The sequence below is a fragment of the Thamnophis sirtalis genome, unplaced genomic scaffold (genome assembly GCF_051295495.1).
Source record: "Thamnophis sirtalis isolate CommonGarterSnake01/CBP01778 unplaced genomic scaffold, rThaSir2_p1.2 scaffold_11, whole genome shotgun sequence".
NCBI lineage: Eukaryota > Metazoa > Chordata > Lepidosauria > Squamata > Natricidae > Thamnophis > Thamnophis sirtalis.
Window position 1 is genome coordinate 5,163,613 of NW_028261391.1, and position 59,039 is coordinate 5,222,651.

Consider the following 59,039-nt stretch of genomic DNA (forward strand, 5'->3'; position numbering starts at 1 on the left):
GGGATTAAGTCTGTTATTGTCAACAGTAGTTGGATCGATAGATTAAGCAGGAAAAAAAACCCAACCCTGCCATTAATTATATCTATAATTCTATATTTGGATATATTTGGTTAGGTCTACTCTTCTTTCTTGTGTGTGAATGCTTTTTCTTTACTTGATGTTATTTTCCTTTGGAAATTGATACATTTATCTATTAAGGGTATGGCTAGCTGATGAGAGCTAGTTCAGCACAGGTTCGAATCCCAATAAGGGTATGGCTAGCTGATGAGAGCTAAACAGCTTGAAATAGATCTATACTAGTCTCCCTTTATTTATTTATCAGCACAAATAAAACACAAATATAACAAAGGCAACAATAAAAATATTGGGTTTCTGTCGTGATGGACTCTTGTGACGAGCCGATTGACAGATGATGGAAGTAGTTAGCTTCCTCCCATAATTGGGGCTTACCAGGGGTTGTGACACCATATATATATATATATAATCCCAGTAAGGATATGGCTAGCTGATGAGAGCTAAATAGCTTGAAATAGATCTATACTAGTCTTCCTTTATTTATTTATCAGCACAAATAAAAACACACACACACACACACACACACACACACACACACACACACACACACATATATATATATATATATATATACACACACACATACATACATACATATATACATACATATACATACACACACACACACACACACACACACACACACATATATATATATATAACAACAACCCCTCAGTTTGTGAGAAACAAAACCTATTTCAAAGCTATGTCACTGAGGTGAAACCACCACCACCACCACCACCACCACCACCACCACCACCACCACAACAACAACAACAACAACAAATATTAGGCAGAAACGTCCTGCCCAGCAAAGGAATGCTTGTGGGAAGCTGAACAATTTTGCAAGTCTGTAGATTACAATATATATTATTTCCCAGATCGGTTACACCGACCAAGAAAAACAAGGTTCGGGGTTGGTTCAATGATACCAACAAGATGAAACGTGCCTTAGAGAATGTCTCGCAGCTAGGATCAGATGCTTGCTGTAATATATTGGAAGGATTATCAAAGCCGTTGCTTTGATTGTGCTTGAATTTCTTTTCAAGAACAGATCTTGATAACAAGGCACCACAAAGCAAGATAAGAAGCAAGACAAGAAGGTAATTGTGAGCTATGGTGGTCCAGCAGTTAGAACGCAGCATTGTGTGCTAATTCTGACAACTGCCCGAGTTTGATTCTCACCAGGTCAAGGTTGAATCAGTCTTCCATCTTTTCAAGGCCGGTAAAATGAGGACCCAGATTGTTGGGGGCAAGATAGTGTTTCTATAAACTGCTTAGAAAGGACTGCAAAGCCCTGTGAAGCAGTATGTCAGTCTAAATGTCTATGGAGATTCTCTGTCATCCAGGTCATGGTTGTCCCAAAGGGGAGCTTTTTCAAGAGGCAACTGGACTTCCTTTGTTTTTCCTTGAAGACATTTTGCTTCTCATCCAAAAAGCTTCTTTAGCTCTGACTAGATGGTGGGCGGGTGGAAGGATTTATACTCCTTGCAGACAGCTGGTCATTTGCATCCTTTTAAAGGGCCGTTTATCTGTGTCCTGGGTGGGTGGGTTGTGTGTGTCACCTGAATGGTGCAAATGGCTGTGGAGCCTTCTTGGAACTGTTGAAAGGATTGTGTTGTAGATTGGAGATAGATGAGGGGTATTCAGTTTTGACACAGAAGGTGTCTTTAATCCCTCTTTCAAACCAGGGGTCCTCTCTGTCCCAAATGTGGACTTCAAAAGAGTGGCCTGTGCCTTTTAAATGCTGGTTACCGATTGGTCTCCGGATACGCTTCACGGTGCTAGTCGTCACTTATAAAGCCCTTCATGGTATTGGACCTGGGTACTTGAGAGACTGCCTGCTGCCAATTACCTTCCAAAGGCCCATTAGATCCCACAGATTAGGCCTCCTCCGGGTTCCATCTACTGGCCAATGTCATCTGGCTACTACCCGGGGGAGGGCCTTCTCTGTGGCTGCTCTGGGCCTCCCCGCTAAGATTCGGACCCTCACCTCTTTCCAGGCTTTCCGAAAAGCCGTTAAAATCTGGCTGTGTCGGCAGGCCTGGGGTTGATGAGTTCCCTTCCCCTCTCGAATCGTGTGACTGTTGATTGTCTTTTAAATTCCCCTGTACCTTTTCTGTTGTAGTTTCTTCGTGTTTACCTTTCCCCCCCTCTTGGATTTGTGAGCTGCCCTGAGTCCCTCAGGGAATAGGGTGTCATATAAATAAAATAAACCTTCAAACCTTCAAACCTTCAGATGGATGGCTGAATCTAGTCCTGATGTGTTTGTTCTCCTATGTTCTGTCACGTGTTTATGAAGTGGTTGTTTTGTTTCCCCAATGTACAGATCTGCACATGGCTTTCTGCATTAATGGATTCAGCATCTATAAGGCCTTGGTAAGGCCACACTTGGCATACTGCATCCAGTTTTGGTCGCCACAATGTAAAAAAGATGTGGAGATTCTAGAAAGATGCAGAGAAAAGCAGCAAAGATAATTAGGGAACTGGAGGCTAAATCATATAAAGAACAGTTGCTGGAACTGGGTATGTCTACTCTGATGAAAAGAAGTGTGGCCTTACCAAGGCATTATAAAGTGGTATTAACACTTCACGTGATTTTGATTCTATCCCTCTGTTTCAATTCCATGCACACAATATATTTGCTACTCACACTGACAGTTGCTTGCGGTGATACAAGAAGCTTAATTTTAGGGTCTGCTACAGGGATATTTCAGTATGTTATCCATGAAGGAGAAATTTCCTGACAGTGAGGACAATTAATCAATCAAATGACTTGCCTCCAGAAATTGTGGAGGTTTTTAAGAAGAGATTGGACAACCATTTGTCTGAAATAGTATAGGGTTTCCTGCTTGAGCAGGGTGTTGGACTAGAACAGGGGTCACCAACTGGTGGTCCATGGACCACTGGTGGTCTGTGAGAAATTTTTGGTGATCTGCAGAAAAATTATTTACATTTTTATATTGCACTAATTCAGGTGTCCCCAAACTGCGGCCCCTGGGCCGGATACATGCAATGAATGTTTGTGTTGCTGCAGAGAGTATCCTCCTTCGGAGTCCTTTTGTGTGGGTCAGAGAGGGAAGGAAATTCCAACTTGGGGTCTGCTTTAGCTCCTAGTGTGGGGCTTTAGGCGAAAGCTGGAGGGAAGTGCTGCTGGTGGCAAAGAGCTGAAGGGCCTCGTTCCAGTGGGAGTGCATCATGGCCTGGAACAGGGTGACCATCTCAGCCCGCTGAGCCTCCAGGTGCCAGTACCTGGCCTTGCACTCCCGAAGGTCTTCCCTCTGCTTGGAAAGCCTATGCTCATAGTCCTCAGTGAGATGCTTCTGCTGAGCCTCCTTCTCAGTCAGATCCAATTTGAATTGAGCTGTTTTGCCAACTCTTTCTCCCGGTGGCTGCTTAGCCAGAGCAACTGCTTCCTGTTGGGGCCCTAAGGAGCCCAGGTGGGCAGGCGAGGAGTGACTGGGTGGTGAGGGGCAAGTAGAGGCTGGTGAGGTGCCTCTTGATGTGAGTGATATCAAGTTGGCCACGCCCACCCAGTCACATGCCTACCTAGCCACATCCACCCAGCTAGTCATTAGGCAGATCATATTACTGGTCCACGGGATTTAAAATTATGAATTTAGTGGTCTCTGAGGTCCGAAAAGTTGGTGACCCCTGGTCTAGAAGACCCCCCCTTCCAACTCTTTATTTTATCAGGGATACAGTTTGCTTCTCATTGGAGTATTTTTATGCGGGATTCACATTAGCAATGTATGAGGAGACATAATGTTAGAAATGAGCACTCGCTTATTATTTCCAGAAATCCATGGTAAATTATGCAAAAGGAAGTTGATAAAATAAGATTTGGGTAAATGAAATTATAAAGCAACATCCCAGTGCAAAGGGCTTTGAACAGTTAATCAAAAAAATATATGAACATATCAAGTCTCGGGCCATATAGAATAATGAGAAAGATTTAGAAACATTATCATGTTCCTAATTAGTGTACAGTGTTGGGCAAAGGGGGGAGATGAAAACAGCATTGTCTTCTCACAATGCAAGCTTTGGCCTTCTCTTTGTGTATTGCATTCATCAATAGAAAAGGCAGAGCTTGTAGGTATGTGGATGCCTTTATCCAGGGGTGGGATTGAAAAATGTTAGCAACTGTTTCTCTGTCCGGTTGCTAGGTGGGCATGCCCATGGTGGGTGTGGCCTACTTGGTCTCCTACATCATCGTGGAGCAGTGGTGGGTTGCAGGCGGTATGCCCCGGTACGGGCATATTGGAGCCTGCCTGGAGCGATTCACCAATGCGCGCTCAACAAAAGTGCGCTGACAAAACCGCTGGGAAAAAACCACAAGTTCAAAATCGTGCCGACGAATGAGTGCAGAAGCGCGCCGACAACAGCGCGCCGAGAGGAACCTAACCCTAAACCTAACCCTAACGCTAACCCTTACCTTAACCATAATCACGCTTCTGTCGGCGCTCTTTTGTCGACGTGCCTTTGCGGGCGCGCTGTCGACGTCACGGTTTTATTGCCGCAGTTTTGTCAGGCGCACTGTTGTCGGGCGTGCATTTGTCAGGTCACGGCCTTGAGCACTGGATACCATTCTGGTACAGTACTCTGGAGGGCCCACCCGCCCGCCCGAGCTCCTTACCTGTCTTTTAAGGCTTCTGCGCTTCCGCGAACGTGTATTTTGCGTACAGCGCCTATGTGATGCTCCGCGGAGCAGCTGGAGTGTCACGGAGGCTCACAGAGGTAAGACGCATGCACGCGCTGCACGCATCCATTTGTCCATTACTGGGCCCATTCCAACTGTACAGGTTGGAACGGGATCCGGAACTCACCACTGTGGTGGGGGTGGGGGTGTTTTTGCCCTTTCCAGGCTCAGGAGGCTTTCTTTGAGCCTCTGGGAAGGTGAAAACAGCCTCCACTGGAAAAGGGCCTATTTCTGGACGTCCAGGAGGCCCATTTTTTAGCCTCCCAGAGCCTCCATGCGGGCCTTGCACTTACGTGGCATGATGAACGGGCCATGTGGAGACTTCTGGGAGCGGCAGAGCAGGGCGGGAGGGGCCAGCTAGTTCTTGCAACAATTGGTTTGGCAAACCAAATACAAAATTAACATCGGGTTTGCCTGAACCGGTACAAACCAGCTGAATCTACCCCTGATTTTATCGCCTCAATGCAAGAGTGTCTCTTCATTAAGATGATGTTAAGTTTTCAGATTAGCATTGAGACATTGTGGACACACACCCACACATCCCACTCTTTTAACAATATTTACTAGTAGTGAATTAGCCCTCGTTGTACATTCTATGGGTGCATCTGAGAAAAAGTACCCTGTAAATTCGTTTTGCTGTTGGACGAATGTTGCGTGATGTGTTGATAATATCATTTTATACATTTATTTTTATCTATTAAATACATTTATTTAATAATTGCCTTTAATAAGTAAAGATGGATGCTTGAAATGAAAACATCCATGATAAAAAAAATAAGGCAGGGACTAAAAACCACAAACATAAAATAAAAAGAACAGTGTTCTGAGAATCTTCCCACCTCTGTGTCATTTCTCTGGAAAACTCGCATTTTCAGAAGTTTCCATAACATTAAATCTGTGAGAGTCACCCAGACTGCTATTGAAAAACAATTCTATAAATTGTTAGGTAAGCTCCCCATTGGGAGAACAAGTGCGTTCAGAGCAGCGTTGTGAGAGTTGTGTTGGAGAACACACAAGCCAGCATACAGAGACACTGCATCCTTGAGTCCATCAAACAGTCCAAGTCATACACAGTTAGTACAGTCAGTCATCAACGTCTTTCAGTTAAGGGATAATCCAAATAACATAGTCCATAATCATATAAACAGTCTGGTACACAAAGTTTGCTAGCAGTGGCAAAACTTATAGTAGCTCAGGCTGATCACTTTACGGCACCTCTAACAGCCATCTTCCAAACACTCAGATCAGATCAGCATCTAACAGTGATTCTGGCTCCATCTTATGGCAGATTGAGTAAACAACCAATCATATTTACAGCATGATTTAAAGAAACAGGTATAGCATTGTTAAATGATTTATATATTGCCAACCCAACCCTTTAGATTATATTCCTAGGACCAGGATGAAGCCCGTCCTCTAGTGATATGCTTAAAGAAACACCCCCTAAAAACTGCCCTACCGGCAACAGGTAGACTACTTACGGGGCAGAAAAGGTCTTATTGGTGTCACTCTTGGAAGCGCAGTGGTTAGGGTGCAGTACTGCAAGCCACTTTAGCTGACTGTGATCTGCAGGTCAGTGGTTCAAATCTCACTGGCTCAAGGTCGACTCAGCCTTCCATTCCAAGGTTGGTGAAATGAGGACCCGGACTGTGGGGGCAAGTTGCTGACTCAATTTGCTAAAAAAAATTGTAAACTGCTTAGAGAGGGCTGAAAGCCCTATGAAGTGGTATATAAGTCTAATAAATAGATAGATAGATAGATAGATAGATAGATAGATAGATAGATAGATAGATAGATAGATAGATAAATGGCCAAAGATTTGGAGGAGGAAGAAGACAACGTTTCATTTATTAGATATAAGATGTATTAGAAAGTTTGAACACCTGTCAGGAAATGGCAAGCCAAGTATTCATAGTCATAACTGCATTATCTCTCGCTTTAGTGAATGTACTTATTTGCTGTATTGCATATTCATCCCTCGTGAATTGCCCCCTCCAGGTACTGAGGCTAAAATCATTGACTGTGACAAAGAGGAGTGCGAGTTTTCTGATGACACTTATGTTTGATGAACTGTGGGAAGGGGTTCTTTGCAGTATAATAGGAGTTTTTGGATTGTGGGTGATATGTTTAGAAAATAAGATTTGGTTTTGTGGATTGCCCAAAGCTGATATTGCCCTTCCTCAAATTATATATACCCTCTGCCTTCTCCCTGACGTGGTGATTCAGTAAGCTAAAATAATTGTGTAATGAGAAGTTTTGCGTGAGGGACAATGTTCAAATTGCACTCTTAGGCGTGGAGAAAGTACTTACAGAAGATAAGCCCTAAGAATTATTCTATGTGTATTGCTTGTTCCCTTGCTTTTTTGCTGTTGTGTATTCTGCATGCTTATATTGTTAATCAAAAAAAGACCCTATAATAGGCTAGACTCAATTGTGGTTATTAATAGAGTCTAGAAGGGGGGGGATAAAGTAGGACGTAAAGTGAGATTTGGACATTAAGAGTGAACTTACTGGGTCAGGCTGGACAGCCTCTGAGGGGCCCTTTCCTTCCTTATTAAAAGGTCACATAGGCAGAGTTGCAGCTTGCATAAGAACAGGAAGTGAGTGCCTAACCGCAGAGTTCAATAGCTCTGGCAAAACCACAAGGTTCAGCTAAACGTCGCTTAGAGAAACGTAGTCAGTACCTATGACCCAAGACAAAAGGAGAAAGGACCCTATCTACTTATAAGGCTCTTTCCTCAAGAAGGGAAGTTAAGCATTTCCGTGTACGTTGCTCTTAGAAAGATATATAAGAAACTGTCTTTTCTATAGGTTTTTGTCCAGATGTTAGAAATTGTTACCTCTGTCTGGACCTTTTGGCCAAAATAAAGCTTATGTTGATCTCTCAGTAATATCTCTTGATTTTCTGCAACAATGTGGCCAGCATAACTAAATGCCAAAGGTGCATGGAAAGCTCCCTATTTTTCCACTTGCAATTTTACTTGTTTTCAAACTGCCAGATTGGCAGAAGCTGGGACAAGTAATGGGAGCTCCCTCCATTATGTGGCGCTAGGGATTCAAACCGCTGAACTGCCGACCTCCTAAATGACAAGTTCAACGCCTTAGCCACTGAGCCACCCTTCAGTTTATCCTTAATTCCAGGTAAATTCTCAGCCACCTATAGCTTGATGGGAGGGATGCAAGTATCATTTTTTTAAATTACTCGACAACTACTTCAAACATGAAGAGCTGTGCTTACAAAGATAAAAGTGCACTAGTTATAATTTCAGGGATTAAGAAATTCTACTGCTATTTATATGGCATTTGAAATTTGCACAGATCATAGTAAATCTGTAGTGGGAATGTTGGTATAACATAAACCAACCCTCCCCATTTTACCTTTTAATAGATGAATAGATGGCAGGTGCTTACGCAGATCAAAATATTTCTCCATTCTTACCGTGTTGGAGATGCACTTCTTCCCCATTAAACTGTAGTGAGTCTTAATTGTGATGAGTTGAGTTGTTAATGCTTGTGACTCTCATAAGAGTCTGCTTTTATTTCACAAGATTTCTATCCCTTCCCACTCCGCCCCTGCAGTTTTTTATAGATTAGCAAGAGCCAGTTACATTTTTTTTTTTTAGTAAGAATTGGGCGGCTGCTAAAACAAAAAAAACCCAGAAATCGTTAACTAATTGAAATTAGAGCAGCAAGTTTCTTTTTTGACGTAGAAGAGAAAATACCAAATCCAATACCATCTCTCTCTTTCAGGTGCTAATTAAAAATGAAGGCCAAATGCTGGAGACTAGCTCAAAGTTGCGACTTGTTCATTATATGATTATGAACCTTCATCACGAAAGTTGATTCCTCTGGTGAAACAGGGCTAAAAATGGGACACCAGAAAATTTCATCAGGATTATATAGGTGGTGTCAAGGTACTGTAAAGAAGTAAAGCCATGTGTGGACTGTGGCATGGAAAAGGAGTAGGATGAAATTAAGACATAGTATTAAATACAGTAGTGATAGCATCTTAAATGCATATTTATCGTACTTATGTAATCACATAGTATTAGCTATAGTAGTGATAGTATCTTAAATATCTATTTATCATACATATAACCACCCATCTTGACCATGTGTCACAATGGTCAAACAATTGGCAACTTCAAATCTCAACCAACAAATGCTCTGTCTTACACATTGGCAAAAAAAATCAGAACACACAATACAAGCTGGGGGGATATGACCTTGTAGACGACCCACAATTTTTCAAGGACCTTGAAGTATTCCTCTCTAATGATCTAAGGGCCAGATCTCACTATAACGATATTGCCAAAAAGGAACTAAGAGTTGTCAACCTAATCTTGTGAAGCTTCTTCTCTGGTAATATTGTGCTGCTAACCAGAACCTACAAAACCTTTGCTAGACCAATTCTCGAATACAGCTCATCTGTTGGGAACCTGCACTGCAGTGGTGGGATCCAGCTGGTTCGCACCTATTCGGAGAGAACCGGTTGTTAACTTTCCAAGCAGTTGGGAGAACCGGTTGTTGGAAGAAATCTCCTTTTGGTTTTTTTACCCACTTTACAGGCCTAATCCTGTAAGGAAGGCAGGAAAGAAACATTCTGGTGTTGTTTTCAGCCTAATCTTTATTGCCCTGCTTACAGAAACTGCCTCTCCGGTTAACCCTTATTACATTGTCACAGCTAAGGCGAAGCGCCCATCGATATGAGTGACGTTGAGTTGGCCTCGCCCACCCGGTCACATGACCACTGAGTCCCGCCTACCCAGCTGGTCATTAGAGCAGAGAACCGGCTGTTAAATTATTTGAATCCTACCACTGCTGCACTGCATATCGGAGATTAATACCAAGGAATGAATCCAGAGATATTTCACGAGAAGAGTCCTCCACTCCTCTGCTCACAACAAGAATACCTTATGCCCCCAGGCTTGAAAATTTGGGCTTAGACAACTTGGAACTTTGCCGACTTCGATCCAACATAAGCATAATACATAAAATTATCTGCTACAATGAACACTTCAGCTTCAACCACAATAATACACGAGCACACAATAGATACAAACCTATGGTAAACCGCGCCAAACTTGATTGCAGAAAATGCGACAGAGTGGTCAATGCCTGGAATCTTCTACCTGACACTGTGGTTTCTTCCCCCAAACCCCCAAAACATAAACCTTAGAGTGTCTACTGTCAACCTCACCTCATTCCTAAGAAGTCTATAAGGGGTGTGATAAGTGCACCAATGTGCCTTCTGTCCCTGTCCTAATGTTCCCTTTTATTTGTATCCATTTCATGTATTCAAAATCACGTTTACACATATATGTTTTCTAATACATGCTTGACGAAATAAATAAATAAATAAATAAATAAATAAATAAATAAATAAATAAATAAATAAATAAATATCTTACATTAAAAATTACTCTGGGCCATACACAACACAATTTAAAAAAAAACAAAGACACTTAAAAAAAACCCCCAAAAAGTCACATAAAGCAAGAGGGAATGATATTAACCACAGTAAGGGAATCGTTGCAAAAGCATCTGGGCTCCCTAAGTCTGATAACATAGCCAGGTTTTATGGGGCTTGTAGGATTCAAAGAGGGGAAAGCTAATCTCACAACACAGCCATTCGCCCATGAGGTTGTGCCCGGCTCTTTGGGAGCCCGCTCACAAGGGAGCAGCTGCCCAGCAACCCCAAAACAATAAGCCCTCCCCCCATAATAAAGCCCAAGCCATATTTTGTAGGCAAAAAGAAAATAAGACCCTGTCGTATTTTCTGGGAAACACGGTACTTTCCATAACAGTGTCCCTAAATGGTTCCTAAAAGTGTTCCTCTCAGTCCATGGGGTGATGGAAACAAGTACATTCAACTCTACCTATTAACAAAATGGTGAGAAGAAGAGAAGAAAGTAAAGGTTGCTCTCATTGTTTAAGATAAGATAAGATACTTTATTTGTATGCCGCCCTTTTCCCTGGGGGGACTCAGGGCGGCTCACAATTCAGGGGGCGGGGAGAACAAACCAAGTTACATATGAGACAATACATCATTAAAAGCACAACATTCATACTATTCGGGCAGGGTTAAGGTCTTTAGCCCCAGGCCTGTCGGGACAGCCAGGTTTTAAGGGCTATGCGGAAGGTCTGGAGGGTGGTGAGGGTACGAATCTCCACGGGGAGTTCGTTCCAGAGGGTCGGAGCTGCCACAGAGAAGGCTCTCCTCCGCGTGGTTGCCAGTCGACATTGACTGGCTGATGGAACTCGGAGGAGGCCTAATCTGTGGGATCTAATTGGTCGAGTGGAGGTGATTGGCAGTAGGCGGTCTCTCAAGTACCCAGATCCAATACCATGAAGGGCTTTGTAGGTGACAACTAGCACCTTGAAGCGTACCCGGAGATCAACAGGTATAGCAAGAAACATACTAGCCCTTTGCCAACTAGTTTCTGAAATATAACAAATGTAAACAAATTTGCCTTTTGAACCAGATAACGCTCAAGGAAATTATGGGGCCCGCGCACAGAATAATATTCCTCGATTTGTCCTATTTCTTGTTTTACAAATGAAAGGTTGACTGTTGAGTCCAATGTCTCCTTGGGAGGCCTGTGGGATGCAAGGAAAGAATATATACATCTAAAAGTAAAAATGCAAAACATTGTCAGTATCTGAAGGAGCACGAAGAACATCGTTGTGGTTCACATGCTTTTCTTCCCATATCTGGGCCATCGTTTAGTAAAGCAGAACTACCTAAGGGATCATTTGAACTGGAAATCAGCACCCAGTTACACTAATGCACAAATTGGTTACGAACAGCCTGGAGGCAAAGGCACATCTAAAGATGGGAGAGGTTGTGGCCTCTTTTCATAGATATGTGCACATGAGGTGTGTGGGTAAAGCAGGTAGTATTAGGTAGTATTAGAGAGCAGGTAGTATTCAATTGTACCCTGTTCTAATGAGGTCAGAATTAGGGTGTAAAATGATGGTGCAAGACTACAACATAATCCAAAGGGCTCCTTTGGGGAGTGAGATGGGTGGCAGATAAATTTAACAAATAAAACAAAATAAATAATTGGGGTTCTGAAAGAACAAAAAGGCAGATTTCTACGAAAGCATATATTTGAGGAATATAATTTCTATTGAGTATCCAGAATTCTATTCATCTCCCTGTATCTCTTACTAGCTTATTATCCTTGGCCTACTAAAAGTTTGATGGCTGAATTGAGAGTTTTAGTTTCCCTAGGATAGTGTTTTATGTAGAGGAATAGCAGAATAGCTAACCCAGTGCTCTATTCTTCATTAGTAAATTACTCCATTTGGGTCTGCCCAACATTAAACCATAAATTAGTCACATATACTTGCCAAAAAGGCATTAAAAGTTTTCAACTTAATCTTGCAAACTAGAGCATACAAAACCTTTGCTAGACCATTTCTCGAATACAGCTCATCTGCCTGGAATCCGCACGGGATATCGGATATTAATACAATGGAGAGAGTCCAGAGGTATTTCACGAGAAGAGTACTCCACTCCTCTACTCACAACAACTTCAGCAACAGTGTGGTCAATGCCTGGAATGCACTACCTGGTTTTGTTGTTACATCCCCAAATCCCCACAACTTTAACCTTAGACTAAGGTGACCAGATTTTAACATTGGTAAAGCGGGATACCATTGACCGGGGAGGGGTGGGTGGGTTATTGATTAAAATTTTGGTCTATATGGAGCAACAAAAATTTTCATAGAACGCAAAAATAGTATAGTAATATTATAGTATATGATATTTAAATGTATTTGGTAAAATCATTCATTTAACTAAAAATCATGTGCACATATTTATTCCTGGTCCTTGTCAAAACATAGGCTAATAAATAGCATGAACACAGAAGTTTTTAAAAAAATATATAATAAAAACTTGCCTGAAACCCAGTAACAATTAAACCCAACCAACATGATAGAATTTGAAGGACCATTTTAGGTCTCACAGATACATACAAACTTTAAGTGTCCTTATCTACCAGGATAGCCAAGATACACTGAGTGGGTACAATGGTACTTCTGAGCCTAACCAATTCTCTTTTCCATATAAGGATAGAGATGAGAAGCAGCATTTACTCCTGAGGCCCTTTCAATCCTAACTGAATGCCCAATAATAAGAGATAATGGAAATTAAGATCCAATAAATCTAGAAAGCAAATGTTTCCCTAATTTGCTTTAAACTATGCAGGCATCAAATGATATGGACTTCTTTTGAACTTTGCCTCGAGGCTCGTAAATTAATTAGGTCATCTTCTGGGAACTTCACAGAGAGCCAAAACTGACTTTAATTTTTTTTCCCCCTGAAGCCCGGGCTCTCCGAGCACTCCCTCAATGTTTGGGCTGCTTGGAGGGAAAATCAGGCAACAGGAGATTGATTGTGGCTGGAGATATGCGGCAATGCCAAGCAGCAATGCCTTTCTCAGAAGCAGAAGCAAGAGAAGATAAATACTGGTGGAAATTCCCTTGCCCTAGTCCTCAGATACAGGGAAGGGTCTCAAGCAAGCTGGCAAGGGTGGACTGGAGGTGGGACTGGAAACAAGCCAGGCTCCCAAAGCCCCAGATGGAATCCCGAGGGAGTGCAAAAGAGCAACAGAGGGAGGATTTTTACCGACCCACTCTTCATGATGAGGGGCCATCATGCCGCCCAAAAGAGAGGGGAGGGACATATGATCCCATTGAAGGGGGAAGATACACCCAGAGTTTCATAGTAACCGCTTAAAACCTGTGATTGGATCCACTCTGAGACCACTATCCCGGGGGACCCCGGCCCTATGGTCTTAGGAGGCCAAACCCATTATGAAGTTCAACGAATCCTTGATTCAAGGTGGCACCGGAGACAACTCCAATACTTAATCAAGTGGAAGGGCTACCCATTATCAGAGGCATCTTGGGTGAAAAGTAAAAATATCCAGGCTGATTGTCTCATAGCAAAATTCCCTGCAGAAAATCTAAGCAAGCCTGGGGGAGGGACACACCCCTAAGTTATATACCTGTAATCAAATTGTCTTTGTGTCACACAGGTCACTTTCGGGAAGTGAGGGGAGCCGGATGTCAACTTCTAAAGCGTTGTCATGACTATTATCAGGCTGGCATGGAAAGGGAAATTCCATGCATGCTTTTGGCTGGAGTCAGATCTCATGTCAACAGTCTAGTTGGAGAATATGAATTATGATGCAGGACAGAAGGGAGGGGATACAGGGGTAAAATTCAAACGAAATTAAGCAAAAGCAGTTTTGGCTCCATAGGAGTCCACGCCAGAATGTCAATCCTAATAAATGATTGGATTTCTTTTGAACTTTGTCTCGAGGGTCGTAAATTAATTTGGTCGTCTTCTGGGAACTTCACACCATCACATGGTCCAATCTTCCACTGCCACACTGACAGCTTCCACCCATCCAGTTCCAACCAGGTGCAGAGAGAAAAGATGACCTTGAGTTTCTAGGAAGAGGTGCTGATGACAGACTCAGTAATTCCTCTGTAGAATAGGTATTTTAAGATATTTATCTTTCCATCATATTTGAATGACACCTCCCTTTAACTGGATGAGTAAACAAATGTGAAATCTGAATCCAATCAATTGCGTCAGTCCTGAACCCATTTGGTGCTCTTTATCATTATCTCAATCTTCATCATTAATTGTTTTCCAATAACCAAATCCATAGGACAAGGAATGAGCATGTAGGAAGATACCATCATCAAGTCATTTATAAGGCAATCAAGTAATAAGAGGGAACCCAGTTCCTCTCAGTATATTAGAAAGAATCCAGGAACCGACAAGAAGAAAAGACAGCATGATAGAAATATCAATAATTTTACTTTCTCTGCTGATTCTGCTCTCCTTGAAACACTGGTGGTCCCGGAGACACTTCCCACCAGGTCCTCTTTCTTTTCCAATCATTGGAAATGTATGGACTGTGAAGACAACAAATAATGAAGACATTTTGAGGAAGGTATTTATTTCTCAGAATAGATCCAATAATTAATTAACCAAATCAATTCTACTTTATTTTCTTTCGCCTCTGATGATCTCCCAAGTTGGTTTGCTAGTAAAAGATTCTGACACTGTATTAATATTGTAATAACTTGATGAATGAGAACGATGCTGATCAAAGTTAAGATGTACTTCTCAGCTTTTTAGAGTTGGGTTGAGATCCAGGAATGCAGAATCCATTTGAATTTTAGAAAACAGTTCCTAATTTTAAAGGCAATTTGAGAACGGATTTCAAGATGTGGTTACCAGAAGCTGGACAGCCATCTTTTGGGGAATTCCCTTAATTTAGATTTGTGAACTTAGCATTATATTCAGCGGTTCCTTTCAGTGCTACACATCTATTAGAGAGAGATAAGCATAATCTCGTTTCTATTGGCTAAAACATTCCCAAGGTTAAAAAAATAGCTTGCTATAATAAAAATAAGGGTAAATATGTAGCAAAGCAAATTACAAACTTTATTTAGTGTCTCATGTAAAATAGGATAATAGTAACTCAAAGATAAACAAAACTGTGCCAAGGAAATAAAATAGCAATAGCAGTTAGACTTATATACCACTTCGAAGTGCTTTATAGCCCTCTCTAAGTGATTTACAGACTCAGCACATTGCCCACAACAATCTGGGTCCACATTTTACCAATCTTGGAAGGGTGAATCATCCTTGAGCCTGGTGTGATTCCATCTGCCAAAGTGTTGGCAGCTGGTGGTCAGCAGAAATAGCCTGGAGTAGTGCACTCTAACCAATGTAGCTCAGATGAAATGAAAGCGTCTCTTTATCATGATTAAAACTGTAAGCTAATTAAAGTGATAGAGCATTCCTCTTAAGTTGGGGCAGGCAACCTTTATGGACTTACACATCTGATATTGTTCAAGAATTGCTTGTGCTTAAAGCCATATGAATATATATTATATACTTAGGTTGTGAATGTATACAGATGAAATTTGTCTCTCTAAACCAGTATCACTTAGAAGTGAGCTCTGACCTCTGTTTATGTTGAGGTACCCCATAAAATTGCATTCATCGGTGCTGAAATATATAGACTCAATCTTGTAGAAGTCACAGGTCAACTCTTCATGCTTCCCTTTATTCAAAAATTTCCAAATGACAATCAACATGTTTTTCTAATCATTGCATTTTCTAATTTCTTTGAAACTTTGGTGTCTTTAAAGAAAAGGGCCAATGTAACTTCTTTGTGCAGTGTTTATACATTCATTGACAATTTACTTCAAACGATATGTAAGAACTTCAGAAAAATACTAACAATACTCAAAACATCATAGGTTTTCTCCTTCTATTCCACCTCAAGAAAGTAATTATTTTTAATTTAGCAGATTAGCCAGCCATAGAATTACTTACTGCCGACTCCCTGAATTCAAGAGGTTTACTTCCAGAAAAACAAGCATCAGAAAAATAGCAAATCTTTAAAAAAAAATGCCGTCAATGGTAGAACTATAATTCCAATAAAGAAGTTGTCAACTTCCTTCACACATCCAACTAAAGCTCTCTCCACATATACCACTGCACATCATGACTTTCTGCCTTAGCAATGAAATGGATTTTGTGAGTGGCTGTGTAAGCTAAAATGATTAAGATAATTACCAGTAATGTTTTATTTCTTCATCTTAGAGCCATAAGCGGAATTGTGTAATAGTTCTTCCAAAGCCTCTCTCATGAGTGGATTTCTTATTGGGTTCTCCCATAAAATCCCATTTCCATGATCCTCAGAGTTTTCCCCTTTTTCCTCAAGATAAAGGTTAGGGTTATTGTATTTTGGTCAGAGTCCTTACCTTTCATCTCAGATAAAAAATTGAATATTATTTTTTGCCTATTCTTCCTATGTCCATATGGAAGGAACCATGGTTTAATTACTTGAATATCTAGGTGGATTAAAGTGAGGGAATTTGTGGGCAGTGTGAGCGCAGCCAATTTAGGGGTGGGAATAAAAACTGTGTGGAAACGCATAGAGGTTGGTTTAGATCAGGCTATACTAGGTGTTGGTAGCTCAGGAGTCAGCACGCAACCAGTCAGAAGCTGATCCTCTTGAAGCACTTACAGAATATGAGAGTTGAAAAGAACTTAATTATCCTCCTACTGGAAGAAAATAGTGTTAAGGTAATGATGATTTAATAGGTGACCAGCTGCTGTAAGGCTGTAAACCGAGATGATGAAGTGAAAATGAGTGAGCAGGGCTAATGCTACCTTAAGAAGCTGTCTATATAAGAGAGGCCATATGAGGGCGTCTCTCCCTCTCCTTATGTTCTATCTCCATTGTAGTTATCTGTGTGATGCCTCTATGTTATAGTTGAAGATTGATGATTTGCCTAATGCTTATGTGTATATATGTATATATGCCTTATAGATAAATCCACTGTTTTGAAAGACAAAACCTCTGTGTACTATATTTTGCTCCTGAGTTGCCTCAAAATAGTAGTCACACTGCACACACTCTGACAAATAGGCACAGGTTTGCAATAAGATGTTGATTTATGGAATTTATATAATATTCCATCTCAGTCTTACAACTGTTGTGCTCATAATTCGTAATGAATCAAGATCGTAATAAAGTCAAGGCTTCTGAAAACTACAATACAGTCAAGCCATACATGTACAGAACACAGGACAAGAAGTTGGAAGGGACTTTGGAGATCATCTAGTCCAACCCCCTGCTGAAGCAGGAGATCCTGTACCATTTCAGACAAATGACTGTCCAATCTCTTTTTAAAAACCTCCAGTGATGGAGCACCCACAACTTCTGAAGGCAAGCTCTTCCACCGATTATTTTTTTCTCACTGTGGGAAAATTTATCCTTAGTTCTATATTGGGTTGCTCTTTAATCAGTTTTCATCTGTTTTTTTTTTTTTGTCCTGTCCTCAGATGCTCTGGAAAATGAATGGAGCCCCCATCTACTATGTGACAATCCCTCAAGTATTGGAAGACAATTATCATGTCATTCCCCACCCCCCCAGTCCTTTTCTTCATTAGATTAGCTATACTCAATCCCTGGTACCATTCATCATATATTTTAGCCTCCAGTTCCCTCCTCATCTTTGTTCTTCTTCTCTTTTTCTAGAGTCTCAGCAACTTTTTGTATTATGGTGACCGAAAATAGACGTGGCATTCCAAGAGTGGCCTTAGCAGTGCACTTTAAAGTGATACTACACTTCATGTGATTTTGCTAGTATCCCTCTATTGATCTAAAGTAGGATTTCATTGGCTATTTTGGGGACTGTGACACACTGCTAGGTCATATTTAAGTGATTTGCCACTAGGATTCCCAGATCCCTCTCACAGTTATTGCTGTTGAGCCAGGTACCTCCTGAGCTATACCTGTGCATTTGGTTTTTCTTACCTAAGTATAAAACCTTACTTTTCTCATCATTGAATTGACTTTTATTGGATATGGCCCAATGCTTAAGTCTTTCAATGTCCTTGTGGATATTGAGCCTATCTTCTAAAATGTTGGCTATTCCCCTCAGCTTGGTGTCTTGGATCACACAAAGCACATTTTATAAAGGAGAAGCTCCTTCTTAACCCCTGATGCCTTATTCTACTAGTATTCCTTCCAGACTGGAATGGGGAAAAAAGGAGGAAGTATTTATACCAACTGAATGTCATGAGGAGGCATGTCTCTACACCCAGCTTTTGAAGACTCACAGGATGTTCAGAACAAGGCAGGGGAGGCAGAAGTTGTGTGTTCTGTGTTATTTCCATGTCCCCTACCTCTAGCAGACACAGCAGGCTGTACTTTCTCCTGCAACATGTTGCCCCTGAGCCTGCTAGTGTGTGCATGCACTATCTCAAGAGAACGGGAGTTGGAACTGAGCAGTTGCCAGCAGCCCAGAGAGGACATTTACTCTGCAACTAACCCATTTCCTTCTTTTTTTTTTTTTGCCAACAATCCTCTTCCCTAAATTTGGCCTATGCCATTCAGTTTGAGGAGAATTATCTCCCACTTTTTCTTACATTTGCACCTTGAACCTTGGATAAACATATCCAGTGATGGTAGTCACAAACTTCTTCACCCCAAGGAGGTCACGTTTCATGGATACCCATCCAGATTGGCCTCTCGCATTGTTTTTCTGTAACATTTAAGAATGCAAAGCTTGTTTTAACCCTAACCCTAACCCTAAGGCCCGGGGGAGGGCCTTCTCTGAAGCCGCTCCAACCCTATGGAATGAACTACCCGCAGAGATCCGGCTCCTACCCACTCTTATGGTCTTCCGAAAGGCTATCAAAACCTGGCTATTCCAGCAGGCCTGGGGCTGTTGACCTCTCGACTGAGGTCCAGCCCCGATTAGACTGGGTGCATGATGTGTTTCTTTTAATCTGCTTTTCTTTGTTTGTTTTTTTAACCCTTCTTTTAAAATTTATTTCTGTAAGCCGCCCGGAGTCCTTTGGGATTGGGCGGCCTATAAATTTAATAAATCCAATCCAATCCTAATCCTCAAAAAAAAGTTCACACTCCCTGATCTGATGGGCTGATCAAAACAGTCAAATTCTAGCCCACCCTTCCAAACTGAAGCCAATCAAAGGGTTATTATTTCACAAACATGAAGTGGCTTCGGATAAGGGATAAAAACAGCTCATAACTTCTGAGAGTAAGGCCACAGTGTTTGAGGAAAAAGCCAAAACATCAAGACAGCAACGGGGCCATCCAATATTTAGGAAGTGTGGCATATGGCATGATATTCCATGAAAGGGATGCACCCATACAGAGAAGGTGTGCTTCATGGATTCCTGGCCTGGCCTGACCCAGCCCGTTCTTATCAGATATCATTTACAAGTGCGACTAATGTTGTTTCTATCCCATAACCGTTCCTATTTCTGGAGATTTTTGCTCATTGCATTTCGTGCAACGAAGACTACCTTGCCAGAACTTAATTTACAGCCTTTCAGCTGGGAGCTGACGGGCTTGCAATTATCTCAAGGAACTGATAAGGTCTGTGGCTGCAGTTCATTCCTTGCAGGACTCTTGCCTGGGCCCTGAACATGATTATCTGAGCTTTCCTGTCCCAGGAAAGATCATGTGATCCTGAAGAAGGCTGCCTGGAAACATTCTACAGATGCAATAAGGATGGAGAAATTGTTAGGTAAGCTCCCTGTTAGGAGAACGAGTGGGTGCAGAGAAGCGTAGTGAGAGTGGTGTAGAAGAATGGATAAACCAGCATACGGAGGCACTGAATTCTAAAACAGATAGTATTTCACTTCTGTGGAAAATAGAGGTATGCAGAATCCAATTCATACACGGTTAAGACAGTCAGTCATCAATGTCTCAGTTAAGGAGTGATCCATCAAACACAGTCCAGTATCATATAATCAGTTCAGCACACAAAGTCGCTAACAGTAGCAAAACTCACAGTAATTCACGCTGAGCAATACACAATATCTCTACAAGCAGTATCCAACGATCAGCATCTAACAATCAGAGAGCTAACAGTCATTCTGGCTCCATCTTATGTCTGCTTGAGGTAACAGCAACCAATCACATTTACAGCAGTACTTAAAGATACACTATCATGGCTTATATATTGCTAACCCAACTGTTAGACTACATTCCTAACAGAAATAATAGTGTTTCACCGCTCTTACCTCCATGAATTAGACCTTAATAGCAGTTCTAAATTATGTCTGGTTCTATTCATCCTTTGTTTTCCCCCAGCAACACGCTACACATCTCTTAGCCCTTTTCAGAATCTGCAGCTCCTCTGTGAAGTGCAGAATGTCAGAGTGAGATGGGTCAAGAGAGGCTACACAGGCTTGATCCTATCCAAAGCCTTGGTGATGCTTTGGTTCCAGGATCCTATCCAAAGCTTCAGCAAGACTGTGCACCAAGGGATATCCCCCAGTTCCCCCTTGAATGTATTTTGGGTCCATCGGTCATCAGAGTGGACTGCTTAAATGGGCCCAAGCCTCCCTGGAAAGGGAAGTGATGTAAGAGAATCTCAAGGATACCAGAGCACAATGTGACCACGAGTGGGCAGATAGCAACAGATTCCACCATCAGATCACATTGCCATTGCTTGGACAAGAAGATCTTATCTGGCATGTGACCACTGTCCCAAGTCAGGAGCAAGATGATTTGGGATAGGCATATGGCCTTCATGGAGGCCATGAATGCCTGGGCCACTTCCAAGGTTTTACACAGAAATGACAGATTGAAATCCCCCAGGACCATAAGCCTGGGATACTCCAGTGCCAACCCTGAGATGGCCTCTAGCAGCTCAGGCAGAGAGGTTGAGTTGAGTTGAGTTGAGTTTATTGGTCTTGTGTGCCGCCCACTCCCGAAGGACTCCGGGCGATGGTGGTCATGCAGCAGCAGGGAGGTTGGTACAGTGGCAACAATCCTGACTGATCCGAGGAGCCCAGCTTTAGGGTCTCACAGCCAGATCCTGGGGAGCAAGGTCCTTGAAGGCCAAAAGTGATTCACAGATGACCACCGCCACCAGGCGTGGGTTCTTGCCAGCATTACTACTGGTTCAGAGCCCGAAAAATTTTGCTGTTAATGTTTTTATCTGCTGTTTTTTATTATCAATAATTTTAACATTTTGGGGATTTTTTTATGTTGTAACCCACCCAGAATCATTGGATATGAGATGGGTAGCAAATACATTTAATAAAAATGTTTTTTTTTAAAATCTGGGGAAACTGAAAATAAATCTTACTTGGATCAAATCCATATACCTGATTCAGAAAAACAAGAAGAGGACTTTCTGTGTTTGTCTTTCAATTATATCAAAGGGGCTGGCAGTATGATTGTTAAAGTCCACTTGCCTATCCAATCACTTCCCAATGCTTAAGCCTTCATTTAAAATTCAACTTAGCCCAAATCTTTGAACAGCTTTCCTTAGGCTTAGAATGTGGCAAATTGTTTTTAATGTGAAGTGTTTGAAAATTCTACATAATGTCAGTATAACAGACATTAATACAATTGAGCGAGTCCAGAGATATTTCATGAGAAGAGTACTCCACTATTCTTCCCGCAATAGAATACCCTTATGCCACCAGACTTGAAATTTTGGACCTGGATAACCTAGAACCGTGATGGATGGTGAACCTATGGCATGTGTGCCACAGGTGGCATTCAGAGCCATTTGTCATGGGCGATGCCCGAGGCAATGCCCTGTCAGCTGGCCAGCGTGCATGCTGACTTCAGCCAAAAAAGGTTTGCCATCACTGACCTAGAACTCTGCCACCTACGGTGGTCTGACCTAAGCTTAGTACACAAAATTGTCTGCTGCAATGTCCTACCTGTCAGTGACTCCTTCAGCTTCAACCGTAATATTACATGGGCAAACAATAGATACTAACTCAAAGTAAACTGCTCCAAACTCGATTGCAGAAAATACGACTTCAGCAACAGAATGGTCAACGCCTGGAATGCGCTAACTGACTCTGTTGCTACATCCTCAAACCCCCCACAGCTTCAACCTTAAACTGTCTACCGTGGGCCTCACCCCATTCCTAAGAGATCCGTAAAGGGGGTGTGCATAAATGCGCTAGCGTGCCTACTGTCCCTGTCCTACTGACCCCATTTATTTGTACTCCTTTCTTATGTATATACTTATACCTGCTTATAGATTTATATGTTATATTCATATTTATACTTGTTTTCTCATACATGCTTGACAAACCAAATAAAATAAAATAAAAAATAAATAACTACCATCTTTTCTACCTCCCTTCTACTTCTTATGCCAAAAGACTTTCAAAACTCTCTTATGATAAAAGAAGTGGAAAAAGCACAACTGACAGAGAAAGAAAAGATTGATAAAGGATAATGTTATTCATTCCTGTCATCAAGATACGGTTAATAGTCTATCCTTTCACTGAGTCTATTAAGATACCGGAATATACCTTTGGAATTACATAGACATTTTTTAAAAATCTACTGTATTCTTTGGAGTATAAGACACACCTTTCCCCCCCAAAAAAAGAGGGTGAAAATTTGAGTGCATCTTATACACTGAATGTAGCCCCATCCACCCTCACCAGTGGCCAAAAACACAAGGCATGGAGGCAGCAATGGATTGTGGCAATCCCTGCTGCCTGGAACAGTTGATTGAGGGGTATTCTGGCAGTCTGATCCAGCCGCCAATCAGCTGTGCTGAATCAGGCTGCGATAAGTGCTAAAGCTGACCTGGCTGGTCAGAGTTTGCAGCAGTAATCACATTCAGAAAACACAGTAACTGATTCAGCAGGATTCAAAATAATAATAATAATGATAATATACAATACTTTACCAATTCAGTTTTTCCAAGATAGCACTAAATACAAGCAAAACACAACCAGTTTCACTTTCAGTTGTTGGCTAAGCCTGTCTCTTTCCTGTCTCTTTGTTGCTCACCCAGCAAATTTCAGAGTCCAAACAGCCCTTATTGGCTGATTAAGTTGCTATGTCTATTCATTGGCTGACCTTGTCACCATATGTCAGCTGAATACCATGGATGCTGGTAGGCAGAGGCAGATTTAAATTTCTTCTTATTTTCCTCCCCCAAAACTAAGGTGCATCTTATACTCTGAAAAACATGGTACTTCTTTCCCCTCTAATAGTCCATATTTATTTTCTAATAAAGTATCAGAATTTTAGGGGGGAGAAACAAAACTCTTAAGGGTGGGGAAAATTGAATATGAAAATAATTATCTGAATTGGAGAATAGAAAAAAGTGGATGGCACCAAAGTTATATTTGTTTTATTTAATTGTGAATTTTTCTTCCTGTTTCCGATTTACTTCACAGCTGGCCAGGAAATATGGAAATGTATACACATTTTGGTTGGGGAATCAAGCTATAATAGTGCTGTCTGGATTCAAAGCCATAAAAGAAGGTTTGTTTAAATATGGAGGAGAATTTGGAGGTCGGGCTGAACCTGCTTTCTTTTCAGTCCAAGGAAAAGGAAGAGGTAAGTTGCAGAAAGTAAGGAATGTCAGCATTCTGTTTATGCCAGCCCTACTAAAAAGATTGCAGGAATATGGTATGTCTACTCTAGTAAATGGGATGTGGTGGTTCAATGGCTAAGACAGCTTGTTTATCAGAAAGGTCAAAAGTCAGGTGGGTTTGAATCCCTAGCACCGCGTAATGGAGTGAGCTCCCGTTACTTGTCCCAGCTTCTGCCAATCTAGCAGTTTGAAAGCACGTAAAAAAATTCAAGTAGAAAAGTAGGGACTACTTTGGTGGGAAGGTAACAGTGTTCCGTGCACCTTTGGCATTGAATCATGCCGGCCACATGACCACAGAGACGTCTTTGGACAGCACTGACTCTTCGGCTTTGAAACGGAGATGAGCACTGTCCCTAGCACATATGTGCAAGGGGAACCTTTACCTTTACCTTTACTCTAGTAAAAAGAAGGACTAGGGTTGATATGATAGCAGTGTCCAATATTTGAGTGGCTACCACAAAGATGAGATCTATTTTTTAAAGCACCAGAAGGCATAACAAGAAACAATGGATGGAAATTAGCCAAGGAGAGAAGCAACCTAGAACTAAGGAGAAATTTCCTGAAAATGAGAACAATCAACCAGTGGAATGACTTGCCTTCAGAAGTTGTGGGTGCCCCATTACTGGAGGCTTTTAAGAAGAGACTGGACAGCCATTTGTCTCAAGTGGTATAAGGTCTCCTACCTGAGCAGGAGGTTGGATTAGAAGATCTCCAAGGTCCCTTCCGTTATTCTGATAGATAAATCAGTATCAACTCTACTTTAAGAGCAAATCTATAATCTATTGGAATAAATAATAGAATCTTGTAAATCTGATTATACTATACTTCCCTCCTTTTCAGTCAGTGAGGAAGGTGTTTGCCTGATCTACTTCTGAATATTATCATAATGATCTCATTGTCTTAGTGAATGTTTGCGTTGTTTTTGCATAGTTCTCTCAAGGTCACTTCTGCCCTGACCTAGGCTTCCTCATAAAGCATAAATCACCCACTTAGTCCCAAAACCCTCTTTTATTTAAATGACTGTGAATTATGGTCATTCACAGCCCGTAATGATTCACAACCAGTCTGTGAAGAGTCCAACAGAAATCTGCCACAGTCTTTCAGAGTAATGCTGATAAGCACCCACCTTTATCTCCCTTGAAATGCTGCCAGAGACCTAATTGCCAATTAGTTTTGCAAGGCCAAACAGAGCACAGAGTCAAACAGAGCCTCTCAGAGTTTGAACCGACCAGAATGAACAAAATTGCTTCAAAACCTTTAGAGATTGCACTATGTGTTTCTGGGAATGAAAAAGTCACACATTCAAACTGGTTATCAATGCATAAATACTGTTCATACAAATACTGCCATTGAGTTACCTCAGACAAATATATGGAGAATGACAGCAAAGGTATCATTTCCATCTATTAATTAATTTAACATATAAACATTGCTTACATCTACTTTTTCCATATAAGAAATGAAAACCAGATTATCCAAGAGCATCAACTTGATCATTTCGTTTATCAAATTGATGTTGACTCTTATGCGCATATAGATTTCCTCCAGGAAAGTATCAGCTTTGTTTGAAAAAAAACAACCAATGGATTCTCTGTGGCCTTATTGATACCAAGAGATTAGTCAATAATGGAAAGATAAATCTATGGCCCCGAAGACTTGCTATTATTGCATCTTCTGACAGAATCATCTGTACATGGAGATTATGCAGGGTGATTATAGCAAAATATGATTATCTTTTATTGAAATTTACATACATACATACATATGGGTGGGTTCCTGCCAGTTCTAACCTGTTCTATAGAAGAGGTTCCACAAATCTACCGTGCCATTTAGAACCAGTTCCACCTCCCTCCACCCGCCTGTCCGCACCATGCTTGCCCTGCCCGCCGCTCACTGATTGGCTGGCTCACCAATCGCCCTGTCCGCCTCTAAGAATCCTATCTAAATCTTAAAATCTTAAAGCTGTCAATGTGAGGGTTGTAAATTCAGCCCTGTGTTTGATGAGGGGTGAATCGTGGTTTTTCCTTGGAGCATACTTTATGATTAAGAACATTAAACCTGAGGTATGTTCTATGAAACATATTTTCATTGTAAAATAAATAACAAACAAACTTACTGGCTAATAACTACATTCTGGTAAAGTTCCTAACCTGCCTCCTCATGGCAGGCAAACAGAAGGAAAAAGAGAAAGGCAAAAGAGACATGTGTAGTATGCTCACAGAGAAGAATCAGCCTACCGTATATCTTTAGAATATAAGCACAGCTGGCAAAACAAAAAAACTTCGTGACAGTCAAGTTTGAATATCCCTGGGTTTTTTTTCTAAAGGGTTAGGAGTGCAGGGGTCTTGTAACTTGACAGCTTTAAGACTTGCGTGTTTCAAATGCCAAAGTTCCTGAGCCAACATTTTGGTTGCTAAGCAAGAGTGTTGTTAAGTGAGTTGCATCACATTTTACAAATTGGCCACGCCCACCCAGTCACATGACTGCCAAGCCACTCCCATTTGGTCACATGGCTGGCAAGCCACTCCCACTCGGTCACATGGCTGGCAGGACACTCTCACAAAGTAGACCACACCTACAGAAGAGGTTCTAAAAAAAGTTGAAACCCACCACTGATGCATACATACATACATCTATGCAAGAGCTGTGGTGGTGCAGTGATTAGATGGAATATTGCAAGCTAATTCTGTTGATTGCCAGCAGTTCGATCTTATTCGCCTAATGGTTGTCTCAGCCTTCCATCCTTCTGAAGTCAGTAAAATGAAGACCTAGATTGTTGGGTCTATAAACCGCTTGGCTATAAAGCCCTATGAAGGGATATATATGAGTCTAAGAGCTATTGCTATTGTACAATCAGGTATGACCTGTCACAACGATGGTTACTTCTAATATGCTAATTTGTCCTTTTTAAAAACAAACAAACAAAAACGAACGTAATCATTAATAATTTCTCCTTGATTTATTATGTCTTCAGGTATTGCGTTTGCAAATGGTAATATCTGGAAGAAGCAGCGACAGATTGGTAATGCTTCTTTGCGGCTGCTGGCACTAGGCAATAATATTATTGAACATCAGATTAAAGAAAATGTCGAGCAACTTACAGAAATGTTTGCATGTACAGAAGGTAGGTAACATTAGCAATGAAAGAGCTCATAGGGTAACTAATTGGGTCTCTGTCAAATAAAGCAAGATTGACTCCATAAAGCAAAGACACCAGGATGAAGAGCAGGCACAGAAGGCAATAATAATAGAAACAACTAAACCCATTTTCATTTTCAAAAAAAGGGCATGAACAGCCCTTAGGAGGTTGTAGAGTGTTCCTGTGGGTTGGGGGGCAAACCTGAGCAAAAAATGGGCCTTTTTTCCCTCATTTCTGCCCTCCCCAGCCCCCAGAAGCTCTCTGGAAGCCTCCTACAAGCTATGCACGGCCATTTTGGTGATGGAGGTAGGGTTTCAGGAGGCAAAAAATGCTGTATTCAGTGTATAAGACGCATCCAGATTTTCAGCCTCTTTTTTGGGGGGGAAAGGTGCATATTATACTCCGAACAATACGGTATGTATTCTGTATCTACTTGAATATAAGCATATCTGAGGAGAAGGGGACCTTTATCAAAACGCCATGAAAATTGTGTCACTATGGATAAGCCAATTGTGAAAGAAATAGAAGAGGACAAGCTGCAGCAAGCTGAAAAAAAATGATATCATCATCAGTGCAATTATGCAAAAATGCAGTTATGCGTGGCAGTTGGAAGGGAGACCCTTCATATTCTGTGTACAATTTGTCAGGTCTGGAATTTTAACTGAAGGAATGCCAATCACAGACCTTGGAGGGTTAAAGGTAAGAGCTGTATGGGCAGCAGCAGACTGATTTATTCCGGATTTTAATAAGGGTGGGCACCATATTTACAATGGCACGATTTCCTGCCAGCTCCATGATGGGATGGGTGTGTAGCAAACACCTAGGTGGATATGATTTTAGTTTAAGGTGACCAGTTTTTCAGATTGGTAAAGAGGGACACCTTTGACCGGGGGGGGGGTGTTGATTAAAATTTTTATACGGAGCAACGAAAATTTTCATACAACGCAAAAATAGTATTGTAATATTTTTTTATTTCAACATAACTACAATTTACAAATATAAATTGTAACTGTTGCCAAACATCAAATTTTTGATCGCGTGACCATAAGGATGTTGCAACGGTTGCTAAGTGTGAAAATGGTCGCTAAGTGTGAAAAATGGTCATCAGTCACTTTTTTCAAAGCCATTGTAACTTTGGTCACTATATCACCTTTCTTGCCACAGTTCTTAAGTGAATAAATGCAGCTGATAAGTTAGTAACATAAGTGAATCTGGTTTCCCCATTTGACTTTGTCAAAAGGTGATTATATGACCCCAAGACATGAAACCATCATAAATACGAATCTGTTGTCAAACATCAAAATTTTGATCGCGTGACCATGAGGATGCTGCAACAATCGCTAAGTGTGAAAATGGTCGCTAAGTGTGAAAAATGGTCATCAGTCACTTTTTTCAATGCCATTGTAACTTTGGTCACTATACCACTTTCTTGCCACAGTTCTTAAGTGAATAACTGCAGCTGGTATTTTGTATTTTGGATAGAATCTTTTTTTAAATAGTCTAAGACAATTTAAAAAAAGAATCCACACAGAATAAATTGAAGTAAAACATTTCAAACTATTCCACACAGAATAAATTTAAGTAAAACTATTTTTAAAAAATTCTATGCACAATATATTTCAAAGTATTGTGCATAGAATTTTTTAAAATGGTTTCACTTCAATTTATTTTGGACAGAATCTTTTTTTAAATAGTCTAAGACAATTTAAAAAAAGAATCCACACAGAATAAAACTATTTTAAAAAATCCTATGCACAATAAATAATATTTTAAAATACATTAAAAAAATAAAAGAAAAAAACCCAGCTCACTTACCAGCAGGCTTGCACTCCAAGTCAATCCAGAATGATGTAGTTGTTAATACAAAGAACTGAGCAAATTAAAATGGTGAAATTAGTCAGGGAAATATTTTTCAAAGAAACTTTGCCACCATTTTTTCCACACGAGCCGACCTCCAACCTCCATGCCCCTCCCCTCTGGAAAATCCAGGAAGGAACACTCACGACTTCCCTAGCCAAGTATTTCCTGGAGCTCTATGGTATTGGGTCATCTTTTCTTATAAAAGTAAGTAAAATGGGTGGGGGTCCGTTTTCTTGCTTTAACGTTTTATCTTCAATGAAAGTACTGAGACATAGAGAGGGTTTAGACAGAGTTTCTTTTGTCTTGCCCCGGTTAGGATTTCTTAAGCAAATCCACTGGGCTTTCAACATGAAGCCAGAAAATCGGGACTTTTTAAAAAAGCCCTGGGACACGGGACAAATTGTTATAAATCGTGACTCTCCCGCCAAAATCGGGATGTCTGGTCACCTTATTTTAGTTAATTAGGCCCTTGTGTGATAAATTGCTTTGCAAGTAGCAATTCATGGTCTCTATCTGAAAATTGATGCATTTTGTGTGACTTTCCATAAAAATAAATAAATTGTCTTGAGACTCCAGTTGTCCCTGAGTTCTCTTTACAAGTTCTCAGTATTAACAGGGGAAGCTGAATTAATGATATATATTTTCATCTTCAGGGCAGCCATTTGATCCTTCAATTCCACTGATCAATTCAGTCGTTAATGTGATATGTGCTTTTAGCATTGGATACCAGTTTGCACTTCATGATCAAAGCTTCCGGAAGTTGGTTGGAGACATAAAAAACCTTGCAGGAGCAGCAGGTGGAAAACTTCATGTGGTGAGTAATCTTTAACACTACAACAACTTGATCTCTAATTCACCTAGAACAGGGGTCCTTAAACTTTTTAAACAGAGGGCCAATTCAAGGTCGCTCAGAGTGTTGGGGGGCTGGACCGGCTGGGCATGTCTAGATGGTCATGTGACTAGATGGGCATGGCCAATTTAACAGTCCATTGAACAATGCACACAAATTAAACTTTAATTTGTTTAGTTCCTGGGGGTGTTTTATTTGCTTTTGTTTGCATGTTGCTCTTTTGGTTGCCTTTTCTATTTACTAGATCGTTTTTTCAGTTGTTTAGGCGTCTAGTGGTCCACTTCAGGAAACTCAGTTTTGCAGCAATTCTTCTCAGCCCCAAAGAGCTTGAAAAATATCCCTCCCTCCCACCCTCCTTCTCTCTCTCTCTCTCTCTCTCTCTCTCTCTCTCTCTCTCTCTCTCTCTCTCTCTCTCTCTCTCTCTCTCTCTCTCTCTCTATCTCTCTATCTATCTATCTATCTATCTATCTATCTATCTATCTATCTATCTATCTATCTATCTATCTATCTATCTATCTATCTATCTTCTGGAGACGGGGGAGGTTAGGGTGACAAACCCTAACCTTAGCCCATTTGTTTGGCTCCTGAGGCATCTGTGCATCCCGTTTTTCACCTCCCCAACCTCCAGAACGTCTCTGCAGGCCAAAATTGTTGGCCTTACCTTTCATTTCCATCCCGCAGGGTTTGCGAAGTTAAGTCCTGCACTTGGCTGAAAGGTGAGCTGGGCAACGTGGGCAGGGCAGCATCATGGTCCTGCATAGGCCAGATTAATGGCTTCGGAGGGCCACATGTAGCCCATAGGTTGTATTTTCAGGATGAATCTTATTTTCGGGGAAACAGGGTAATATGAAGTGATGGGGTTTTTTTTTTTTTTTTTTAGCTTTATGAATCATTACCGTGGTTGATGGAACATCTTCCAGGGCCTCACCACAAAGGTCTGGACGCTGCCAAGTCGATGCTTTCATTTGCAGTGCAGGAAATAGAAAGGCACAAGCAACATTCTCTGCATGAGCCACAGGATTTCATTGATTTCTATCTACTACAAATGGAAAAGGTACTTTGCTTATTTACATATACATTTATTTATTTTTTTGTTTATCATATCAAGTTCTGCCACCCATTTTTCATTAGGATCATGATGCGAAATGTATTTGGAAGTTTGTATTCATGGAATGCATTCAGAATTTTCTTATTATTTGGGGACTGCGGATTGTTATGGACAACAGGTGATGGCTGTGGAATTCAAATACAGGGCATAAAAAAAATCAAGGCTCACTATAGGGTTTATTGGACATAATGGAGGGGCTCTTCTCCAGGGTCTATGACAATTCGCCACAGCCAATTCCCCTGGCTAACTCGCCACTGCTAACTCGCTGCAGGACAGCTTGCCATGGTCATCTCACCACAGAACAACTCACTGCTGGACAAGAGTTACACTAATACCAAAGAAATGGTAGAACACAATTGTCAAAGTACTGAGGATTTAATAGCTGCCAGCTGATGAAAGGTTGTAAGCTGTAATCAGCTAATGCAATGTAAGGCAAAGCTGATTCAGTGAGGATGATTCAGCAATACAAGCATAGCCTCTTTCAGACTCTGATGGGAAGTCCACACAAGTCCATATATAGGTGGCTATTAGAGAAGAGTTTCTCTCCCTCATCTTGTATTCAGTTCTCTCCTTGGGTCTGTAGTGAATGGTAAGGAATTTATCTCCTGCATGCATATTTCTGTATACAGTTGTAAATAAACCGCTGTTAGTTGCATAAAGATTCTGTGCTGTGTTATGCTCCAGGTTTTATCTCCTAATACTATCACGCTGCCAAATAATCTGACAACAATCATTAAAGGATACAAAAGGAAGGAGAGAGTGAAATATGAATGGCAAAAATTAAAATATTTTAATTTTATTTTAAATAATTAAGTAGAATTATTCAATTGTCCCACAGCAAGTTGCTATGGCATGTTGTCCTGCAGTGAGTTGGCCAGAGCAAGTTCCCCTCCTCGAAAAGAATACAACTTACAACAGTTCTCAACTTACAACAGTTCACTTAGTGACCGTTTAAAGTTACAATGGCAGTCTAAAAATGACTTATGACTGTTTTTCACACTTACAACCTTTGCAGCATCCCCGTGGTCACGTGATCAAAATTCAGACACTTGGCAACTAGCATATATTTATGACAGTTGCGGTGTCACACCCAGGGTTATGTGATCACTTTTTTGACTTTCTTACAAGCAAAGTCAGTGGGGAAGCCTGATTCTCTTAACAACTGTGTTATTAACTTAACAACTGCAGTGATTCACTTAACAAGAGTGGCAAGAAAGGTCATAAAGTGGGTCAAAATTCACTTAACAAATATTTTGCTTTGCAACCAAAATTGTGGGCTCAATTGTGATTGTTAAGTCAAGGAGAAACACAAGTGCAGATAAAGAGATACACTCATATGTACATTTAAGAAAGGAGGGGGAAATGGTGCACGTGTGCATCAGTGGTGGGTTTCAAATTTTTTTAGAACCTCTTCTATAGGTGTGGCCTGCTTTGTGGGAGTGGCTTGCTGGCCATGTGACCAGGTGGGAGTGGATTGGCAGCCATGTGACTGGGTGGGCGTGGCCAACTTGTAAAATGTGGTGAAACTCACAACAACACTTGCTTAGCAACTAAAATGTTGACTCAGAAATTCTGGCATTGAAGTGTGCAAGTCTTAAAGCTGTCAAGTTACAAGACCCTTGCACCCCTAACCCTTTAGGGAAAAAACCCCAGGGGTGTTTAAACTTGACAGCTTTAAGACTTGTGGACTTCAACTCCCAGAACTCTTCCTCTTGCTCTTCATCTTGATGATGTGCAGACGGGCGGGGGGGAGGGAGTTGGAACCAGTTCTAAACAGCATGGTAGATTTGTGGAACCTCTTCTATAGAAGAGGTTAGACCTAGCAGGAACCCACCCCTGGTGTGCATATTCCTAAGTAAGAAAGGAATAGTTCTCAGATTGCTTCAGGCCCTTTTGTTTTCTACAGAGAAAAATGGTCTTAGAAGAAATATCTGTATCTTAAGATTCAAGGGTTGCTAAGGGAATGTTCTGATAAAGCTTTACCACGGGGCCCTGTCAGCTGCAAGGCCACATTTTTAATGTCTCAATTCTATTAAACAGTCCCAGTCACCTGGGACTATGTCTCTTCCACATGAGACATAGGACATAGGACCATTAGATGTGTGATAGAAGATTAGAGAGAGCAAAAAAAAAACCTTTAATCAGACAATACCAGGGCTTGGAACAATAGGTGGTCCTTGTTTAAAAAAACTAATTTAGCCACTGTTCAAAGTTACAATGGCACTAAAATATGTGGTACTTAGTGCTAGTCCTCACATTCTGGCTGTTTCAGCATGCCTCTGATCACATGATCACCATTTGCAATTTTCTATGCTGGCTTCCAGAAAGCAAAGTCAATGGGGAAGCTGGTAGGAAGTTCCAAATGGTGACCAGGAGATGTATTTAACTGCGGCACGAGATTCACTTACAATGGGAACCCAAAGTGCTGGAACTGCCTTCCCTAAGCAGCACAGTTACATGACATTGTGCTTTATGACTGCATCAGAGGTGGTATACAGCCAGTTCTGACAAGTTCTGGCGAACCAGTAGCAGAAACTTTAAGTAGTTCGGAGAACCGGCAAACAGGCTGGCCCTGCCCCTGCTGCCTCCCAGCTGATCTTCTTTTGTTGCCCTGAATAGTAGAACGGAGCTGGAAAGCAGGTTAGTGGGGTGGGGAGAGAATGGGGATTTTGCAATAACCTTCCCCCAGGAGTGGGGAGGGAATGGGGATTTTGCAGTATCCTTCCCCTGCCACACACATAAAGCCACACCCACAGAAGTGGTAGTAAAAAAATTTGAATCCCATCACTGGGCTGCATCATTTAGTGGTGAAAATTATGTACCCAATTACTGTTCCTAATCAAGGACTACCTGTACACAAAAACAGTCAAGTTGTTGCCCCTCTAATGCTGACTGGCTGAGGAATTCTGGGAATTGAAGTCCACAAGTCTTACATTTGCCATGGTTGAAATTTAATGAAGAAACAAAAGGAATGTTGTGCCGTTGGAAAAATGAAACTGCTTCAACTTGGAGAACCGCCAGAGTCATTAAAAACTTTGCTTGGCGGATATACCACCGAATCAAAGTATTTCCTATCTAACATCAGGAAATACAACTCATGCTTCCAAATGACATCGTTCAGCACAGAAATCGTAACAGTTCCATTCGTGCCAACTTTCAAAGTGAAAGGACAAATCTATCATAAAGCCGGCTCCCTGCATCCGTTCCCAGATGGCCAATTTAAATTCCTACAAATGTATTTCATTGGTGATGGCAATGATGAATTGAATGCATGCTGCAGAATTTCTACTGTCATAAAAAGGTCCATCGTTTCCCAACTGCAAGAACTTCTTCACACAAAAAAAGAACAATTTAGTGAGTTTGTTCAAAACAGCAATTGACATGATGCCATCTGATACACACAAGATTGTTGTTCATGCTGACAAAACACCTGCTGGAGAACATGTGCGAAGATTCAATGCTCCAACTATAGACGAAGTGGCATTTGTTATAGTCGAAAATGAATTCCAACCTAGAGATATTGTTCTTCATCGCAGAAATGATCAATTGAAAAAAGTTGCAGAAACTCATCGATGCTATGATACCCTGCAATATCACTTCAACGTTAAGATAATAAATCCAGTCATTGATGAAGAAACAAATATGAAATACATCGCAATGAACTATTATTCATACCGACTAATGATTCGAGAGAATGAAAACAATCACATTTTGAAATGCCGTCAATTGTTTCACCAATACATCGTAGATATGTATGCAAAAATCGAAACAGAACGTTTGATATTCATCCGTTTGTATCAGAACAAGCTTCGCTCTGAAGAATACATTCATTTGCGAGATTCAGTTACACAACTAACATTGGAAGACTAACAATTTTGCCATCTTTATATACAGGCAGTCCACGTCATATGCATGAGTACGCTCAAGATGCAATTGCGTATATTCGTCACTACCGGCGTCCAGATCTATTCATTACATGCAATCCATCTTGCAATCCATCTTGCAGCGATATACAACAGCTCTTACTTCCTGGCCAATCGCCAGTGGATAGGCATGGCATCATAGCACGTGTTTTCAGACAGAAGCTGAAATCGCTGATGGATTTCATGGCAATACATGAAGTGTTTGGGTCTGTGCGCTGCTGGATGTACTCAGTGGAATGGCAAAAGAGAGGATTGCCACACACACATATACTAATCTGGCTCTATAACAAAATCACTTCAAACGAAATGGATGATGTAATATGCGCTGAAATACCTGATGCCGACGTCGATAAGGATTTGCATGAAGTTGTGATGAAAAATATGATACATAGACCTTGGGGTACACTGAATCCAAATTCACCATGCATGATAGATGGAAAATGCTCTAAGCGATATCCTCGAGCATTAGTATCCAACACAGTTACAGGAAACGATGGATATCCTTTATACAGAAGAAGATCAGCAGAAGTTGGCAGTAAATTAGCAACCATACAAATGCGAAACAGTGACATTGAAGTAGATAACTGGTGGGTTGTTCCATATTCGCCTTTGCTATCAAAAACATACAAAGCACACATAAACGTTGAATACTGTAACTCCGTTAAATCGATCAAATACATTTGTAAGTATGTGAATAAAGGCAGCGACATGCCAGTTTTTTGCCTGCAACCAGAAAGAAGTGATAGAAATGCGGTCATACATATCGATGAAATTGCACAGCATCAGGCAGGAAGATACATAAGCAGCAATGAAGCTGTATGGCGAATTCTTTCATTTCCCATACATGAACGAAGTCTAGCTCTTGTTCACTTAGCAGTACATCTACAAAATGGACAACACGTTTATTTCACACCTGCAAATGTGCAACAAATAGCCCTGAATCCACCGGCTACAACATTAACTGCTTTCTTCACGTTATGTCAAAATGACGCATTTGCGAAAACACTGCTGTATTTGGAAGTGCCTATGTATTATACATGGAATGCGAGTAGAAAATCATTTCAACGATGCAAATGAGGAGACCGGGTCGATGGGCAACCTGGCCAACAACAAACTACAATAGGCAGACTGTACATTGTGCATCCCAATCAAGATGAATGTTTCTTTCTTCGCATGCTGTTGGTAAATGTGCCCGGTCCAACGTCTTTCCAGCAATTGAAAATTTTGAACGGCGTTACACATGCCACTTTCCGCAGTGCATATCAAGTTCTGAATTTATTGGAGAACGTTTGACACTGGGATGTTTGCATTAATGACGCGTGCAACATGTCACATCCAAATCAAATTCGTGCATTGTTTGCAATCATATTGACCACCTGCTCTCCTTCATCTCCAACAGTTATGGGAGAAATGTAAATCGCACATGGCTAAGGATATTTTCCATGGAATACGCAAGGAAAATTCAAATATGAACATGGATTTCACAGCAGAAATCTGCAATGAAGCGTTGATAATGATTGAATTGTGCTTAGAAATTGCGAACAAAGTTCTCAATCAACTGGGAATGCCATCACTGAATCGATCTGCTGCTGCTTCATTCGATGTAGAATTGCATCATGAACAAAATTACAACACAGGTGATCTTTTGTCATATGTGCAATCAAATATTCCTAAGCTAACGCTTGAGCAAAATGGCATTTATAATCAAATAATGCAAACTGTCAATATTGGGGTTGGAGAAATCTTCTTCTTAGATGCTCCAGGAGGAACTGGTAAAATGTTCCTAATTTCATTGATTCTGGCAGCAATTCGATCCCAAAATGACATAGCCTTAGCTCTTGAGTCGTCGGGAATAGCTGCAATAATGCTACCAGGTGGAAGAACTGCTCCTTCCACTTTGAAATTGCCATTGAACATGCAATTCATTGAAACTCCCACGTGCAACATTTCCAAAGCATCCAGCATGGGAAAAGTATTGCAGGAATGCAAACGTATTGTTTGGGATGAATGCACAATGGCGCACAAAAAATCACTCAAGGCTCTTGATCGATCATTGCAAGATTTGCGAGGAAACATCAGACCATTTGGGAACGCATTAATATTGCTTGCAGGAGATTTCAGGCAAATATTACCTGTAATTCCTCAATCGACACCAGCGGATGAAATAAATGCTTGCCTGAAATACTCTACTTTGTGGCGACACATAAAGACATTAAAATTAACAAACAAATATGCGTGTCCAGCTGCAAAACGATCGATCAGCTGAGATATTCTCACATCAATTGCTGGAAATTGGGAACGGAAAAGTGCCGGTTGATCTGACCTCAGGACGAATTTCATTGCCTCATAACTTCCGCAATTTAGTGACATCAAAAGAAGAATTGGTTGAAAAAGTATTTCTCCATATTCAAACCAATTATAAGAATCACGATTGGCTGAGTGAATGAGCTATTCTTGCGGCCAAAAACAAAGACCTCTATGAACGTAACAATATTATTCAGTCTAACACTCAAAGTGAGGCAGTCACATACAAGTCCGTTGACACTGTTGTGGAAGCAGATGAAGCGGTTAATTATCCAACAGAATTTTTGAATTCACTCGATCTGCCAGGGATGCCACCGCACATACTGCAATTGAAAATCGCCGTGCCAATTATCATGCTGCGAAATATCAATCAGCCAAAGCTTTGCAACGGCACACGGCTTGCAGTAAAAAAAATTAATGACCAACGTCGTAGAAGCAACAATCTTGACAGGACCTTTCAAAGGTGAAGATGTCCTCATTCCTCGCATTCCTATGATTCCAAAGGATATGCCATTTCAATTTAAGAGATTGCAATTCCCAATTCGATTGGCGTGTGCAATCACCATCAATAAAGCTCAGGGCCAATCTTTAGAATTGTGCGGTTTAGATCTAGACACAGACTGTTTTTCACATGGACAATTATGTGTTGCGTGTTCTAGAGTCGGCAAACCAGACAATCTCTATATCTGCACAGACAATGGAACAACAACAAAAATTGTATACCCACAAGCATTGTGAAATTAAACATATTAGAAACGTGCACTTACTCTTTTCTTTCTTTTCCATTTAACCAGACTGGGCCATAGCAACAGCAACGTGTGCCGGGTACAGCTAGTTGTTGATAAAGAGCAAGAGGCCTGTCCCAGTTTGTGGGAATGCCATAGGGCTCAGTGCTGTCTCGACTCCTTTTTAACATCTACATGAAGCCATCACTATGGGATGAGGTATCATCAATATGCAGATGTTACCCATTTGCACTTCTTCTGTGGATGCCCTTTGACAATGTTTGAAGACTGAGGAGGTCTGGATGGGAAACCAAAGGCTTCAGGAGGGTACGGGCCTGTTTTGTGCCTGGAGGTTTACCATTTTTGACCTTGGATAGATTCAATGAATAATTTGTGGGTCCTCTTGGACTCACGATTCCTGCTTGGGGAGATGACAGTTGTGGCTTTGCTCAACTTCATGTTGTATTCCAGTTCTAATCTTTCCTGGATTTAGAGGTCCTTCTTTCTGACACTCATGCCCTAGTCACCTCTTGAATAGACTACTGCAACACACTTTACACTGGATTACCCTTGAAGAGTATCCTGAAGCTCCAGTTGGGGCAAGCAGTTTTGGGCATTCTGACAATGTATATGTAACATCTCTGCTATGAGAGCTGCATTGGTTGCCATGTTGCTTCCAGGTCCATCTGAAGTGTTGCTTATTGCTTTTAGAGCCAAGGTGGCGCAGTGGTTAAGTGCAGCACTGCAGGCTACTGCTAGATCAGCAGGTCAGCGGTTCAAATCTCACCGGCTCAGGGTTGACTCAGCCTTCCATCCTTCCGAGGTGGGTAAAATGAGGACCCAGATTGTTGGGGGCAATATGCTGACTCTCTGTAAACCGCTTAGAGAGGCCTGAAAGGCCTATGAAGCGGTATATAAGTCTACTGCTATTTTAAAGCCCTTCATGGCATGACAAGAAGTCTGGTCCATATTCCATTGACCCATTCCACCCAGTCAAGCATGGAGTATGTGTGTCTATGAGATTCTCAGTCATCCGGGTCATGGTTGTCCCAAAGGTGTTTTTTCAAGAGGCAACTGGACTTTTTGGTTTTTCTTTGAAGATGTTTCACTTCTCATCCAAGAAAAACCAGGAAGTCCAGTTGTCTCTTGAAAAAGCATCTTTGGGACATGGAGGGTATGTTGCAGACCCCATTGGTTGCAGAATTCTGACTGGCAGAGACTAGACAAACAGCCTTCTCCATTATTGCTCCCATACTGTGAAACGTCTTGTGCCCAGAGGTGGGGTGAGCACCCCACTCTTTTGGCCTTACAGAAGAATTTCATGACCTGGTGGTGCCAAATGTCACGGGGATCTAAAGTGGTATGCTTGGGAATGGGGGTGGGCACTCCTGCCTCTTTTATCTTTTTGTAATTCTTAACCTTTTAAATCCTTTTTTTAAACTCTGTTTTAATCTTGTTTTTAATTGTGGTTTTTATTTTTTTATGGTCTTATTGCAAACCACCCACTTAGATGAAATGGGCAATGTAGAAGAAATGAAGGTAGGTAGGTAGGTAGGTAGGTAGGTAGGTAGGTAGGTAGGCAGGCAGGCAGGCAGGCAGGCAGGCAGGAAGGAAGGAAGGAAGAAAGAAAGTAAGTAAGTTGATAGATAGATGATAGATGGACGGATGGTTGGAAGGATGGAGGGATGTTATTTGTGGCTAATAACATTAAAAATATTGAAGGAAACCTAGAATTTATTGTGTTGAATTTCTCATTTTAAACATAGAGCAAGGATGACCCCAACTCTGTCTATAGTGAAGAGAACCTGGCTTGCTGTCTGCTTGAATTGTTTATGGCTGGAGTAGAAACAACCCATTACAACCTGTTGTGGGCAGTGCTTCTCATGGCAAACCATCCTGACATCCAAGGTGAGACAACTCTGGGCAGTGGGAACAATGGCCAGAATGGAAAATACGCAGGAATTCTTTGACATCTCAATAACTTCTGAATGATGAACTTAATCTTCATAATAATATTCTATGGAAATTTGGAATATATAATAAACATTATCAGTTTTGCAAATTAAAAGAAATCTGATTGTATAAATACAAAAATTTCAAAAAATATTTTACAGCATTGCTGTAGAAATTATATAGGTAGTCCTCAACCATAATTGACCCCAAAATTTATGTTGTTAAATGAAACATTTGTTAAGTGAATTTTGCCCCATTTTACAACATTTCTTGCCCCAGTTGTTAAGTGAACCATTGAAGTTGTTAATTTAGTAACCCAGTTGTTAAGTGAATCTGGCTTCCCCATTGGCTTTGCTTGTCAGAAGACAGTGACGACATGATCCTGGGACACAACAACCGTCATAAATATAAACCAGTTGTCCAGCATCTGAATTTTGATCCTATGACCATGGAGATGCTGCAGAGGTTGTAACTGTGAAAAATGGTCATAAGTCACTTTATTCAGTGCTGTGATAACTTTGAATGCTCCACACTCAATTGTAGAAAATATGACTTCAGCAACAGAGTGGTCAGTGCCTGGAATGCACTATCCAACTCTATTGTTACATCCTCAAACTCCCATAACTTCAACCTTAAACTGTCTAGCATGGACCTCACCCCCTTTCCTAAGAGGTCTGTAGGGGGCGTGCATAAGCGCACCAGCATGCCTACCATCCCTGTCCTACAGTCCCCATTTATTTGTACTTATTTCCTGTGTTTATGTCCATGTTTATACATATACCTGTTATCTTGTACGTTTTTGACAAACTAAATGAATAAATAAAAGTAAAGAGATTATTCAATCATAAATGGCATCATTCAAATGGATTTGCCTTTCTCTCTTGTCTCCCACCCATCCCCAGAAAAAGTCCACAAGGAGATTGAAGATGTCTTTGGTGCCTCAGGATCAATCTCCTATGTTGATCGGCACAAGCTGCCCTACACCAATGCTGTGCTACATGAGATCCTACGAGCAAAATATAATATATTACTACCAATACCCAGACTATGCCTAAGAGATATGAAGATGCGGGGTTTCCACATTCCAAAGGTAGAGAAAAGAGAACTGCCCACTTGGCAGTTGCAAAGTTATGTCTGCTCAGGAATTCAAACCGTATGCACAAAAATAACTTAAATATGGTTTTTTTTTTAATGTCCCAAAGGTGCTTTTTCAAGAGGCAACAGGACTTTCTGGTTTTGAAGATATTAGCGAAAACGTCTTCAAAGAAAAACCAGAAAGTCCAGTTGCCTCTTGAAAAAGCACCTTTGGGACAACCATGACCTGCATGACTGAGAATCTCCATAGACATTTTCTTTGAATGGGTTTAAACTGACAAATTGAACCATTTCAAAAGTAAACTCCTAAAAATTTTACAGAAAAAACTCAGAGATTAAGGGCCGAACCTAAGAGACCTATGATCAAACTGTTTGCTATTCCTCCTTTTGTCATGTCTCCTCACTAGTTGTGGAATATCACCTACTTATTCTGTTGCCACCATATGTTGCCACCAGGTGGCCAACCAATATGTTCTTTAGGTTTCAGAGATAACAGGCTGAAATGAGGCTGAAATGCCGAAAAGTAATTGAATGAGCAAATATTAGGAGAGTCCCAGAGATGAAGATATACTATTCCACGTCTCTACCACTTGCCAACCGCCACAAGAATGGCTGGAGATGGACCTCTCTTGACTTTGCAGTTGCAAAGCACTGTTCTAGGACTTTCGGTGTTTGCCAAACTGCCAAGTGGCTATGGAGTTTTGCCACCTTCTTTTTTTTACAAAAAAAAATTATATATATAAAATGTCAAATCAATGCGTGAGCAGTGGGACACCTGGGTGCTATCCATTCCAGCACAAACAAAACTAGTCAAATTAAACCTTATTATACATTCAATTCAACTTGTAAAATTCCCATGATGAAGAAAAATCTCCATTCTGCAAATTAGTCTTTGCATTAAAAGGAAGTTTTTGAAACGCTGAGAGGGAGGAAGAGGGGGAGGAAGAGTCATGGTGGTCTATTGCCAACAAATGCTTCCTCGACAAATCTCTTCTACTTTTTGCACATTATGAAACCACTTAAGTTAATTTTTCCTTTCTGTTCTGTTGTTATTGAAGGGGAGCATTATTGTGACTGATATACGCTCTGCCCTTCTGGATCCTGAGGAATGGGAGATACCTGAAGAATTCAACCCAAATCACTTTTTAGACAAAGATGGGAAATTTCATGTTCCAGAAGCGTTTCTGCCATTTGGTGCAGGTAAATCCAACTATTCAAGGCAGTTTGTGATTAAGAGGCAATTTTTAATGTTTTTTTCAGGAAATTTAAAACCATTCTTTTCCTTTTCATTGATTGCCAGAACTTGAAACTATGGTCTCATCTGAAGCTCTGTTTCTTCTCATTTGAGATGTGATTGAAGTTTCTAGTAGCTTTACATTGTGGACATGTGAATAGTTTATTGCAAAGAATGACATTACCTGGACAATACATGTACCGGGTGAAATCATTGTGGCCAGAACCTAGAGCAAAGTTGGCCTGAGTCCCAAATGGAATCCCAAAACCATGATTGCTTGGTCTGAAAAAGACTTCTGGGCTGTGTTATTCCACTGTATTTGCTCTAATTGAACCCGTGTTGCCTTATCTTGTGAGTCAGAATGTAAAGTGTTAATAGCTTTTGCATTCTAGGCCAGTACAACAGCAGAAACTGCTTGACTGGATTGCACTGGTGCTTTCGTGGCTCACAAGTGGTGGCCTGATAAACATTCTGGTTGTCTGATCCTAGAAAGAGTGCAAAGAAGAGTGCAGAGAAGAGCAACGTCATCTTTTTTTTCCCTGCCCTTCTTCCAGTTCCTCAGTATCTGCTTTGTATTGTGGCAACCAAAACTGGATATAATGGTCCAGATGTGGTCTGACCTGTTCAGTGCAGAGTGGAACTATTACTTCCCATGATTTTGACATCATACCTCTCATGATGCCCTCCAGGTTAGCACTGGCTTCTTGGCAGCTGCCGTACACAGCTGGTATATAAATCTGTGGCCAGAATACTCAGATTCTTCTTCAAAGTACTGATGCAAAATTAGTTCCTTTTCCAGTTCTTTTTTTTTTTGGGGGGGGGGGGGGTAAAGTAGTCCTTTATTAATTATTTGCTCAAGTCCTTTCATATTTTGAAAGTGGTAACACACTCTTTCACAAGGGTTAAATTAAAATATTAAGAAAATTCTTTTTCTACTTCTTATTGAGAATGGAAATGAATGGCTTAGCAATAGCAATAGCAGTAGACTTATATACCGCTTCATAGGCCTTTCAGGCCTCTCTAAGCGGTTTACAGAGAGTCAGCATATTGCCCCCAACAATCTGGGTCCTCATTTTACCCACCTCGGAAGGATGGAAGGCTGAGTCAACCCTGAGCCGGTGAGATTTGAACCGCTGACCTGCTGATCTAGCAGTAGCCTGCAGTGCTGCATTTAACCACTGCGCCACCTTGGCTCTTAGATCATATAATTTTGAGGGGTTTGTATAATATTACAATAAAGTGTAAAGCAACTCATTAACATTCAAAGCCAAAGTTGGCATGTTGTACAGTGCATTTGCAAAGTTTTTGAACCAGAATTTGGGCATTTCCAGACAACAAACTTTTTTTTGCCTCCCATCTCTTCTGTTTCCAGATTTATACAAGAGAAAATATGTGCTTTGCTATTTGGACTATTTAAACATGCATTTTGGTATTGAGATACCATGAGCATATCTTGGAGGGGGCATGTCCTGTTTTGAAATGCTTTCTCACATTCAGCAAAACATCAGGAGTATGTCAGAATATCTTTAACAAATGCTTACCATTTGTTTGCTACAGATTCATCTTGGTGCCGAAGTGTTATTTCAGTAAAGATTATAATCTCTTTTCTGTCCTTCCCATGTCTCTTCCACAGGGCACCGTAACTGTTTAGGAGAAAAGTTGTCAAAAATGGAGGTGTTCAACATAGTAACCAGCCTGGTGAGGACCTTCCATTTGCAGCCGCCCAAAGGAATTAAAAAGCTTAATGACAAACCTGTAGTAGCCATGGGACTATTTCCACATCCTTATAAAATCTGTGCTATTCCGTATCAGATGTCATAAAATTCATTATTTGATTATTAGTATCTTTCCTTTTAACTTTAATGTTTTTTCTTTAATATGTGTGCCTTGTCTTGAAATTAATTCATTTTGTTATATTCTAAAACTACTTTATCCAAATGGCTGCTTGCATACAATCAACTAAGCTTCTTCAGGTTTGCCTTTGGTTATGCTTTTTGTAAAAATAAATATCTTGCTTTCAATATACATACTTTCAGTTGTGGGGGTAAATCAATTTTCAGTTGAATGGAACAGTTTAAGACAAACTGAAACAGAAAGAATTGGCCTTGCAATGTCTGTCTCACAGGGACCTATTGTAAATTTCTCTCAGAACATTTCTATGAGATTCCCTTAACCTCAAGATGTAAAGGTTTCTTTCTTCACTAAGGCTTTTTAAAAAATAGTAAAGGGTAGGAAGTAAACAGAAATATATTGTGTTTTATGAATGTGTACTATTTGTACCAATGTACTATTACTTGTGCAAAATGTTCTCTACCTTTCTGAAATGTATAAATATGAGTGCATCTCTTTGTTGCCAAGATGTCTCATTTTTGCCTCATAGAAGACATTCCCACCTCCCAGTACATAGTCTTTAATAAACATTCTAGTGGGCCTTGATCATTTTCTTGTGGTCCGTTATTTTCATTCCACACACTTATTTGTGTACTTTCTTCTTGTGCAATGACAAAACTTCACACTGTGTTTCAGGTGTGGTCTGACCATGCAGCGTAGAGCAGAAATATCACTTCCCATGATCTCACTATCATCCCTCTTTTCATTCCAGCCCAATATTTTAAATTTTCATTATGTCCTTGTTGTTTTTAATTTTTTTAGGAGCAACAGTCAACTGAAGTGCCCCGTAATATTTAAAATATTGGCTATCCCTGCAATGAAACATCATCGCTGCAAGTGCTCCAAATACCCTCCTCTGTTCCTTGTTGGGTTAAATATTCAGAAGGAGACGCACTTTCGAGAAAGTTGTCTCTGAAAGGCAACTTCTAAATACAGATACAGATTAAGAGAGTTGGAAGGGACCTTGTAGGTCATCTAGTCCAACCCCACCACCCACCCAGGCAGGAGACTCTACACTATTTTTGACACATGGCAGCCCAGTCTCTTCTTGAAAGCTTACAGTGATGAAGCTCCCACAACCTCCGAAGGCAACTTCTGTTCCATGGATTGATTGTTCTCACTGTCAGGAAATTTCTACTTATTTCCTTGCTCAGTTTCCATTCATTATTCCTCTGGCCTTCAGGTGCCTTGGAACATAGCTTGACCCCTTTCTCTCTGGGGCAGCCCTTCAAATATTGGAAGACTGCTATCATGTCACCCCTGGTCCTTCTCTTCCCTAGACTAGCCATGCCCAGTTTCTGTAACCATTCTTTATATGTTTTAGCCTCCGGTCTCCCAGTCATTTTGGCTGCTCTTCTCTGCACTTTTTAGAGTGTCAACATCTCCTTTATCCCTGGAAGTTTCCTACCAAGGGAAATGGAAATGGCAGTTAGGGTTTGAATGAGCGAAGTGCTTCAGAAAAATCAGAAATAACCATTTGAATCAAAGTTCTCCTGACTTTTCATTCTCCAGAAAGACAGGGAAGCCTTTCCCTCCTCCAGAGTCACTGGAACAGCAAATGAGGCTCCCAGAGAGCAGGGATGCTGCAAGTCGCTTGGCATTTACCAGAGGCTTTTCTTTTTCCCGCCATTTTCCCCTCAGCAACGTGTCTGTCTGAGGAACAGCTCCCGTTTCCTCAGTTTCCTCTCTGAGAGGCAGCACGGGCAAGATGGAGGAGGGAAGAAGCCCTCCTTTGCACAGCCTGACCCCCTTTCCTGTGGGTAGAAGCTGAGGGTCCTACTCTCCCTCTGGCTTCCGATGCACAAGATGGAAGCCATCTTGCTTCCTTCTGTTAGAAATCCAGTAAGCGGGAGGTTTTTCATGGCTCTGGTGCTGGTCCCATTGTGGCCTTGGCTGCAGGGTCAGGACTGGCAGTTGCCTTTCCTGGAGAGGTACAACCACAGGCACTGTAGCATTTAAAATAAATAAATAAAGCCTTTTCATTCTCCACAATGATGACCACAATCAAAGAAATAAGGTGCAATTTGCACTCCCCGTTGAAAGAAAAATACCACAGACACAAGAGCCCAATTTTCCCCTTCTGTCAGCCCATTTCAAGGAGACCAAGCTTATAAAATAGGCCTCAGTGGTAGGCAGAAGCCTCATAGCAAGCAGATTAAAGACCTTTATTTGTCTTTATCAGATTTTAACTATATAGCATGCCTTTTCTGTCAGATCCTCCCTTCATCTTAACCACAGCAACAACCCTGTGAGGTAGGCTGGGCAGAGAGAACAACAGGGGGATGCTCCAGATCTCTGGCCTCACCATCACCCCACTTTGGCTCTGGGGCTCAGAGGGAGGAATTCTGTGGCTGAGGGTGGCTGCCTACATCTGCACATTAATTATCTTACAGTTGCATGTATTTTTGAAAGCCAGAAAATGGATAACATCAGTAATGGACTTAATGTCAGGCCTGCAGTCCTATTCCTTTTAGGATCTTTGGCCTGCCACAGTCTCTCTCTTATTTTACTATGCTGTTTCATTAGTGGGGTAATTGGGAGGGGGAATAGTAAGGAGTAGAATTGTAGAATGTGTTGTTGCCAAAATAGAACATTCCTTTCTAGAAGCCCAAGATCATTTTTTTGTCTCTGCACCTCTGCACTTCACCATAACTAGATGGGTGGAAATGCCAGCTTGGCAGTGGAAGATTGGACCATGTGATGGACTTGTGGGTGTGAGGGCAAGATCATGAACTTTCAACTGGGTGGAAAGCCCAGGAAGCTTTCAGATTCAGGTTTTCCACGGATCGTACCAACATATATCTCTTATTAAATTGGAATTTTGAGGAAAGCTATGCCTTGGACTCTGATTTAATTCTGGATGATATTTGGAACACTAACATTTAATTAGGCACGTTGTGGGACTGTCTTCCTCCTTAGTCCTTTTGAGGGTTGTGTAATCTACTACCCGGTGAACCATAAACTAACCAAATAAGGCAGAGTTTGCAAATATGCACTCAGGAGCTGCAACTAACCTCATGCACAATTAGCATCTTAGATCTGCTAAGTCTTCTCCAAAGGAGGAAGCAGCTTTGATGTTTAGGGGTTCTATAGCTGCCCTGCAAATTACATTGCTTGTGATTCTACAGGTAGTCCTCAGGTTAAGACCATTTTTTCAGCAAGTGTTCAAAGTTAAGATGATGCTGAACAAATGCTTATCTCTCTCACCAGCTGATGTGTCAATGTAACACTTTACCAATGTTCATTGGGGACATATGTGCATGTTCACAACAAATTTCATCAAAATCCATGATGATAGAGGAGGGAGCCCCAGACCATTTGACATGGAATGACCCATTCTTTTATTAACAGCTGAGCACCATTTGTTTTATCCTTCATTTCTCATGAATGGAAGGTTTATAATGTTAATTAAAGTGGTTTTATAAATATCATCTGAAAATAGCTGCGATATCATTATACAAAGAAGGTATATCACAATACCAAAGCTATTTTCAGATGATATTTATAAAACTACTTTAATTAACATTATGAATCTTCCGTTCATGAGAAATGAAGATCAAAACAAACTAGGCTCAGTTGCAACTTGTCTCCCTAATTCATATGCTTTGATAATTAAAACAGATAAGACAAATTACATTGATTAAATGCTTGTGCAATATCTTGCCAAATGTTCTTCAGATCTTTTACTTCAGGAGATAGTATTACTGTCTCAGTGTTTGTCCTTTGCAACAACACCTGCTATTTATTTGGATGGCCTGTTTGGTTGGCCTGCCTGAAGACTCTGAAAAACTGATTATTATTTTTTTACTCTTGCAAGCATTGGGCCACAGAATTAGATGAGGCTATCTATAAAGGTTTGGGGATTGTCTCATTACCTTGTAAAACCAGGACAGGCAGTATTGTTATTTGAAAGTGTAAGATCCCAGAAGTTTCCCCGGGCCACTGAGATGCCAAGGAGAGTAAGACTTGAAAGAAACAGCTTTTTATTTATGACCAAAATAAAAAGACTGGGTGACAAACATATATCTAAAACACACAGACAAAATGCATGTAAGGAATAGCCACACCTAGGTAAAGTTCAGGGGTGTGTTGCTGCCAACGTTTCTGCCGGTTCGCTGCGTGCATGCTGTGCCCGTATGGGTAGTTGCCTATAAATGGTTCTGCGTATGCGCAGAACATTAAAAAAGGACTAAAAACCATGCCAGCAATGGCATGGGGCAACTGGGGATCCAGTTCAGGGGCGTGCCCTGCCTGCCATCCCTACCAGTTTGGCGACCCAGTCAGAATTTCTATTATTAGTTTGCCCGAACCAGTGTGAACAGTTGGAACTCACCTCTGGTAAAGTTTGTCTAGGACAGTGATGGTTAACCTTTTCTGACTCATGTGCCAAAAGCAGGGGGAGAGCAGGGGAATTGTGTGCAGATGTGCTACACCCATAATGCAATCCACGACCCCCCAGCACGCATGTGTGGATGACAGGCGTGTCCCCCCATTTTTTGCATGCTTTTTTCATCCTCCTGAGGCTCCCAAGGCTTTATAGGAGCTGGGGGAGAGCAAAAACAGGCTCCCCTGCCCCCCAGAGGCACTCCGGAGGCTTCAGGGAAGTTCCCTGAAGCCTCCGGAGTGCCAAAAACCCAGCCCTATGGGCAAACCGGAAGTCTGTTCCCGAAAAAGACACGGGAAACATGGAGGCTGATTGGAAAGATGGTTTTTAATGATGGATAAGACTCCATGGTTTGAAGTCCTGGGAGGAAAGTACATGGGAGCGGGGGAGATGTATACCCTCTTACGGGCTTCACATTAGAGCTTTCTGTTTTTGTGTAAGAAATATATTCTGGTTGGTGGTCAGACTCCCAGGGGGCGGGGGTCTTGGCTAACTTTGTAGGCTGTCTGTGTCCCAGGTTTGGTTGAGCCTTGCTGGGTGATGTAATCTTCAGAGGTGCCATGTTGTGAGTTGGGTATTGTTCTAGCTGGGAGAATGCGGTCAGATAAATAGATGCGAGCCAGGACTTCAAGTCAGCTAACAGTTTATTTCTAACAGGTTGCCAAACGGGGAACTTCACATTTCGTGCGTTTTAGCTAACTGGCAACAGCTGAGCCCTGTTTCACAGCTCTTTATATACCCCAGCTGTCAAACAGGTAACCAATCAGAAACAAGGACACGCCCCCCCTAGCCAAACGGACCAGAGAGGAAACTGTAGTACACAAAACTCCTTCATACTTAGAATGCGCATGCATAGTCTTTTAGGTGGGTCGGCTGCCGCCGGACCCGCCCAGATCTTCTCAGGGCACCTTCCGCTGGTGGGACTGGAATAGTGCCGGCCCTGGCTGGAGACTTGGCCCTCTCAGAGTCCGTTGCCCCTGGAGCCTCATGGGGAACCACTGGTAAGTCTTTTGATGGACTTTTTATTAATTTCTCTAGCTCCTCTAGGGAGATAGCCCAGGGCCTTGTGGCCTGTTCTTGACTCTCGGCTTCCTGTCTGTCGGGTAGGCCCAATTGGCACCCCCTTGTCTATTTCTCAGCTGGTTTATATGGTGCTTCCAAACCCTGCTGTCCTCTACCTCTACCAGGTACGAGCATGGACCTGTTATTTTCCTGACTATGCTGGGGAGCCATAGCGGATGGCCCGAGTAGTTTCTTCCATATACAGGCGTGTCGATGGTGAATCCCTTGAGTTGACTGTGTGAGTCTAAAGGCTGATCTGGGGCATATTTAGGGTGCAGTCTATCTAGTGTTGTCCTAATGCGCTGTCCCATTAAAAGTTCAGCTGGGCTCTTGTTCATAGTAGTACAAGGGGTGGCATGCTGCCACAGTAGATACCTATCTATGTCCTCCTGCCAGTTTAAGGGGCCGAACCTGGCGAGAGCCTCTTTCACTGAACGGACCACGCATTCAGCCAGGCCATTAGCCACTGGGTTGAACGGGGCAACAAAGGCATGGCAGACCCCCAACCGGGCAAAGAACGCCACAGCAGTAAACTGGGGCCCATTGTCAGAGACCACTAAGTATGATAACCCATGGGTCGCGAATACCCGACGTAGTACCTTAATAATGGCAGGAGCAGTTGTTGTAGACAATGAACACAATTCAACCCTTTTATAGAAAGCATCAACAATGACAATAAACATTTGGCCCTTAACCGGACCAGCCAAGTCGATATGAATTCTGGACCACGGAACCCTCGGTTGCTCCCAATTCTGAATGGGTGGTTTGGGACAAGCTGGTTGGGTTTCCTGGCACTGTGGACAGCCACCCACCCACCGAGTAATGTCCTGATCCATTCCCGGCCACCAAGCATAGCTCCGGCCAAGTCCCTTCATCCGGACAATGCCCGGGTGACAATGCCCGGGTGACGTCGTGTAGCGTTGTCAGCACCGCTTCCTGGAGGGAGGCCAGAATAGCAATAGCAATAGCAGTTAGACTTATATACCGCTTCATAGGGCTTTCAGCCCTCTCTAAGCGGTTTACAGAGTCAGCATATTGCCCTCACAGTCTGGGTCCTCATTTTACCCACCTCAGAAGGATGGAAGGCTGAGTCAACCTTGAGCCGGTGAGATTTGAACCGCTGAACTGCAGCTAACAGTCAGCTGAAGTAGCTGCGGTACTGCACTCTCACCACTGCGCCACCTTGGCTCTCAATCACCACTCTGCTGCCCCACAGAAGGCAACCTTGCTGCGAAGAAAGTTCGTGTTGCCTGGTGGAGAAAGATCGCCATTCAGTGCCCAGTGGGTGGGAAGGCCAACCCCGTTCAGTCCATCTGAGCACCTTGGTGAGCACCTTGTCCCGGCTGGTATATCTGGCCACATCAGCTGTGGTAATAGGTAACTGCATGTCATCGATCAGCAACACTGTAGAGGCAGGTGCCGGGTCCTTGACTGCAATAGGCAACGGGCATCTGCTTAAAGCGTCCGTGTTGCTGATGTGCTTGCCAGTCTGTAATGCAACGTATAGTCATAGGCAGCCAAAAATACAGTCCATCTGGTGAACCTGGGGGACAGAATCTGGGCTGTCTGCTTGTCGCCTGCAATGATGTCCAGTAAGGGCTTGTGATCCGTCACAATGTGAAAATGACGGCCGTAGAGATAGGAGTGGAACCGCTTCACTCCAGCCACTATAGCCAATGCCTTCCTGTCCAATTGGTTATAGTTCCATTTGAGCGAAGACAACGTTTGGGAAAAAGATGCTACTGGAGCCTCCAGTCCAGATGGCAGCCAATGGCTCAGGACCGCCCCAACCCCATACGGGGAAGCATCACAGACCAACACTACAGGGAGTTTTTCATCATACTGCAATAGAACACTGTCGGACGTGAGGAATTTCTTAATAGTCTCAAAAGCAGCTGCCTCACGACGTCCCCAAACCCACTTCGCCGAACGGTCTAAGAGTCTGTGCAGGGGTTCTACAATAGAAGCCTTATGTGGCAGGAAAATGTTATAAAAATTCAATAGCCCCAGGAAAGCTTGCAGTTCGGCTTTCGAGGTAGGCGTTGGGGCATGACTGATAGCCTGTACTTTCTCAGGGGTAGAATGAATCCCCATCTTATCTATTAAAAATCCTAAAAATTCAACTTGGGGAACTGCGACCCAGCACTTGAATGTCTTAAGTTTCAAGCCGACGTCACGGAAACGACGAAGTACAGACTGCAGGCAGGCCAGGAGAGAGGGTAGGGAGCGGGCAGACACCAGGATGTCGTCAAAATAAGGGACGACGCCCGGTATGCCCTGTAACAGCCTTTCCATTAAATTTTGAAAGAGCCCAGGTGCCACACTGACTCCAAATTGGAGCCGGTTACACTTGAATGCACCCCTATGTGTGACTATGGTCTGTGCTTCAGCAGTTGCCTCATCCACAGGCAACTGCTGATATGCCTGTGCTAGGTCTAGCTTTGCAAATATGGTCCCCTGCCCCAGAGAGTGTAGCAGATGCTGCACCACGGGCACTGGGTATGCGTTCTGCTGCAATGCTCTATTTAATGAGCACTTAAAATCAGCACAGATCCTCGCAGGAGCGGCTGCCCTGCAGACCCTTGCTAAATGACCCCTTTTTCCACAACGGAGACAAATGGTATTTTTAAACCAGCACTCTGTTCTATCGTGCCTACCTCCACACCCTGGGCAGGTAATTTGAGGCAAAACCTTACCCTGTCGACCTCTGGCCAGTTCCGCCTTCAGGCGATGTACTTCATCATTTCCAATAGCCCCTTCATCAGGGAAAATGTCTTCATGATGCACCTCAGTGGCTTTTTCTACGGCTTGTAGTCTACACTCAAATCGGGAAATATAAGAATCCCAAGTCTGCGTGGCCAGGTTAAAACTGGCTAATGTATTCAGTGAAGCCATTGTGAGGTAACTTTTTCTCCCCTTTGGCTTATCCCCAAATCGGTCTTCGTAGTAGAAGTGACTCGCTCGACATCTCGTTGAGGGATTCCCTGAGGGAATTCAGCTCTAGTGAATTCACTCTTTGATTAGTGACTTTTTCAGCTCTGCCTGGGCTCAGCCTCAGAGGAATCCCATCCTCATCGCCATTGTTCTAGCTGGGAGAACGCGATCAGACAAACAGAGGAGAGCCAGGACTTCAAGTCAGCTAACAGTTTATTTCTAACAGGTTGCCAAACGTGGCACTTCACATTTCATGCATTTAAGCTAACTGGCAATAGCTGAGCCCTATTTCACAGCTCTTTATATACCCCAGCTGTCAAACAGGTAACCAATCAGAAACAAGGACACGCCCCTCTAGCCAAACGTACCAGAGAGGAAACTGTAGTACACAACAGGTATAGGGCTAATTCTACCATGTCCTGAGGGCCATGTCTTAATCCCATCCCCTGGAGCTGAAGGTGGAGGGGGGGGGAGGAAGCTGCTTTGTCTTAATATGTGTTAAATACTCTGAATTTAGTGTGGGTGCCAGAATAACTGAGGCTCAGGCAGGAATAAAGGCTAACAAGTTTATTCCGTAACAGTAATAGCTAACAGTAAAACACACCCGCTTACTGACAGGCAACAGCTGAAGCTGCCGTCTGACAGCCTGTTTTTTTAGGAGCTGTCAGATGGCTCCACCAATCAGCTGTTAGCTGCGTTCCTGCCAAAACTAGAACATGCTGAGCATGCTCAGAACACAACATGTTTCTCCTTTTCTCATCCAGGGAAATATAATATTCTGCCTTTTTAATATTTCCTAGAATATTTCATTATTTTAGGAGAGGGGTGGGTGCTAACTTTCTACAGTTGTCAGGGAAAAATTAATGTGGGAGCAAATAGATCTTTCATTCCAGATGGCTGCTTTCTATTTCATTCACCTACAGTTGATTTTATGCCCAAATATTCCCCCCCTCCCCCAATAGCCTTTTCTTTGTTCCTCTTTTGTAAGGGACAGAGCGGACCAAGAGGTCACAGGGTGGCTTTTCCCTCCTTCAGGCTCATTTGGGTGACTAGTGAGGCTCCCAGGGAGCAGGGATGTTACATGTCAACTGCCATTCCCCAGAGGGCCTTCCCGCCATTTCCCCCTCAGCAACATCTCCAGCCATTTTCCCCTCAGCAATGACTTTGGCTGAGGAACTGCTCCCATTTCCTCAGCCCTCTGAGAGGCAGCAGGGGCAAGATGGAGGAGGAAAGAAGACCTCTGGCTGGAAAGGGCTCCCTTGCACAACCTGGCTCTTTTTCCTGGGGTTAAAATCCAGGGGCCCTGATGTCCTCTGGCTTCCGATGCACAAGAGAGAAGCCATCTTGCTTCCTTCTGCCAGAAATCCAATAAGAGGGAAGTTTTCATGGCTCTGATGTTGCTCCCACTTTGGCCTCTGGCCACAGATGGCGGATTAGCACTGGCATAGCTGCATTTCTCCATGAAGCACAAACACAGATGCTACAGCATTAATTCCCCTTATTAATGTGTTGCTATTCCCCTCATGAAAGAACCCAAAGAAAGTATGTGATATTGACACTCCCCATTGAAAGAAAAACACCAGAAACATAAGTGCCCTTTTTTTCTCTTCAGTCAGCTTGGTTTCAAGGAGACCAAGCTTATAAAAAAAGCCTCAGCCTCAGCATGAATGAGCTAAATTTCCCTTTATTTTCCTTTGTCAGATTTATACCTGACTTGTTTGCAAGAGCTTCCTTGGCTGAAAGTCCCCCTGGCAGTTGATGCCCCAGATCCCTGGTTTCCCCACTCCCAGCTCAGAGAGAGGAGCTGCCCCACATTTCTCCAGGGAGCTTCTGTGGCTGAGGTGGGCTCCCCACTCCAGCAGATTCATTATCTTATGGTTTGGTGTATTTTGGAAAGCCAGAAAATGAGTAATATCAGTAATGAGCTCAGTTAGGCATTTTCTGCCCCTGTGGGCTTGCTCAGGCAATTTATCTGGTTTATTATACAAATTTATTTACTACCAGTGTTATACTACCTGAATATTCTACCTGAATTATAAGCTAACTGAACAGGTAAGTTTGCAATGCAACTAGACTTATGTATCCAAGAGTAGCATATTTGCAAATGGATCCACTGAAGGAGGAATCGGTGTTGGTATTTTCATGCCATATAGGTGCCCTGCAAATTACATTATGATTCCACAGGTTGTTCTCAGGTTTGGCCTTTCATTGAGTGATTATGTGAAGTTACGACAGTGTCGAATGAATAGTACTTATTATAGGCCATTGACCTTCCAGCTCTTGCAGTGTCCCTGTTTTCACATGACTATGATTTCCCACGTTCCCTGCTGGAATTTCCCACAAGCAAATGAATGATGAAGCTGCCAAAAAATCACAGTCCCATGTTTACATGATGTGGTCATGAGAAATCACATTTCACAACTGTGTCAATCTATGATCCCAATCTTGGCCTTAATTCCCATAATCAGGAATACTATGTTCCTTTTGCTTCCTACGACTGTGAAAGAGAAACACCTTAATGAAGTTGGAAAAAGATTCTGATCTTCTAATTTTTTTTTCTTTTAAAAATATGTGTAGTGGGGAAGGCTTCAGACCTGGAGCTTTGGCTGAGGGAGAAAGAGAAGGGGATTCTGTCAGTTTTTGGCACGAAGACTTTGGAGGAGGAAGTTGGCTGGAATTCTGAAAGGGGAGGGAAGATGGCAGAGAGTCAGGTGAGTGAGTGACCCTGTGACCAGACAGAGTGGGTGCCAGATGCAATGGAGGTGAACTGACCCAGACAAGTGACCAAGCTAGTGACCAGGGGGTATCAGACACCCCAGTGGACAGTGGAGGTGTGACCTGAGCTGGAGGAGAATCAGAGCAGACTGACGTCCAGAACAATGGACATTGAGACACCCGGCCTATGATGTGTAGCGGGGAAGAGCCTGGGTACCTGGGGAATGGGAGTAGGGGAATTGGGACTCTAGTGGCCCTTTTGGGGGTGGCTACATATATATAAAATTTATATACAGGTATTAAACAGAATACCAACCCAATACCCAGTTTTAACTGCTTTTTTATTTTTTTCTCTGGCAATTTATCAGGATAAGAATTTATTTCCAATGCCAATTCAAAAATTAACCTTTTCATTTCTGGTGTGACAGATCCTTGACTTTTCAATACTGGTCTGACAGATAATTGAAATAGGAAAAGACAGATCTGTAAAATGAAAAAAAAACATTTAATCATTTTTCCCTTCTATGGTGTTCCAGAGCGAGGAACAGCACAGATCTTAAAAGGAGAGGGATGCAGAGCCAATGTTATTACTGGTTCTCCATTGAGTTTCTCCACTCATTCTGAGGGTTGCAATCTAAATGCTCTCAATAGGGTGGTGAACAGAATGAAGAACTGAATCCTTGCAAAGAGTTCTCCCAAACAGTTCTGGACACCTACAGTGAAAATAAAATAAAAACACAAAATTAATAGTAGCAGCCTGTTCATGGGCCTTTATCACATTTAGCAACAATCTACAAAAGGTACCTTCTACTTCACTTACTAATCCTTTACCAATATAACAGGAATGGACTCTGCCTGACTGGATAGTTATAATAAATTTCATAAAACAAAGAGGTATCCCTTCAAACCTAAGGCTTATCTAGTCCAAGCTTCTGTTTCTATTGTGGAAACTAGATGTTGGTGGGAAGACACCAGCAGGAACTAATTAGTGCAATTCTATTATTAGTAACCACTTTTGTAGCACTGTTCTCTTTTTTTACTCATTTACTCATTAACATTCATTAGAATAGTCCACATGACACACCTATCTTAGGCTGAAACTTTTCCAGGATCTGGCTCCTCTTCCATACCCTATCAGGAGAAATCCTCAACCAAGACTAGCATGTTTGCCCAGTGGTGGGATTCAATTTTTTACTACTGGTTCTGTGTGTGTGGCTTGGTAACCATGTGACTGAGTAGGTGTGGCTTGGTAGTCATGTGAGTGGATGGGCATGGATGAGTGATCATGTGATTGGGTGGGCGTGACTGGATAGTCATGTGAATGGGTGGGTGCGGCTGGGTGGTCATGTGATTGGGTGGGCGTGGCCAACTCAACATCACTCACATCAAGGGGCACCTTGCCTCGCCCCACTTGCCTGGCTTCCAGAGCACTTCTGGTCTTTGTCTATTTATTTATCCCTCTTTCTCTCAACTCTCTTTCTATCTCATCTCCCCTCTTTCCTCTTTTTCTTTCTCCCGATCTCTCTCATTACTCTCTTTCTTTCTCCCTATCTCTCTCTCTTTCTCATCTCTCTCATCTGTCTTTCTTTCTCCCTTTCTTTCTCTCTCTCATCTCTTTCTCCCTCTCTCTCATCTTTCTCTCTCTCTCTCATCTCCTCTCTTTTTCTAGCTCCCTGTTACTCTCACTTCTCTCTCTTTCTTTCACCCTATCTCTCTCTCATCTCTCTTTCTCCCTTTCTTATTTCTTTCTCTTTCTGTATCTTTCTCTTTCTCATCTCTTTCTCCCTCTCTCATCTCTCTTTTTCCCTCTCTCATCTCCTCTCTCTCCTCTCTCTCTTTCTGTCTCATCTCTCATCTATCTCTCCCTCCCTCTCTCTGCATTGTAATGGGCTCCAGGAGAAGGAAGAGGAGATGCCATCTCCCCCATTGTGAAGTGCGCTAAGTTTAAGTGTTGCATCGATAAACTGCAACAGCAGCGAGCAGCCATGGAGGTGGAGAGGGGAATCTGGGGAGATGCACAACTTTCTCTCCGCCTGAGATATTGGCTGGGCTGGCTGCGGCCGACGCTGCTGCTCTCACCACCTCCATGGCTGCTCGCTGCTTTTGCAGTGCCTTACACAGCACACTTAAACTTAGCATGCTTCACAATGGGGAACATGGCATCCCCAATCCAATATATGGCTTTTGCATCCCTACTTAAATGTTTTCACACTATACAAATTATCTTCTTCTTCTGTTATGCTACTGCTGGAAGAAATCAAATAAGTCCCCCTCCCCGTGGAGAAACATGTGGGGTTTTTTTTTAAAGCAACACTCGCTTTCTTGAAAGCCCATGGAGATATTTTGTGCCCATTAGGAAAGGCTGGGCCAGCTTATCTACAAAACAAAAGAGCTTCAGCTCCAGGATGATGGCATTATCCTTCAGGGAAAAACCATTAAGCCACAATAGGAATTACCCAACACCCTTTCAGTACATAAGCCCTTTCATTGCATCAAACGTCAACCAAGCTTACTTCAGACAACTCCTAGGATTTGTACATGGCACCACGGGAACCTGACAGCAGCCAATGGAATACATGTTCTTGCACAGGAACAGGAAGCTCAAGTGCAAAGCCCATAGAAGGTACAAATACCCCCCATTCTCAACTCCATGTGATCAGCTACTCAGGATCACACGTACTTGGTGGCTCTGCTTCATCAATAAATGGACCCTCTTTCTAATCACACTGCCACAACCCCAAACTGGTTCTAGCGTTGCTAGTGACATCTTGATTTTTGATTCTGCGCATGCACAGTTCAATTAAAATTGTTCTGCACATTCGCAGAATTAAAAAACAAGATGGCAGCGGCAGCAACCAGGGAACCGGTTCGGGTGTGTGGCAGACCTGGGTCGCTGCTGGTTCTAGTGACCCAGGCCGCCATACCACTACCAGTTTGGCCAAATCCGGCTGAACCGGTAGGAACCCACCTCTGGTTCAAATCCTTAATCAGGTCATGCCAGGTCTTGGAACTATAAAGGTCCCAAGGTTATAAAGTTATAATGGTGCAAAACAAATTCTGGCTGTTGCCCTTTGACAATTCGGCCTTTAAATCGGAAACCCTGGGAGCTCTACTATACCGTCTTTGATATTCTCACAGAGCCAGGTTTCTGTACAGCAGAGTGCTGCTGAGTTGTGCAATGCTCTGCTTTACAGAAAATCAGTTCCAATTTAAAAGGAGCAGTTCATATGTTTTTTTGACTAGTAGTGAATGTAGGCCTGTTTGGTGAAGCAATGGAAGCAGAGTCCTAATCACCCTGTTCCTCAGTCTCACCAGCACACCTCCACATCCCTTTGTATTCTCCAGCTTCCTTTATATTCTTCTTCTTTGCTTCCAGTTGCTAAAGGGAGCGGCTGCTCCTTTGATCAGAGTATCCACGTGTCCTCTTTCCACATTTGCAAAGTCAGGGGAAACTGGAGGACGCATATTCTTAGACAGTTGTCTGCAGTTTAGAAGCTCATTTTTGGTGTATGCAATAAATCCTTCAGCTCTCGCACATAAAGTTTGCAAGACGTTCTTGCCACATTGTAAAGCGTTATGATCACAGCCAGAAATTAAGTAAGAAATTAGTCAGAGAGCACTTGACTTCAAAGAACATAAAAAGTCTGAATAGTGTGTTATGGCATATGTTGGAATGAAAAAAAAACAAACGCAAAGATAGTTTGGCTTTTAATGTTTTCAGGCTATCCATAGTTGTATCTAGGTGAAATGGATGACAAATAAATTAATACTAGGTAATTTCATCAGTGCTTGTGCAATATGTTTCCAACTGAAGCTAATCTGTTATTCAGATCTTTTGCTCCAGGAATTAAATTAATGTCTCACCTCATGTTCTTTGTAACAGATTTGAATGGCCCTTACTAGTAATGGAAAAACCTGTTGGATTAGAAGCGAAACGTCGTCAAGCAAAAACAAAGAAAGTTCAGTTGCCTTTTGAAAAAACATTTTTGGGACAACCATGACCTGGATGACTGACAATCTCCATAGACAAAAAATTGAGTGACATGTCAATTGATCAACTAGAACAGGGCTGTCAAACTTCTAGCCTGTGGACCAGATGTGTCACAAGCTGGCCATGCCCATGCTCAGTTTA

At 42.0% G+C, this 59,039-nt stretch overlaps 1 protein-coding gene and 1 pseudogene across 1 annotated transcript; both read left to right on the plus strand.

The window, feature by feature from the left end:
- Positions 1 to 14,549: 14,549 nt before the first annotated feature.
- LOC148043454 (cytochrome P450 2J2-like) lies at positions 14,550 to 44,358 on the plus strand. The gene is made up of 9 exons (XM_087726099.1): positions 14,550 to 14,754; positions 23,532 to 23,694; positions 26,706 to 26,855; positions 29,384 to 29,544; positions 30,461 to 30,634; positions 39,407 to 39,548; positions 40,496 to 40,683; positions 41,747 to 41,888; positions 43,556 to 44,358. Exons 1-9 carry the CDS (start codon positions 14,596 to 14,598, stop codon positions 43,741 to 43,743), a joined length of 1,467 nt encoding a protein of 488 aa, XP_087582225.1. The 5' UTR covers positions 14,550 to 14,595; the 3' UTR covers positions 43,744 to 44,358.
- Positions 36,840 to 37,839, plus strand: LOC148043455 (uncharacterized; annotated as a pseudogene).
- Positions 44,359 to 59,039: the final 14,681 nt, after the last annotated feature.

Bases quoted from the DNA above. Each gene is read 5' to 3' on its own strand.
- LOC148043454 (XM_087726099.1), top strand. From the start codon at position 14,596: ATGATAGAAATATCAATAATTTTACTTTCTCTGCTGATTCTGCTCTCC. The intron at 30,635-39,406 runs GTACTTTGCTTA...TTTTAAACATAG, and splicing joins ATCTACTACAAATGGAAAAG to AGCAAGGATGACCCCAACTC. The intron at 40,684-41,746 runs GTAGAGAAAAGA...TTGTTATTGAAG, and splicing joins GGGGTTTCCACATTCCAAAG to GGGAGCATTATTGTGACTGA.